At 35.2% G+C, this 72,089-nt stretch overlaps 1 protein-coding gene and 3 long non-coding RNA genes across 8 annotated transcripts; all 4 read right to left on the bottom strand.

Annotated features, from left to right (window-relative positions):
- Positions 1–16,891: 16,891 nt before the first annotated feature.
- Positions 16,892–34,363, bottom strand: LOC127875533 (potassium voltage-gated channel subfamily H member 7-like). The gene is made up of 7 exons (XM_052420564.1): positions 34,279–34,363; positions 21,424–21,537; positions 19,245–19,444; positions 18,589–18,688; positions 17,946–18,139; positions 17,316–17,430; positions 16,892–16,938 (listed from the first exon to the last, which is right to left on the bottom strand). Exons 1-7 carry the CDS (start codon positions 34,361–34,363, stop codon positions 16,892–16,894), a joined length of 855 nt encoding a protein of 284 aa, XP_052276524.1.
- An 8,457-nt stretch (positions 34,364–42,820) lies between these two features.
- Positions 42,821–48,781, bottom strand: LOC127881672 (uncharacterized). Of its 3 annotated transcripts, none has more exons than XR_008050190.1 (3): positions 46,935–48,779; positions 43,828–44,345; positions 42,821–42,852 (listed from the first exon to the last, which is right to left on the bottom strand). It is a non-coding gene; the product is annotated as an uncharacterized LOC127881672 (long non-coding RNA). The 3 variants fall into 3 exon arrangements; XR_008050189.1 differs by having other exon boundaries at positions 42,826–42,865; positions 43,790–44,345; positions 46,935–48,781; XR_008050191.1 differs by having other exon boundaries at positions 42,827–42,865.
- Positions 48,782–50,705: 1,924 nt separating this feature from the next.
- Positions 50,706–54,620, bottom strand: LOC127881695 (uncharacterized). Of its 3 annotated transcripts, XR_008050195.1 has the most exons (5): positions 54,079–54,620; positions 51,840–52,544; positions 51,681–51,786; positions 51,139–51,627; positions 50,706–51,085 (listed from the first exon to the last, which is right to left on the bottom strand). It is a non-coding gene; the product is annotated as an uncharacterized LOC127881695 (long non-coding RNA). The 3 variants fall into 3 exon arrangements; XR_008050194.1 differs by having other exon boundaries at positions 51,139–51,786; XR_008050197.1 differs by having other exon boundaries at positions 51,139–51,786; positions 51,893–52,544.
- Positions 54,621–54,665: 45 nt separating this feature from the next.
- Positions 54,666–59,725, bottom strand: LOC127881755 (uncharacterized). The gene is made up of 3 exons (XR_008050257.1): positions 59,632–59,725; positions 58,955–59,012; positions 54,666–55,302 (listed from the first exon to the last, which is right to left on the bottom strand). It is a non-coding gene; the product is annotated as an uncharacterized LOC127881755 (long non-coding RNA).
- Between the last annotated feature and the right edge of the window lie 12,364 nt (positions 59,726–72,089).

Genomic DNA, 72,089 nt, shown 5'->3' with positions numbered 1-72,089 from the left:
CAAAAAACGAATATCTCAACCTTATTTGAGCAAACATACAATGAATTTTGCTGAAGGAAATATATATGTACGCTTTATATATTCATTGATTAATGATATGTCTTCGGATAGACCATCCGATTGCCCGACCGACCTACCGACCGACCACCCGATCGACGGCTAAATTACAAACTTACAAGAAGAAATCTTAATATAATTTTTTTTTTGAATCGCGTCCTGGGAAAACGGGGCTTAATGCGCGGGCGTAAAGTGTCGTCCAAGATTGGCCTGTGCAGTCCGATATTGATAATCAGGGTCGACACTTACCAATGTTATGGTATTTGCATTTAACTAAGTCTTTTCTTAGCGAAAATCTAGTTAAGGAAGAAAGTATCGTCCCTGATTAGCTTGGGCGGACTTCAAGGCTAATATGTTACGACACTTAACGCACGAACATTAAGCCCTGTTTCCCCAGAGCGAGACTCTGCATAGATCATCATCCGATTGGTTACTATGATTGCACGGCTTTGAAAGTATGTATGCTATTAAACCGTCCAATGACTGCTGGGTGGTTGGCAGCTTATCCTTGACAGCTGGTGCTTAAAATGTCAAATAAGAATTTGTTCACAAATATTCCTAGGTTTTTGTAAATGTCATTACATGAATTTGAAAAAAAAATAACTTAAGAGTTATTTTTGAATGTGTTGCTATTGAAATTCTGAGTAAATTCAAATCGAAGTATGCAGCGATATTTTGTCATGTAATCTTGCTTTTGCAAATAATTGTTAATGACTATTTCAAAGGGCGTAACCGGAGAAGATCACACATATATTTTATAACTATGCAAGGTAAAATTTACTTCATTTAATCTATTTTGGCTATGGTTATGGTTGTTTTTATCTATTAAACGCTTTTCTTATTGTCTCGCTATAAATATAAACTTATTGTAGAAGATAACGTAAGCTTCTCTGGGATCTTAAATTAATCCGATTCGTGTCCGAAATATTACGAATCGACGGATTAATTCAAATACGCAATAAACCATCTTTGTATTCTCTCCGCTTTCTTATCCTCATCATTATAATCAGCAGCAATAGATATAGTGTTATGAACATAGCGTGTGTTATAATGATCACCATCATCATCATAGAAATAATCACAAATGTTTATCTTCATCATCAGTCATCATCATCAGTCTTTCTCATTATTATAATCTGAATAACCGCCATTTTCATCTCTGGCATATAACAATTTCAACGACAAATACACTTGTTTGTGAAATCAAGCGCCAATCACGAGTTTACAAACACCGTGCTCTGAACGTTATTCTATGGAAACGTATATGGTACACCCTGATACTGTGATGATGTCAACATTCTATGACGGCATGGTATAAAAAAGGTGTCATGTCGTCAAAAATAACTCATCGTGTCGACTATAATTACGATGGCAAGTCATTTTCAAAAGAGCATGACGCCTAAAATTATGTTGATTTGTCGACATAAGATAAGTTGTCAAGACTTAAACAACCCGCATGTTGACATAAGAGCCTAAATTTCTGACGATATTTTAACCTTTAGCCGTCTTTTAAAATTAACTATTTCTGTGTCGTTTGCTGAATGACGGCATATATCTTGATGACTTGCAAGAAACATAATGTTGGCATGGCGATATGAATGAAGGAGTCGATATAAGTTATGTGGACAAAGGTCGCTGTTTAAAAATTATGAGAGTATATATGGTACCCGAATAATATGGTCATGCCGAATTAGTTTATATCGGCTTACTGTGAAATAACATTTTTAGTTCAGTTTTTATTGTGCTATATTGTTTTGTTTATTTTTGCTCATTTTTAGTTCAGTTTTCATCGCAAATGTTCTTTTGAGCGTACTTCAGTACTTTCAGTACGATTCATCCATACACTAGTGCTGTATGGCTTTTACATAGATAGTGACACTTTTGTTCAGTTCTTTCAGATAAACCAAATTGAGGGACACTTTTTTAAGTTTAAACATGATATGTCTGTTGTTAATCTTGATTTTGTTATTCCCCGCCATAGGCGGAGGGATATTGTTTTGGCGTTGTCCATCCGCCCGTCCTTCCGTCCGTCCGGCACTTTTGTGTCCACAGCCATACCTTGGAAGTGCTGTGGCGGATTTTATTGAAACTTGGTATGAGTATATATATGGATAAGAGGATGATGCACGCAAAATGTTATTGTACACCATATGTTAATAATGGAGTTATGGCCCTTTATATCTTGAAAAAAAAGCTTTTCAATATAAGCTTAGGCTTCATCTCCATTAACACATGAGTCAGAGCCATGAAACTTGCCATAGATGTCTGGGGGTGCTTCACATTCAACACCCATAATCCTAGGGTCTAAGGTCAAGGTCACACATTGAGGTCAAAGGTCACAAATTTGATTCATTATTAGGTCATTCCTTTACTATGCATCAAAGTATTATGTAATAACTGCATTTTATTGTCTGCAAACCCATCAAATGAGTTATAAAAAATAATTGAGAAAAGGCAAAACACTTCATTTATACCTTTTCTTTTAGTTCTACACCCATCCATAAACACAATTTATTTGGCAGGGATATCAATTCAAGGAATTTGCTTGTTATCTTAATGTTTGTATGCTTATGATATATTATTCTTCAAATGTCAAATGTTTTTGTTTTTTATTGCCCCGAAGGAGGGCATATAGTAATCGGACTGTCCGTCATACTTTTTTGAAAAATGCTCATTTCTTCTATGACACTTCAGATGTAACCTTCATATTTGGTATGCATGTGTATATGAACAATGCCTTTCCATACGCACACAAATTTTGACCCCTCTGACCTTGACCTTGAACTTAGGGTCCGCGTTTGGGTTTCAAAATCTGCGTTAGGGTTTCAAAAAATGCTCATAACTTCTATGTCGCTTTAGATGTAACCTTGACCTTGAACTTAGGGTCCGCGTTTAGGTTTCAAAATCAGCGTTTAGGTTTCGAAAAATGCTCATATTTTCTATCAAAGCATTTTTCGGGGGCATATGTCATCCTATGGAGACAGCTCTTCTTTATTCAACTTTAACCATTTCTATAATTCTCAAAACATTTGAATGAAAGTATCAAAGCATTTTTCGGGGGCATATGTCATCCTATGGAGACAGCTCTTCTTTATTCAACTTTAACCATTTCTATAATTCTCAAAACATTTGAATGAAAGTACACAACACTGTTATTCATGCCAATGTAATCATTCTGATTCGATGAGTTATTACCCATAATGTTTGTATGTTTATGATATATTTTTCTCCCAATGATGGACGTAAAAATGTTTTTTTTTCAACTTTAACCATTTCTATAATTTTGAAAACATTTGAATGAAACTACAAAACAATGTTATTAATGTCAATGTTAATCATTCTGATTCGATGAGTTATTGCCCTTTGATGCCATAGGCTCTTTAAGGTATAACCTTTTAGGTTTCTGCACTCAGCAGCCACTAATTGAATTTATATTAAAAATATAGAAGTACCAAGATGCGCATATGGTCACATACACACATACATACATACATACATGCATGCCCTTAAAGTCACTTTTTTTGCCAATCATTATGAAACTTAGTCAGAAAATTGGTATTATTGATTTTTCAGACAAGTTTGAAATTGGTACTGATAGGTGGGGCAGTTTTCTCTTTTTGTTTATAATTTAAACATGTGAAAACTCTAGAAGTTGCATTTTTAGCACAATCTTTATGAACTTTGGTCAAAACTTGTGTTTCCTTGACACTTTGGAGTTGTAAAATGGTTCTGGTCAATCAGTATTAAAAACCATGTCTCCCAGGGGGTCGGGTAAACCATGTCTACCAGGGGGTCGGGTAAACCATGTCTACCAGGGGGTCGGGTAAAACATGTCTACCAGGGGGTCGGGTAACCATGTCTACCAGGAGGTCGGGTAAAACCATGTCTACCAGTGGGTCGGCCATGTCTACCAGGGGGTCGGGTAATTGTCTATATATGCTTATATTAAATACTTTGGAAGACCTTAACCCCGACTTGAAGTCAGCCTTTGTCACATAAATGTTCTGAATTATTTGCACACGAGTTGAACTCGTCTTTCTTATCATCTCATTCCCTCAGGTGAGCGACCTAAGGCCTCTTTGCCCTCTTGTTTGTGTTACTTGTTGTGTTGTTTAAGGAGATATCACTTTCTGAAATAGTCATAAGTGGTTGGAGTAATGTCAAATAATAATTCCTCATAATAGCATTCTATATTAAGTTTGTAACAATATGCATAACTAAAATAACATATACTTAAATGATACATGAACCAGTTCTAATGAAATCTTTCAAAAGGAGTAAATAATCACATGTTATCAATTTATAAACCACTTTCTTCTTGGGCGTTGTAAGTCCTAATTTTCTGTTTTTGTTCATAAATCTATTGACACCAGCTGGAACCTACACTACTGTAGAAGATAATGTTAGAGTATGATTAAATATAACAGACTAAAAACATTGAAAAAATATCTTTTTTTTAAGAAAAAATGTAAACAAATTGAGTCTTAAAATAGTTGGAAAAAGTATGGTTGACAGGATGACAAATATAAATTTGATTGAAACTTTTGGAAACAGTGTAAAATATCACTTTAAAAAACACATTGATATATCATTATCTTTATAGTATTAACATACGCTATAAAATTAAATGGATGTAATTAACATGTTTTCAATATTTATGTATCTTTCATATTATTATTTTGTAATTATCATTTCTTGTCCACCATACTTTTTCAAGTACTTTATACTATTTTTTGACTCTAGTTGTTTACATTTGTTTCTTGAACAAAAGTATCCTTTTTCAGTGTTTGTAGTGTGCTATATTTAATAATACTCTTACATTATCTTCTACAGTAGTGTAGGTTCCAGCTAGTGTCAATCAATTTATGAACAAAACAAGAAAATAAGGACTTCCAAAGCCAAAGAAGAAAGTGGTTTATAAGGTGAAAACATGTTATTATTTACTCTTTTTTTTAAGATTTCATTAGAACTGGTTCATGCATCACTGAAGTATATGTTATTTTAATTGTGCACATTGTTCCAAACTTCATAATAAAATGTTAATATAAGCAATTACATTACCACATCCACTTCTGACCATTTTAGAAAGTGATATGTCCTTATCTTTGTTTTCATTTGTCTTACTTTTTCTGAATAAGTACTGAAGAACAGTTTGAAACTCATTAGCTGTTATGTTGTTTTATAAATCATCTTTTTAAATTTGATATTTAAAATAAGAGATTTATAATTTAAATTATCAGCTTCTATGCGAAGATATGAAGCTCAACTTTTGTTAAATCTGAATAAAGTTTTTATTGAATCGGATTTTAATGCTCACCATTATAGTATCTGCTTGATACTTCACTGCAGCTTTTGAAGTTTTATCTTGAACGCGCTTTTCGGTCTTTTAAATGTAAGATGTAAGATGTTTAGTTGTCTCTAGTTGAAAATGTGCATGTTTTTTTTTTTGAGGACTAATTTGCATAAAGCCGAATAAAATACCAAAACTAACCTACTTACATCGATGAAGCGAAGAAAAGAGCATTTCAATTCTTATACATGTACTTACAATATCATTCTGCCTGTGCATATGTTTTCAATGGTTTGGCTAAAAGACAATATAATTTGGGATTTATTCGTGCATGAATTTAGTAAGCGCCTCCTTTTCCAATACGCAGTTTCGACTGTGTACCAATCTCTTGCACGACGGTTACATTACATTCACCTCTGTGTTGGGCTCAGAACGGACTATTGTTTTGAAAGCGTCTCATTTATGTCATGATCATTCCAAGCGTTCATCATTGATGTTACAGAATAATTAACAATCTCTTGCACGACGGTTACATTGCATTCACTGCATTAAAGAAAACCATCTCATACCATGATATCTTATATCAGTCTTAATTCATTATTATAAAATTGATATGTTTTTTTTATGTTAAGAAACCAACATACATACACACGTCGAAGCAATTCCTAACGTCAATCAAAAAAATATGTTCAATTGTTTACATTTGTGAAGTGCGTGGAATGATTCCATCTGCGTAAATGGGCAATAAAGTAGTTCCAAAGAGTTGCATTAAAACTCGCAAGTTTTTGCACGATTTATCGTACATTTAAAAGTCATATTTCTTAATTTAATGCATGCGATCTTAAATATCCAATCAAATATACGTTGAATGCGTTTGTTCGGTTTTATCTATTTTATAGACAAAATGGCGGGCTGAGCCTTTCGCAGAGTTGTATGTGAGAGCAAGGAACGACAACTCTGCGTGGAGATTGACTGTGTACATGTGACATAATTAATCTAAGTAGACCCACGTTTGATTTCCTCGTGCGCTTCGTGGAGGCAACTCGCTTCATTGAATATTAAGGCCCAGTCAAATGATATACTATAGCCAATCAGATTATTGTACACTAGTGAAACATAAGGTGGCACTAATTCAGAATCAACTGCAAGAAAAATAAAATGCCATTAAAGTCAAACGTTACTTTTATATTCGCCGTTCATTTTTGTCGTTTTACAATGATGACTGCATTCGCTTTCAATAACACATTAATAATCCGGTTGAGTATACACATATATATATATATATATATATATATATATATATATATATATATATATATATATATATATATATATATATATATATATATATATATATATATATATATATATATATATATATGGTCAGACCATAGACCGATCTAGTCAAAGGGTACGTGTATCACAACTCATATAAAACTATACCGGCTCGTAAACAAATATTTCAATTTTTTGAAAATATTTTGATAAATAATGTGCGATGTGCACATAATATGGAAATAAAAGCAAACTACAACCTTACTAGCTTTAAAGACTGTTCATGTTTTGGTATTATTGACACAGCTGAGTAGGTGATTTCGCTTTAGTGAACATTTTGACGGACGACGAAGAAAGACCGATCACATTAACTAGCCCTAAAATTGATCTACAGATAGCCCAATTTTGTGTCACATTCGAATAATTTTCCATTTCCTCAAAAACGAAGTATTTGACCATTCAAAAACATAAAGATCGAATTGCAGTATGAACATTTATTTCAAACATGTACTATATACACTAGAGTTTCAGGAACAGCAAATCAAGTAAGAAAATACAAAATAAACATATAATATATTTGTGCCCGTGTTAATATTAAATATAAGATTTACAACAGTCGTTTCGTTTAATGTATTGAAATTTGAAATGAAATGTTAATAAATCTTTTGAAAGAACCATATTTTGAAAGGAACATTCCACAATTTACGAGGATTTCATAACTAAATGACCGCCATGTTTTCAAACAATTAGTGACGTTTCATTTATTCTTTTGCAATCTAACAATGAAATGATGAACACGATAAATCTGTTTTTGCCAAGTTTGCAATGTCTGTAAATGTGTACAGCAATATGAGTGAATATATTTTAGCAAAGAAAAAAAAACAACGTTTAACTACTTCATGATCAATTCCAATAACAAGAATATCAATTTTGTGTTGCTTATCGACACATTGTAAATTTAACTCGAAACGAAACTTACTTGAACTAAACTAACTTAACGATTAAATTTGCAAAATATAAGCACTTTTTTAAGCATATATTTTTGCATATGTAATTAGTAACCATCCAATATTTCAGTCAAGGCCAAGAACAAAGAAGTCGCACTTTCAATCAATTCAGGAATTGGCAGTTGCTCCCGCTGCATTTCACACACATGTTCTAGGACGGGTATGAAGTCATCTTTACATCCAAAATGTGGTTTCTTTACAAAGCATCTCTCTTGAATACGATCAATTGTTTCAAATTCGCAAGGAAGCCGAAATGAAAAACCTCAGTGCCACTAAGACACAATCTGCAATATAAAAAAGTTGTGAGTCGTTAAACACACGTTTTGCATGTATTAGTTTAAGAGAAATATCTAAACGAATCAATCGAGGTTTAAGCTCTCTAAATGACAATAAAATCCAACGAACACATTAATATTTATTGTTCGCAAATGTTATTTTTACCTTTATACCAAGCATTCCTGATGTAAAAATTGACTGTCTGAGGCCTTGCGTGTTTCAAAAGAATATACCAGAAACTAAACATCTGTTCGACGCCGGAAGTCATGAACCAATGTTGCAATAATGTGATGATGTCAAAATTCTATGACGACATGATATGAAAAAGGTGTCATGGCTTAAAAATTAACTCATCGTGTCGACTAAAACTATGATGGCAAGTCATTTTCACAAGAGCATGACGTCAAAAATTATGTAGATTTGTCGACTTAGATAATGTCGACCAAATATATATTCGGGAAAAGCCGGAAACATTTACGTCCAGACTTCAACTTAATGTCGTTATGACGAGCAAAATTAAGGTGGGAAAAGCTACAAAACCATGTCGACATACCATGTTATTTCACAGTAAGTCGGTATAAATTATTCCGGCATGCCCACATTATTGGGGTGTACCATATACGTTTCCGTATTATTCTACTTAGTCTGTGTGCATTTCATTTTTTTGGGTACCCACATGTTGTGTTGCTGATGACATAAATGTGCAGAGGTTAATGAAATAATGAGCATTTTAATTCACAAAGCATCATTTATTTTTTATTATGCAACGTAATGTGTTTTAATTCCGCGCATGCATATACATATATTGATTGGATACAAGTGATAGGGTGTTTCGGGGAGTTGTATGACATTGTTGAATGAAAGACATTGTAGAAACATACACGACATCATTTTTAATATAAATGTACACACTCATCCTTAACTATAAATTCACGTCTGAACAGCTAATCAAATTGAATAATGTAATGCATCCATCCATGCCAAAGATTTAAGATTTAAAATATACACATATCCACGCAAGTTTAATGGTTAACACAACGATTTACGGGTGCTCCATATAACGACCAAATATCAGTTGCTATGTATTAAAATTTCGTTGCCATACTTGAACATCGAGGTAACCATGGTTTAGGAACGATACTGAGAATGCTCCCTACAAAAAGAGAAAATATGCTTATTTTCTAATGCTACACGTTTTTCATGGTGGGAACTCCGTTCGGTAATTTCTTGACTTTGTTGTACGAGAAGAAGTTCTTGTAGGAAGCCGCCTTGTTGCACCCGTACACAAGCATCTTGGCGAGCAGGTGATCAAACACGAGCATGTCACGAGTCTCCGTCCTATGCCACGTGACGCTGAGTTCACTGCAGCACTCGGAACCCTGAAATGCACGCTCCAAACACTGTTAAGTTTGTATTTAATAGGGCAGGGTAGAGCAACAGTATACAGTATACTATTTTAATAAAACCAGTGCCCCCAAATAATTATTTGGGGAATAGGGTTTTCAACAATTGATTATGAAAAATAGGGTGATTTCATTCTTGAAATAGGGTGAAATGAGTTATAAAAATGAATACCTCAAAATCATTGATGCTTTACTTCTGTTGAAGCTGCACACTTGTACGGGCAAAAGCCCGCGAAGCGGGCTTGACCTTTCATACATATGGGAATTTAGACATCAAATTACATCAGAATACCACATATGGATACGTCTCAAAAAAAATTGCCACGCGACATATATTTTTGCGATGCTATTTATGACCTTGAACAAATCAAAAACACTTTGACATATGCTAAATCACATGTAAATACATACCTCAGGAAAAGTTATATCAATGACATCATAATTGTGTAGCGAGTCGCACTAAATATTCTCGCATTATTTGTTTTTCTTCGCAACCGTTCCAGAATTAAGTCATTACTCAATTATCTCCCCTGAATGCTCTTCTGCAGTGGGTATAAGCCGAAGACTGGTTCACTACATATAGTGACAGTCTTTACCAAACACAATTTAGGTGAACATAACCCGTCTTTAATGTATTGCCGAATCTCAGATCTCTTTCGAACTTATTTGCTTTGATCTTTTCGATATCTTATTGTTATTATTATCCTGACAAATCACAAACGCTTGTTAAAAAATAATTTGTTTTAAACACTATAGTTGGCATCTCTATTCTTCCAATATTCTCGCGGTATTACAATAACGACACCCTACTATTTATTTGTAAGAATTTGTGACGCATTTTCCATTCGCTCTCAGAAAGAAGTTTTACGTGTGATCATGAGCAATATTCTGGTAAGTTGTCGTTGTTATCCACTAGAACAACATTTATTCACAAAATTTAAAGATATTCCGATCTAACTTTTTAGTCTTTTAGCTTTAATTTTTAACGTATTTACACCTCGTCTGCTCGCACTTTACCGATATCCCGAAAGGTTACATATCACTATAATTAGTTTAGGCCTAAAACCACAAAATCCGATACCGTTGGTTTTTCGTACCACAATCTTACGTAAAAAATCTTCCAGATTCGAAATCAACAAAAAACAAGACATTTATAAATTGTCTGCATTATTGATCAAATTTTAAGATATTTGATGGTTTTCCGTTTTTAGAAGCTGTTCTGCCAAGGCAAGAGCTGGGCATCATACAAGCCATTCTATCCAGCAAAACTGACAGTTTTGGTTTACAGAAATCAACAAAGGAAGGATTCCTGAATTATCAAAATTTCCAAGCTATACACACAGTTATTATCTTTGGTGATCTTTATTGGTTCTGTTTGTTTACTTGGATGGAACATGTGTGAACTTTTATAGAACTTTGAAAAGTCTATATATGTATATATATAACCAAAAATCAGCTATGGTATAATAAGATCAGATGTGCAAACAATGTCAAAGGGTTGTTAAATTAACACTTTGAAGGCAATTATGCTGAAAAAATATGAAAGTTCCCATGCAAGTTTTGTCTATATATATCGACAAGTGTCTGCCGATAATTGTCAAAATAGTAATACAAAACTTACCACAAGTATGTAAAAGCACTAAGTATCTGTGATCATTTTTAGTAAGATAGTGTAATTCTAAACAGTAGCAAATAGTTTGTTTAGTAAATGCATAATGCAATTCATATGATTTCCGTTCTATTGTGTAATTAATAAATTGGTTGTTACTTGTTAATCCATGATAAATGTTTGATGGCTAGTACAAAACCAGCAATGTTAATTTTTGTAAAAGGTAATACAATAACACCACTTTGTAATTTCATATACGTAAATATTGTTTAAATGTAGGTTGATGACAGTGTTTTAGTTTTACTTATTTTGAAACTATTATTTAATGTGCAAATAAATGATGTGAAGTGTTTTATATCTCCACACAATACCACATACCTTTTTATATATGTACTGTGTTTGTGTTATTTGCATGTTTAAATAAAAAATATGGATGATATAACATGATGCATTCTAATATTTGCATTTCAATTGTAACTAAAGAGCTAAGTGTATGCAGTTTAGACTGTGATTTTAGAATTGCTACAAAATGGCTAGTTTTTTAGTGGCGACAAAATTTAAACTATTCAACAATAGTTTGCGAAAGAAAATAAGAAACCTGAAAGATACCTGTATTTATTTAATATTTTAATTGCGAAACAAGTGTGTTGTTATGCTGTTACACATACTTATACATTGATAATAAGAAGACAATTAGTGGCGTTAACGTTTCCCAACAGTAGAAATCATTCTTCTGATGAAGTCAGTGCTATACAGAAGAAAGCTCCAGGTATGGCTTTCAATACGTAGTGTGTGTTATTTGACAGTCTAAAACTTATTGGATTAAAAAAAATCCAGTCAAATTTGTCAATCAAAATTGATTTGACACATCACATGATTTTGATTGTTAAATCAGTGTACTGTATGCTAAATGCAACTGCTTTCAAGTTGAATTGAGACATTTGATGAAACAAACTGTTTCCTGGGTAGGACCAGTACTTAGTGTCTATATGACGCACCATGACGTCGAAAGTCTACAAAACCTACTAGGTAGAACGAGAAATGTACTTTGACGTACAATTTTCACCGACCCTTGAGTGTTAGCCAATCAGAAGACACCTTACGTCTGTTGCTTTTAGAGATATTTGACATTACATTATGTATTATTATTTATACCGAATTATGCGACTATCTACCGCTTACTCATAGATATTGTGCGTATTTATTCAACATTATTATTATTATAATTTATACCAAATTATGCGACTATCGACCGCTAACTCATAGATATTGTGCGTATTTATTGACCTGGCGTGGCGGAATTAACCTCTGACTTACGCAAGTTATGGTTATCACAAAATAAGACCAACGGGGAGGTTATAATGCATTATTTATCCCGTGAATGCTTGGTAACTGATTACAGTTGGGAATTTCCTACACAGTTATGCGCTGGACGGTCGTGATACTCCGCCCCGCATGATCAATAAATACTCACAATATGTAGAATAATTGTAATTTTAAAAAGGTAACAATTGAATCTTCTTCAAATTTGTGTATAAGCTATTTTAATGCATTAAATACTTGAAACTTCTATGTGTTGATTTTTACCATTCTGATATTTTTATTCATTTTATCCTCAATTAAAAAAGAGATTTTAAACATTTATAATGAATAAATCTGAAGGAAAAGCGGCTCAAGAGACTAGTGTTTTGATTGGCTGTTCAGAAAATGTGTACGTAGAAGTACAAACATGTATGTCGAAGAACAAATTGTACTTTTACGTACAAATATATACTTCGAAGTGTAATTTATATTTATGTTGACGTACAATTATTGTACTTCGACGTACATTTCTCTTTTTAACTTGTAGGTCTTCTTGACTTTCAACCCAAATGGTACGCCATAGTATGTCTTTAGGGTTATTTAAAGAATGCTCCCACTTAAGGGATCAATACAGAGACCTCCCAGTGACTAAGCCAGTTAGCAGACACCCCATCCACTATACCACAGACACCGAACCAGCTATAAATTCCTGTGGCTAGAAAACAAAAAATATATAAGATGCTAGATCTTTAAGCTTGGAACATGTAACTCGTTTAAAGATTGATTTTTTGGATGCATTACTTAATTATTGCAACAATTATAATATTTTGCACACAATCATGTCCATATATTTATTAAAAATACGTGGTTATCAAATAAAACGTAAAAAGCTTTTGCCCGTAAATTAGGTAGCACCTATAATCATATTATTGATTAAATGAAACTGTAAACTATTATAATAAACTTTAATAAACTGATGTTTCATAACATCTTTAATCCTTGAAACTGTCCATAATATAAACATAAAAAACAGATGTTAACTGACATATTTGTAACAGTCAAACATATAGACTGATATTTTGGCGCAACAATCGCGGACGACTTTCGACCTCTTTTAGACATTTTTATTTCGCATCGTAATAGAAACTAAAAGTACAGAGGCTTTAAAAATACATAGACAATCATCGACAGATTAAGTCAAATTGAAAAGGCATATATGTCGTCGTAAATAATTTGGTCAGACGCTTTATTTGACTATGAAATCTAGTCCGCAGAGCGTTTGAATAACTTTGACTGATTTCCTTCTGAAACTGTCGCCGCGTTACAATAATAATTCCAAATAAGAAATACCTAAAATAAGCAAAGCATTTTCGATCAAGCTATTGTATCGTACGCATTAAATTTGAAGAATGTTTGTTTGGTGCTACGTTATGTGGTTACGTTTGCGTTTTTGCTAGGTACTGACGGCACGTGACCGAGTAACAGCAGTATATTGTCAACGGTATCACAGAGTTGGGTTTCGAACTTATGCATTCGTCTGAAAAAGTGTGTGTGGTTTGAGGAGTTAAACTATTTTATCTACAGTAAACCCGTTCTAAGATTTAAAGTCTAATTGATCAACAGTAAAAAATGTTTCCGTTGTTGTATTTTTGTTTTTGTTTGCTTTATTGAAGAACAAATATGTATTTTATTGTCGTTTGGTAGCAGTATAAACGCAAATGTTCTGATGAATATTGTTAATATACCCTTATTTATACATAATAAAATGCGACCTATATAGATTAAGTATATTTTGTCTCTTAACAAATTGTATTAATGACATCTGTGAAAAAGAGGATTTAATGTATGACAGGACTTGTGTTCAGGTTGAAATCTTCATAAACATCGGAGTTTCCGTGTAGACTCATTTATACATGTCGGAATGTAATGTCTTAGGTTTTCCAAAAATTACTGTTTCGTGGACAAGTGAACTGATTGATTTCTAATTTGGCAAAAAGAAAGAAGGATTTGCGTCGATCATTTACAGATGTGTTTGTGTTTAATTCGTGGATCGGTCGAAAAACGAAATCATCGAACATTAACGTCCCACTAATAATAATGATTTTTCAGTATGCTTTTTCGCTGACATTTATGACCGCATCCTGTTTTGATACGCAGAAAAATCATATAGTGTCACGTCATCCGGATCTATTAGATTCGCTCTAATATACCATTATTCACTGAACAAACCGATCTGTGAAAATAAATTATACATACCAAAATTGGCGTTTTAACGAAATAATTTACAAACAGTTAACTTACATTGATAGAACATTCAGCTTCCGGTCTATGTCATCCCAATATTCTGACGTCATTTCCGGTTACGATGCAATCACACATCCGGTTTCGTCGGACACCGATATGACTGCGGAGGAAAAGATATAACATGTCAAAGCGCTGACTGCAGTATATCACATGTATACATTCACTCATTTAATTGATCCTCGCATTGGGGAAACTGGGCTTAAAAACATGTGCGTACATTGGCATCCCAAATTAGCCTGTGCAGTTCGCATAGGCTAATCGGGGATATAACATTTCGCTTATATTAAATTTTTAGAATAAAAAAGGCTCTTCTAAACGAAAATCTAGTTTAGTCGGAAGGTGTCGTCCTTGATTAGCATGCGAAGACTGCATACTATATGGGAGTACACTTTACGCATATACATTATAAGCATTTAGCCCAGTTTTATCAGAACGATACTCATTTAAATTATAACGAAACCGGAAGATATCCTTGCTTTAAACAAGAGAAAAAGGGTAACAATGACCATCATGCCCATAATTGATTGTTGACCTCTTAAGTGTTAACAAGACTTGCGCGCTACGTTGTCAACATCTGCGATACATCTATACCGAAAATTAACCTTTGACATATGTGTGTGACATTGACCATGTCGATAGGGAGACGGGTGTTACGAGAGACATGGTTTGTCCCATGTTAAACATTGCTGGTAAGTTATTTTGATGAAGTTATGCTGAATGAACCGCTCTCAGTACCGATAATCTCTAACCAACACATGCAAACACAAAAAGCTCGCATTGTGCTAGATTAATCGAGCTTTCAACAAGCGTGTTCGATACATATTTGGTATTTCAACTTCATTAATTTCAATGAGAAGGAAACCGCTAGAAAGAATCAATCAAGTCATTACTGCATTTATCTCCCTTATATATGATCGAAGAAAATACGGGCATTTTCAGTCTTACCAGACGTGAAAGGTTTTCAAGTTATTACTTTGTTCTTAGTTTATAAAAATTAAGCTTGTTGTACACACCTGTCATTCATACTTTTAATTTGTAATCTGCATTTAAAAACAGCATAACAAATGCAACAAAACAATTGATGGTAAAACGAACCAATGCGATTGGTATGGTGATTTCTCAGACCGCCCCGCTTGAAAAAAAGTATCATTTGTAGTGTAAAAAAGTAGATTTTTTATACATAAATATATCGTGAATACAATCGACGAATTAAGAAACTTATTTGACAGTGACAGTGTCCCTCGTTTTTTAAGATTTCATAGGTATCAACAATAAGTTTCTAATAGATTGACACATTCATGTCCGACCAGATTAGGTATCAACAGTAAGTGTCTAATAGATTGACACATTCCTGTCTGACCAGATTAATTGAGTGTTTTTTACCAAGCTGATATTAAAATCGTAATTCGTGTAAAACACCTGAAAAGCTTAGTCTTAGAAGTGACATGGGCAGACATCAACGGTGAATCCTTTATACACTGTGGGTGTTTAGTAGGATATACTGGTTAGATTTGACTTTTCGAAAATATATTTTAATGACTAAAAAGTCAAATAGGATGAAATCGATAGGGTCAATCAGGGCCGGTAATAAAATAAACTGCAACAATTTTTCCAAAATATTGCTTTGGTATTAAACACATTTGCATTTCACAGAACAGTATTGTATTTTTTTGCGCATGCGCGGATGTGATTTCTGGTAGATCCGGAGTCTCAAACTATCGGCAGCAGTATACGACGATAACGGGACTTAAAAAATATAAAGGTTAATACCGTCAATAGAAGCGTATATTTCTAAAATAAACATTAATATTGTAACAATCGATAGATTAAAGTGAAATACTGTTGCATTAAGTTGAGGGACGGCCAAATTATTATTGCTGCAGCATTTACGGGAAACTGTGGATGCACATGTCGACTGTTGGAGCACGTGGCAATTTTAACAAACAGAACACTGCCTTTTTTAATTACAAATAGGACAGAATGTTTTTAAACAAATAGACATTTCAATAGCTCATGAAGAATGCATTTGCGTTAGGTGTCGTCTCATATTAGCCTGTGCGGTCCGCTGATATGATTTTTTGCTCAAATGTATTTTTCTGTAGCGAAAATCCAGTTGAGTAGAAATGTGGCGTCCCTTAAATCTGTGTTGACAGCACATGCTAATCCGAGGCGACACAAAAAGCATTTAACCCATTTTTTTCGACAGCGAGGCGGGTAACTTTTTGTGATCTTTTATAAGGGAACTTCCCGAACCTTGGTTGCTTCTATCCACGAACTCTACGTCGATATCACTAGACGCTTGTTCCGGTGAAATGTCGATCGCCCGAGACGCTTGGTCGTCATCTGGGTCAGACGACGGAGGCGCCGTCTAATGGCGAGCTTTTTTACGGAAGCCGGATCTACCGGTCGTGAGGTCTGAATAGTTTGGCAAATAATATGCACGGTTTTGTTTCCGGTAGTGGTAGAAACAATTAGATAAGAATTGGTTGTTTGCCTAATAAGACCTTTGTCATTTATTACTTTTATTTATGTTCGACATTTGTTTTTGGTTTTGTGTGTGTCAAAAACAATAAATTGAGACATTTATATAAATAGGCGACTATTAAAAAGCACAAAATTGTGACAAATAAATATAGACCAACCGGCACTTAGGAAAACAGTTAATAAACCGTGGGGTCATTTATCTTGTGGAAAGTTTACTGCCATACAAATATACCAGCACAAAAGACACAAAATCAAAAACAACAAATAATGGCATTTTTTAAGTTTTCAAAACTAATTAACCCACTCACCGGCGTCATAGACATGGCGTCTGCCTTTCGATTGCATGTGCGGTCTCTTATGACGGATAAATTTGAGTGTTTCGTCGTCCATCTTCGTCTGCCGTTGGGTTTCCGTCAACACACCCTGTATGTCCAAAATAGTATTTGCTTTAGAAAAGAACAACAAGTACTATTTTCTTTATCCTGTTCTGGATCATATCGGAGTTCTACTGAAATCAGATCACAGTTCTCAAGAACTGATCGTATAGTTATTTTATTAACTGATCATGACATATTTTATATGAAATTCCGGGTATTACAAAATATAAATTAGGTATCAGATTTGGGCAGTTATACACAAAGTTTGAAAGTGTTTTTATTTGTTCATTACATATTTAAGCATTAAATACCTACTTTTTAATTAAGTAATGTTTCACACTTCATTTGCTAAATGATCTGCCAAAAATCTGCTATATAGTCTGGTCAAAGTAAAAGGTGTTGGTTTTTGACTGATTTCTAGTTAACATAGAGATTATATAGTTTTTGGCACCAATGTTTTTCACTATTTAAGCCATTAGAAAACGGACACAGTTTAAATTAGATGCAAGTGTGTAGCTTAATGTGTGCTTTGACTATGTAACAAGGCAACACCACACTCACCCGTTTCAGGTTGAATGTATCCTGTATCTTTCCCATAAATTCCTGTGCAAACTCCGGGTACGTATAAAGCGTCTCTTTCAGCACAGACAGCTCGATCTTGTTGATATTGCAGTAGGTCAGGGCGCGAACAAAGTACAGAGACTTCCCACTGTTGGTCAGGTCTTGAACGTCCCCTCCGAAAAAGGCGTCCTTACCTAAAGTGAGAAAGAATCACCATCATCATTATCATCATCATCATTATCATCATCATCATCATCATCATCATCATCATCATCATCATCATCATCATCATCATCATCATCATCATCATCATCATCATCATCATCATCATCATCATCATCATCATCATCATCATCATCATCATCATCATCATCATCATCATCACCACCATCATCATCATCATCACCATCATCACGCAAGGATTCAAATTGTGATAAGAAAGCTTTGAGAGGAGTGGCTAACACATTAAGTGAGTTTCAATACATGTCCGGAAACAATTAGGAGGAATAAACCAATAGAGGAAATTTTAAAGCGTAAAAGGGGGTAACCGCTGCGGAGAGTTTGTAACCAATATGGTATGTAACCGCAAACCCTTGGGAATGTAAAGTTGGCTAGATTCTTGGAATAAGAACGCCATGTATACCTGCCGAGACTCTCTGGAAGGCGGTGCAGTTGTTAAGCAGATTCCGATTGAGATGAAGGCAGATATCCACCTGCAGACACTCCGGAAAACTCTTTGAAACCTGCATGAACAGAACCATATGTTTGCCTGTTTGTTATTCGAAAATTAATATTTTATAAAAAACATATGTTCAGAATTTTAACACGCTTACTGTAAGTAAAGATACATTTTGCAATAAATTATAGACATAACGTTGCTTATCAAACAGTTAAGATATAAGTCAATAGGATTTAACAATCTGCAAGTGCAATTTTAAAATTCTCATTTATTTTCCTGATCCTCAAAAATATTTCAAGATTTTAGAGATAAATGCGCCGAAACGGACCACTAAGAACTAAAGAATACATATGAGGCAAATTTAGAGGGGTTAATACCACGTCCGGCTATAAGGGTTGGACATCCTATATGAGGACATTTAAAGGAACATCACCACCGCTTACTCGAAGTTTTAAATTAACATTATAGGGTGGGCGGTTATAAAATTCGCACGTTAAGACATCTTTTTCGGAGTGGGCGGAGGTAAATTGTAAATACTCCGCCCTCTAATCCCCACACAACTAAACGACCTCTCTGCACTTATAAATCATTTCTTTTTAAAAATAGTAAGCTCCCAATACTGTGTTCATGTCGATTTCATTGGTATACGCCGACGTATGCTTGAAGCTCTCTTGTAGACGCGAAGCGAGGTTTTTGGGCAGATGGTGAAAGTTGATAAACTCTTTGATGCTCTGGGTTTTATAATGGTATTCGTCCGATCCCAGCTCCACTCTCATCATAATCGAGCTACCAGTGCCAAAGATAGCGGCGCTTAGAAGAGCTGTTATGAGAGGCGAAAACAGTGTTTATAAAAATATCGTTTCCAAATATAGTATTTCAAAGATTTTTTTTTCGGCGTAAGCTGTATTAAGCCAGCTTTTCACCCTGACTTGACCTTTGTAAGTGTCCAATAATACTCAAATAAAATTTCCCGCGGCTAGGTACGAATGAATACACTTCATTTATTCCATTGGCTGATTTGAGTATAACACCAGAACATTGGAAACATATCCGCGTCTTTGTAACACTGTTTTACTGCATGAAACAATTTTATCTCTAATAAAAAGGCTCAATAGATAGAACAGTTTTACAATCAATGTTCGACATAAATACAGTTTGTGCGTTCACCTTTTATTTTCAGAGAATTACCCAGCGCAAAAGCGTTTATACTAAAGGCTATGTTGTCATATTTAGTACTTACTTGCATTGCATTTCAACTCGCGAGGTTTCGGGTCAAGTCGCGGCCATTTGTGAAAGTCAGAGTTTATATACAGTTCATCACCGGAGTTCACAGAAGGGGTTGCGATCATTGTGTTACACCGGTCTTACTGACAATAACGTAGTGACTGTAATGCATTGCATTCCAATCCGCAAGGTATCAAGGTCAGTTTGCGGTCAGTTGCAGAAATCTTTATATAAACGCCGTCTCGTAAACTTTGTGCACTTGAAGTCTGTTTTGATCAGAAAGATACTAAATAAAGATATTCGGCGATATTATTGTGGTATGTCAATCATTGATTTTTAATATGGTTTCAACATTTGCATGATAAGGACCAATTTTGATAAAATTAATTAGAAATATTTATCCATTTAGACCAGTTTATTAAGCATGAGCACAATAATTCACTATACTATAATTATGCAATTAAATAAGATTCGAGTATTGCCGGCTGACCTATATGCACTCGTTTATTTTCATGTTTCTTGTGTTTTTCTATTCTGTAAATATAGATATCTGAGCAATAATATCACATAAAGCAAAATAAGCCACGAAATCTGGCGCAACACCCCGTAATTGATTTGCTTATGATGTAGCTAAGAACTGCGCAGAAAAAAGGCATCCGCTACTTTTTATCTCATAGAGATAACTTTTGATCGTTCATAAACATCGACCACAATCAACGCCGTATATCTTTTTTAAAGATATTTCTTGTTTGAAAATAGTGTTCCGAGAAATAGTGTTTCTAAGGGAGCTAAGCCACTTAATATTGTTGCAGGTGATTCATCGTATTGGGCAAAATATAAAAATAACATTAACACGTGCCTAACAAAAGAACTTTTATTTTTGTAAATCTAAATACATTACAAAAAGCACTAAAACTTAAAATGATGTTGTCATTTAGTAAATTTGGCCGCCGCGGAACGCACGCTTAAAGTTTTAGCATTCTGTTGATTTTGAACAAATGGTAAAATTGAAGACAATTATGTCACAATATGTGTATAATTTATGACTTGTTAATTACACAATACTATTGTTGATGGCATGTAACAAATATGTGATTCAACGAGTTTGTTTCCTAACATATACGTTAGCCGGTTTGAATTAAAGACATATACAAAGATGACGTAACATTAGTTAATGTAATGCTCTACTGTATATCATATAATAATAAAATGATCTCTAAATGTATGAACCATTCTGTGGCAAAATATGATATTTTTTTCAGATATAATGCGAAATAAAATAGCTCTGTATTAAACATTAGGTAGGCTCTGCGACAACGGGGTTTATTGAATTCGCGCTGTCCTACTTAACTGGGTGTTCGCTAACAAGACAGTTCCTTTAAAAGGGAAAATGCCATGAAAGCGTTAAAAGTTCCCAGATCAGCCTGTGCATTCAAATTCCATTAAGCCTCATATTCCCAGAACGAGGCTCAAAGGTAAATACGGATCAAATAGAATCTTACAGCCAAGCAACATAGCAAAAATGGAGAATATCTTCTCGACGTTGGTGTTAGGGGACGTTGCCGATCCCTATACTGGTGAGGGAGGTGAACGTTAAGTACAGCGCCGTTATGTAGAACGTCTTGACGCTGGGGCCGCTGTCAGTGACGTACGGCTCGTGGATATTGGACGCTAGCTTTTCTAGCCAACCTGCGACAAACCGCAAATGTGGGAGCGACCGAAACATGTTCACGGACAATAACATGTACTTAATCAGAGAAATGCATGTGCGTAAAGTGTCGTCCCAGATTAGCCTGTGCAGTCCGCACAGACTAATCAGGGACGACACTTTCCGCTTTAATGGCATTTTTTTTTAAAGGAAGTCTCTTTTGACCAAAAATCTAGTTTAAGCGGAAAGTGTCGTCCCTGATTAGCCTGTGCGGACTGCACAGGCTAATCTGGGATGACACTTTACGCACATGCATTATGCCCAGTTTTTACAAAACAAGTCATATTTGATCCACGCTCTGAGCAAACGGTTTTATGCATGTGCTTAACGTACCGTCCCAGATTAGCCTGTGAAGTACGCACAGGCTGATAGGAGACAACTTGTTCCACTGTAATTGTATTTCTCGTTTAGAAAAAAGTCTCTTGTGAGCGAAAATCCAGTTTAGGCGGAAAGTTTTGTCCTGTAAACGAAACATGTTATAAAAGCGGAATCTGTCGTTCCTGATTAGCCTGTGCGGTCTGCACGGGCTGATCTGGGACGACACTTTAAGCACTTTCATTAAACTCCCTTTTCACAGATCACGGCCCATATATATTATAAAGCAAAGTTTAATTCAATTTAATATCCCAAGACATCTATTGATTTCACTCATACTATAAGATTCTTTCATCGGGTTCTTTAAGCATCGCGTCAATAATTATCTAAACGCTAGAATCGATTTATCTAGAAAATCATGGGAAAAGGCGAGTTAATTAATTAATATTCACGTTTGCCCCTTTGATTAATGTGCTCACTGACAATATCGCTCGCAGAAAATATATTCACAGTCAATATATGTTTGTTAAATACTAATGTTGGCACCATACTGCCTCCTACCAAGAATATTAGAGGTTGTAATTACATATCGGTTAATGAATGATCTTCGTTTTGGGAAAACCGGGCTTGATGCGTGGGCGTATAGTGTCGTTCCAGATAAGCATGTGCCGTCCGCAGTAGAGCCAATGAAGCCGGAACTTTCCGCCTAGACTGCTTTTAGATAATAAGAGACTTCCTCTAAACGAAACATTCTATTAAATACGAAATCTAGGACGATATTTCACGCAATTGCATTAAAGGTAACCTTCAGGGACAATATCAAGTTGCTTTGAACAAGATTGCATCATAGTATAGTTGCATGTAACCAAATAAAATACGGAAAAATCCGACGTTTTACTTGTTAATAAACAACGAATTACTTTTTTTCTTCAAACATTAGGATGAGCGACAATTTATCTATTTGCATTTAATTTATGTGAAGCATATTCTGATTATGATATGGTAGTATATAACAGTTAAGGCTAGATTGCACTTTACCTGTACGCAGTTGTTTACCATTATCGACAAAGCGGGAGTTTGGGGGCGGTAGCCCCCGATACTACTGTAAGGAAATATATAGGATAAAAAGGATTATTAGCTGTTGCCTTTGGTGTAAGATGTTAGGTGTTGCGGGTAAGAATTAGGGTACGCTTTTCCGTTCTTTTTTACGTACCGGTAAAGTGCAATTGCCTCAACAGTTAAAGAACATACAAAAAGTGTGGTAATTTTCGCAAAATAACGTAGCGTTTTAAGCATAACTACATTTTAATAAATCTCAATTGGCAAAAGTGTCGTCATAAATTATAGCCACTCAGTTGTAACCACTTTGCTTTAAAATAATAAACCCAAATAACTTCGTTTTCTAATTCAATGACACGAGCCAGACATTGACATATTCGGCTGAAACGCGCAAGAGAAAAATGCTGGAAGCAGACTCGTATTAATATTCCGCATAAATTGGATTTTCATTAGCAGGAGACTTACTTTAAATGCAAAATACTTTAAAGCGCAAAGTGTCGCCTCTGATAAGCCGTTTCGGATAACACAGGCTTTTCTGTGACGACACTTTACGCACATTCATTAAATTCCGTTTTTCATTGAGTGCGGCTCAACCATAACTTGTTTATTTTACAATACAAATATACACGCAAACGAAGTTATAGTTTAATTGTGTTAACTGTTTTATAATTAAAATTTGGCTTTTATAGCAATATTTTAATGTTTGCGAATATATTTGTTTTACTGATATAAAGTATATTGATTCTGTTGGCGAATTCATTATCCCATGATGTTGTTAAAAATATATACCCGGTAGTCGGACAAGTGCGATTGTAAGTTATTTGCAAGGTTTGACATTTTCCGAAAATATACCAGTATGAAATGCATACTTTATGTATCAAGTTAGCAGTTCTGTTTAGTATACAAGTACAATTGAGCCGCGATCTGAGAAAATGGGGCTTAATGCATGTGCGCAAAGTTTCGTCCCAGATTAGCCTGTTTAGTTCGTACAAGCAAACCAGGGTGGCCACTTTACGCTTTTATGGAAACTTTAGTTGGAAGGAATCTCTTCTACACGAAAATCCATAGGAAGAAAGTGCGAACTGCACAGATTAATCTTCGACGAAACTTTAAGCCCCGTTTTTTTTCCAGAAAGAGGCTAAATTGCTTCGTGATTGAATACAATCGCGAGACTTAAGTCTTTGCGAAAGAGCCTAACAAAAAACCGCCCCAAGGTTAAATTAGTGTATAACGGATATTATATATATGTCAGCTGTCCAGTCGACCTGAAGACAGCGATATTAATGCTGAGAATTATTCGGTATAAGGTACGGAATGAGTCTAGAATAATTGATGCAGCAAACAGCGAATTCCGTTGAGGGATTTCTACGTCGACACATGGGAGAATGACCGCCAGAGACATATTTTTCAATTGAATGAATATTGTTTGTTCGTGTTCAGTTGGTAAAATGTTTTGAGTTACACAGTACAACTTTTAGAAAATTGGCATGTAATATGTTTACAATAACTAAACATGTACTTAGAAAACCATACTGTTTTTAATAGTCATAACTAATTACAACAGCAAGTACAAAGATTAAATAAAATATTTCTGTCCCGGGATTCGAATCCTACCTAGCCCAGTGTAAGCAAAAGATAATACGCTACCACTGAGATACGCTGGCTTTTATATTCATTACCGAATTATAAACCGTATTTTAGGACTACACGCATTCTTCAAATAATCGAGTAAAGCTTTACAAGCGATTTATTATTTTATTATTTTGCCGATTTCGAATCACGAGTATAATGAAACGCATTATTAAACAGTTTTCTAAGACATCAGTATTCTTTCGCTTGTTTAAATATTATGTATGTGTTGTTTTTTTAATCATGACACAAATTTCTTCATTTTACAAAACCGTGAACAAGTGCCCTTATAGGGGCCGTCCAACAGATAATCCGTCGTGCGACGCGAAACAATATTTGTGGAATCTACGAGGATTGCTTATATAGCTACAAAATTCACCGGTTTTAAGCACGAGTATTAATGGTCGAGTGGTCTAGGCGGGAGTTTTTTTACTCCAGGACATCAGGGGTCAGTGGTTCGACCCCTGTTGAGGGTTACTTTTTTCCTTTTTTTAAATTGCATTTTTTACTGGATATTTTAGGTTCAAATGTTTAAATTTATCAATATAAAGCATTTAAAATATTTAATGACAAGATTCAATACATGCCAAATTCTGTTGGACGGCCCCTCTAAAATTAGATGTTAAAATATGTTTGAATGCTTACAAACACAAGACTAAAAGAAACATTTTTAAATATGTCTGATAAATAAAAAATAAGGTAAGTGATATTCTAGTTTACTGACCAATAACAACATGATTTTATTCTACATTTATATCGTACCATCAGGAACAATATTTGCCAATTCAACATTTACTTTCGATCGGGTGACAGAGTTTTTTACTCGTTGTTTCGTTTTCTTGAATAAATAAAAATTCGATTCCGCTCACTTGACGGGAGCCCTTATTAACCTGACGGGATCCCTAATTAACGTGACGGGAACCCTAATTAACGTGACGGGTTTCCAATTCGCTGCTTAGGCTGCAGCCATGAGTTTCCGGCAAGTAGATCCGCCACCAATTTAATTTTTGGAGAATCGATCTTAACTTTATCAAGACGACCGGGTTTGACAAAACAATGAAAGTTCTCAATCACGCTTTTCCGTAATAATTGTCAGAGATTTTTGACGGTTTCTGGTTGAAGCAAAGTCGATGATTATGTGAAAGAGGGCACATTGACACATGTCAATCATGAACCACTTATTATGGTGTTGCTATCAGTTTCCATGAAAACCTTTGTCAACCTCTGTCCTGGGTGTTTCAGATTCGCAAAGTTTTGTTTTAGTTATGATATTTGTAAGGAAACAGTAATACTGAACATTTACCATGCTCTAAAATAGCCATTATATGCATCTTTTGAATATTTAAAGCGCCGAAAAGTATAGAGCGTTGCAATGCGAAACTAATTAATAATTTGGAGAGTTCTGTTGTTGCGTTATATTTTGGGAAACTTCAAGGATTGCTTATATAAAGTATAAAATACATCTGATGGTATATACAGAAGGATGGCCGAGTGGTCTAAGTCACAGACTTTTTACTCCAAGAATCCAGGGGTCACCAGTTCGAGCCCTGCTAACGGTTACCTTTTTTTTCTTTTTTTTTTATATTTTATTATTGATTTTTTTACTGGAGCATTTTATATCAAATGTTTACATTTATCAAGTTAAAGCATTTAATGACAAACTTCGTAACATGCCAAAATCTGTGAAAAGGCCAATGTTTCAGAGATTACATGAACTCGTTTGTAAAGAGCATCAGTTTTAATAAAAGGGAACACTATTTATTTCGTAAGAAATGCATTTTATTATGACAATGCTCGAAAGCGCGAAGTAGTTGTTGGTGTGGGTGTTCGTTGTGGTGGGGAGGGGCGGGGTGCGGTCGTGGTGGTTTTTGCTATGGTGGTAAAATTGATGCTGGAGGTGGTTTGAATAAGAACAGGGGGTGATGGTTGTGCTGGTGGTTGGGGGGGGGGGGGGGTGGTGGTAGTGATGGTGATAATGGTGGAGGTGGTTTTTGGCGATAGCGGTTGACGTTGTTGTGGTGACTATTGATATGCGGTGGTGGTTGTGGGAGTGTGGAAGTTGTTGTGGTGATATCAGAAGCGGGGGAGGTAATTGAGTTTGTGGCGGCTCTAGCTTTGGGCAGGTAGGGGTGGGGTAGGTGATGGTTGTTGTGGTTATAGTGGTGATGCTATAGTGGTGGTGGTGAAGTTGCGGTGTGTTGGTGGTGTGGTTGAGTCGGCGGACGTGATGGGGTTAGTTGTGGTGGCAACTGGTGTTGGAGTCGTAGTTAGCGGCTGTTTTAGTGATGGTGGTGGTGATGGTTGAGTCAATGCCCCAAGAATGCGTTCAGATCACGGTGTTAAAAGGGCTTAAGACGAGTTTGGGTCGAGTTTTCAGTGTGTGTTATTGATGTTTTATCTGGTTGTGTAATTGTTTTTGTTCAAAACATTTTGTTAAAAAAAATGACATTTAACAATTTATATAATCTGAAGAAGTTACAACGATGTTTTGCAAACATTGGCCTCTGTCAGGTTTTTAATAATTAATTTATGTTTGTAAAAAGCGAACATTTGATGTAAGAGAGGCTATCGTAGTGCGCTTACGAAGTCATTAATGCGAAGTGCTTTCCCTTGTTAATATGTATATTGAAATCTGCATAATTGCGCGCAATACAGGAAAACGAGACATTTATGTGTACAAGCATGCACTATATATTAATATGTTTTGCAAATTATGTTTGTGATCAATTATATTAAGCTTAAATAGAACTATGTTCGCAAAATTGAATGTTTGTGTCGGAACCTCAAAACCAAATTTCCGCAGACAATGGCGGACAAGCGTTGAGCGTCGAGTAAAAAAAAACAGCAAAACAAACATATACAAATCACGCACAGAAAAAAAGAAAGTGTACTTCTGGTACGGCATGCTAATCATAACCGGCCATTAATTCAAACCACCGACCCAGACATAAAGACCCAGTGATAGTTTTATATGTCTCCTATCTTTTGTCAAAACAAAACGACGAACTTTGATTTCACAAAAATTATCAGAAATATAAGAGATAATATGTTTTCACTGAGCATGGACTAACTAATGCAAAAACATTAATGCAACGTGAATTAATTGATATAATTCGTATTGGAAACTACATTCACCGATGTTGGACCAATTTGACCGGCAGTGCGCCGGGAGAAACCGTCCAAATTTGGAACATTTAGTGCATGTCTAATAACTCTCTGGGAAAACGGCGTTTAATGCATGTGCATTTGTATGTGGGTACGAAACAAAATTGTTGTCCAAGATAAGTCTGAGCAGTCTGCACAGTTTAACCACAGACGGCCTCTGGATTTTCGTTTGGAAGATAGTTCCTTTAAAGGAAAAATCCATAAAGGCGGACTGAACGGACATGCATTAAACCCAGTTTTCACTGAGAGAGGCTCATAAAGTAATTGTATTTGAATCCAGTCAATACTGTCTGAGTTATGTGAATCCAGTCAATACTGTCTGAGTTATGTGAATCCAGTCAATACTGCCTGAGTTATGTGAATCCAGTCAATACTTTCTGAGTAATGTGAATCCAGTCAATACTTTCTGAGTTATGTGAATCCAGTCAGTACTTTCTGAGTTAGGTGAATCCAGTCAATACTTTCTGAGTTATGTGAATCCAGTCAGTACTTTCTGAGTAAGGTGAATCCAGTCAATACTTTCTGAGTTATGTGAATCCAGTCAGTACTTTCTGAGTTATGTGAATCCAGTCAATACTGTCTGAGTTATGTGAATCCAGTCAATACTGTCTGAGTACTGTGAATCCAGTCAATACTGTCTGAGTTATGTGAATCCAGTCAATACTGTCTGAGTACTGTGAATCCAGTCAATACTGTCTGAGTTATGTGAATCCAGTCAGTACTGTCTGGGTTATGTGAATCAAGTCAATACTGTCTGAGTTATGTGAATCCAGTCAATACTGTCTGAGTACTGTGAATCCAGTAAATACTGTCTGAGTTATGTGAATCCAGTCAATACTGTCTGAGTTATGTGAATCCAGTCAGTACTGTCTGAGTTATGTGAATCCAGTCAATACTGTCTGTGTTATGGGAATCCAGTCAATACTTTCTGAGTTATGTGAATCCAGTCAATACTTTCTGAGATATCTGTTCCGCACAAGAAGCGGGAAACTCTGACGGGAAACGATGCGACTACTTTATGCCTTCTTTCGGCTGAATTAAAATGGACATTTTTCAAGTGCGAATTGTAAGCTCTCATTTTGGAACAATACATATGAGACGTGCTCTGTGAAAAATGGCTTGAATGCATGTGCGTAAAGTGTCGTCTCAGATTAGCCTATGCTGTCCGCACAGGCTAATTAGGGCCGCCACTTTCCGCTATTATGTATTTTCGTTTAAAGAGTCTCTTCTAAGCAAAATTCCAGTTTAGCTGGAAAGGTTAGTCCCTGCAAAGCTTATGCGGACTGCACATGCTAATCTGGGACGGAACTTTAAGCACAATTATTAAACTCCTTTTTCACAGAGCACGGCCTATATCATTTTAGATTGTGCTTGGGACCGAATAATTTATTTATATGATTAGACATAAAATATGCGCTTAATGTATAGTTTTCCAGTTCAGGTATATATTATATATATATATATAAATATGTATATATATATCCCTTCTTACAGCAAAATCGGACGTTAGGCTTGTGACTTCCTTGTCATTAGAAATAATGACGTCATTTCCTGTCGAGAAAGATGGCCGCCATGACGCCATTGTGTGAAATTTTCGTATAAATTGTATTTATACCAGTGATAAAATATTTACCACATAACCAACAACATATATCTTTAATATTTAATATAAGTTTTAATTGAGAGCAGAATTTAATAAATGACGTCGTACAGGCGCTCTTTAAGTCAAACTTTCGTTTTGCCTCTTTTATTGAATGTTAAAATAAATCCTATTTAATTTTACAAAGTATAGACAATAAGAATAGAAAATATAATATCGTAGACAATTTAAATTACAAACTTAATAAAAAAAAGTGATAGAACACAATATCTATATAACTCACAATTTGCCCTGGTGCTCTCAAATTATATAATTAAGCTTAGATCTGGGAAAAAGCGGTTTCATGCATGTGCGTTAAGTGTCGTCCCAGATAAGCGTGTGCAGTCACCCATACCAGGGACGACACTTCCTGCGTTTATAGTATTTTTTGTTGAAAATAAGTATTTTATTATCTTAACTAAAATCAAGTTACGACGGAAAGTGACGTCCCTGATAGTTTGCGCACTTTCATTAAGACCCTTTTTCCCAGAGCGCGGCTCGATTTAATATAGAAAAATATCATAAAGGTGGAAAGTAATGCCCAACATCAGGATGTGCGGACTGCACAGGCTAATCTCTGTGACGACTTATTACGTACCTGCGTTTAAGGGGCCTTTTCACAGAATTTGGCAAGTATTGAAGTTTGTCATTAAATGCTTTACATTGATAAAAATGTAAACGTTTGATCTAAAAAGCTCCAGTAAAAAAAAACAACAAGAATACAATTAAAAAAAGAAAAAGTTACCTTCATCTGAACCACTGAACCCTGGAGTAAAAGTCTATCGCTTAGACCACTCGGCCATCCGTGCTGATACAATTTGTGATTTATTTTATGCTTTATATAAGCAATCCTTGTAGTGTCCCAAAACATAACGACAGCAACAGAACTCTCCAAATCATTTAATCGTTTCGCGTTGCAACGCTTTATAATTTTGCAGATTTTTAAATCGCCAAAAGATGCATGTAACGGATATTTTAGAGCATGGTAAATGTTCAGTAATACTGTTCCCTCACACTATGAGAACTACAATGAAAGTTTGCGAATCTGAATATTTTGTTTTAATATTGTCAATTTACCGACACGTGAACAGGTCCCTTTAAGCCCTGTTTACTCGGAGCGAAACTCATATATTAACCCATAAGCCAGCGTCTAGAAAAAAGGCTTGGCAAACAGCGTAGACCCAGATGAGACGCCGCATGATGCGACGCCTCATCACAGTCTGCGCTGTTTGCTTAAAGGAATTTCTGTAAGCAATATTCTAAATATGGAAATAAATATACTAGACATCCCTAATTTTGGAAAAACATTGATCCAATTTAAAAGGATTGGATAGTCCATAAATGGGTTAAAGTCCCTGCCCATTCAGACTTCAAACAAACTTTACAGAAATCACATCTAATGGACACGATACCGTTTTCAAAACATTAAAACACGTGCTGGTCAAACAACAAGATGGCGTGAAAGGCACACATTCGCTCACCTCACAAAGACATAAAGGAACTGACCTGTTCTTTGCAGCCCAAGATAGCATTAGAACAAATGTTGTGACCAAGTATCATGAAAAGTGAACTATAACTGTAACTTTTAGAGTGCTAACAAGTTTTTGCCATATAAGGAAAAATTCCCGGACCCTTGCGGTCATGTTTTTCAACGAACCGGAACCATTTAGAGTGTTAACAAGGCAAATGTTGACGCTGCACAACGCACGCCTGACTAAAGACGATCGCAAAAGCTCATCATAAGCACATTGTGCTCAGGTGAGCTAAAAAGGCTCGAAAATTACCAATTGCGAAGTTTCTAGTAAACTCTCTCAATAAGCATTTTTCTGATGTTTATTGATATTTCTTGTTTCTATTAATGCGACAGCTGATGTCGCTTCTGGAGTAGATCGAGTAAGTACACGGAGTTCGTACCCTGCGTATAAATGGATATATATTCGTTTCGCACCAAGTTCTTATAAACACGAACATAACTAAATGTACTACTTAAAAATGAAAGAATTTTCAGTGACTAAGTGTCATATCCATCAATCGGAAATTATGTTTTTTCGCATGGATTTTTTGATCGGTGTACTTGTGCTTTAAAATACTGTTGATATGATACTGACACATCAGTACATAAGAACAGAAGTAACTATGCGTATGTCTAAATTTAAATGTATCTAGCCGGTCTGTCTTTAATTTCTGTATCTTTGTCCAACTGTCCTTAAACATGATCTTATATTTCGCAGTGACTCAGTGGGAATGGTGTCGGCCTAGCGTTCGTCATATCTCTCTCAAGGAAACAATATATATAAACTAAAAACAGCGGAGTGCTATTGGTCTTTGCGTTGATAATTGAAAAAGGAGATTTGGACCACGTAAATACAACTCAGAAAAAAGGGTTCTGGTTTTATTTATCGCCTTAACATGATTTGGTTCCACATACAATCTCTAATGAGGATATAGCTTAGGGAACTGTCGTCATTCTGATTTTTAGCAACTTTTAAATGAGCCGCCCTGTCGGAAAAAGGGACGTAATGCATGTGCGTAAAGTGTCGTCCCAGATAAGCCCGTGCAATCATAACATTCTACCGGTAATCATCGACGACACTTTCCAAAACTTGATTTCGCTAAAAAGATACTTTTTGGAAATGAAAAATACATTAAAGCGATAACTGTCGTCCCAACTTAGCATGTGCGGACTGCCAATCTGTGACGACACTTAACCAACATGCATTAAGACACATTTTCCCAGAATGCGGCTCAATGGGCTGAATGACCGACATAAAGAAGTGGTATTAAGTGTTAAAGCATGATACTTTGAATGTTATACAAAATTTACAGTATTATACATAAGTACGTATATACATTGAATAAATTGTAAAGAAAATCAACAGAAACTAATTTGACTGTACACGGTATTTTTTCTAAAAAAATAAGCATTTCGTCAACATGAAGTGAGTATATACAAATCTTATGATATGGGTTTTGTTAAAAATTACTATGCTTTATTATACTATATATGTATCACGACGTTAATTCTATTTCCAGTATTTCAAATTAAGCATATACTTCATCGTGAGAAGACGTTACCTATTTAAAATACCTTTCTAGATTAGAATAACATATTATTTTCTAAATCTAAATGTGTTAATTTTCATTTCAAGAAAAAGGATGTTAAGATTTTATTTTTCTGTGTTGGTACTCCTGACATAAATATCCTGCAGTATTTTTCCGACGAAACAATTGATAACATTTTAGTTAACAATGTGTCGTTTATTTTTTTATTTAAACCTAAGCTGAAGTACTTTAGTTGTCGACATTTACAAAACAGATTTATATGCGGAATATTATGCTAGTCAATTGTTCCAAGAGTTTGTATCAATCGAGTGACTTGTGTAATGACGTATCACACGAGATGCGAGCCTCGAGAGTGACGCGAAATAGCACAAGCAATGAGACTGATACAGTTTTACTTGAGCCACCAGCGTAGTAACATCATTAAATAGTATAGCGCTCATAAGTATGTGCTATTACTATGATTATTCACATGAGTGAAATAATACATTGAACACAAGTTTAATATCAACTACACATAACATCAAAACATAAAACAATTACTATGCATGAAATGAATACACTTTCTTATGACTGTATCCTATCTTTCAAACTTAACAGAATATTCGTCTTACATCTGGGGGACAAATTAACGGCCTATAATCACTATTTAATATTGTTACATTTAAAGTCTGCAATTTGAGGCATCTCAACACTTTTTCTGCCAACTTTACTGTAAACATTGCATTGCACATTAACAAGTATATTTATAAACAACGCTGAACATAACAAATGGATATTTTGGCACAGTGGTATACTAAATAAACATGCCATTATCCTGAAAAAAGTAAACAAACTTCAAACAAAATGTTCATGAACATGAACTTTTTTCATCATCTAAGAATTTAACAATAGGTTACTCTATAAAATACTCTATTTCTACAATTATTGATATAGATCCGAAACTACGTAATCTAGCAACAAATGTATACATAAGACGGAAAGGATTTGCAAACTTTGCATGATCGCCAAAAAGGCAAGTTGCAGTTGCTGTAAAAATACATTTATTTGATACATTAATTTCAAACGTCACGGGAACTCTTATTTCCGTATTTAAGCCCCCCCCACAAATTACTGTTATATGGCCCGTGAAAAAAAATGAATTTGTAAAAATATTCTCGTACAACTTAATGATGTTTACCACTTGCTCTGAATAATGCATGTTTGCAACATAATATGACTTATCTAATTTGCATCGTGGCCATTTTAATATTATGACATTTTATATTACATCCCAAAAAAATACTTTGATGAGTGTAGAACAATGTCTGCAACAATTATTTAATAGTGGATACTAAGTCAGGTGTTATCACCTAAAAACTTAACAACATGTTACTGAAGTACAAACCAAATACCCTGAACCAGTTAATTTCTATTCAATCCATCTTTGTACTGGCAGGCAGTAAAATGTCTTGGTCTCAATGAATAATATTAAGATTTTGAGCTAGCTTGATCAAGCAGCTACTGTGCATGAATGAATTTAATGTCAATGTTAACTGTTCAATATAGGACGAGCCTGTCTCTGGGAAAACCGTGCTTAATTCATGTGAGTAAAGTAAAGTGCCACGTAGCCAATGCGGTCTTAATTAGTGACAACACTCTCTGCGTTTAAGGAAATGTTGTTTAAATGTAGTATTTTCTAAACGAGAAACAAGTCTGGGCAAACAATATCGTCCCTCATCAGTCTTTGCGGACTGCCACTTAACACACATGCATTTAGCCACGCTTTCCCACAGACAGGCTCTTGGCATTATATAAATAGAGGTTTGGTTTGATACACGTAACCCCAAACCCTTCATTGAAATACAAAAAGCACCATCCTGCGTTTCTGCTGTACCCTCCCTAGGAGCAACAACATCCACTATAAATGGCTTCAACTCTAGCTGATACAGGTATGACATGATTTCTTTCACCGTGTTTTTCCTAACTTGTCTAATAGCTAAATTCTATCCACTTTTCTCACTGTCCATCCTCAACAAACTTCTAGTCAGCATTTTTTCTCTTCTGCTACACTAGCTTAAGGTTAAGGCGTTGAACACTGTTGATGTACCTGAGGTTGTTTATTTTGTCTGTGTAGGTTTGATATCCACCATACTCGTTCCTTGCTAAGATTTTCTGCTCAAAAAGGTGGGTTCAAGGTTTGTTCTTGAACGATCCAAATATTTAACGTTACCTCGTGATGTTGCTGGGATGCAAGACATTTTGGGCTCACTTTGCGGCAAACCGGACGACCCCGGATAAGAGTTTATATTGCTACCATTTGGCTGAGGCATGAATTGGCCTTTTGCACAACTATTTTATTTCCCTGCTGTGTTAAATGTTTGGGTTTACTAGCAACAGGGACCTATACAAACAAAGGGATGAGACACTCACTGAACCGAAGAACAAGCTAACGCGTTGTTACGCAAAAGGGAAACGAGACTTGCGACCCAACGAGACTTCGCGCGACAAGGCAAATTTTCACAGCCGCCATTTTGACAAAGCGAGACCGTGACAAAGCAATCGAGACAAATTAAGATAACAAATTAAATTAAATTACTTTATATTGATAATTGTAAAAATTGGATCTAAATATATATATATATATATATATATATATATATATATATATATATATATATATATATATATATATATATATACAAGGAGACTCAATACTCTTCAGCCCCATTGAATAAATAAAAACGACATATAAAAAATAAAACAACTTCATGCTAAATTCTAACTTCCATTTTAATCATTTAAACGTTAAATCGATATAATAAACATTTTAAGCACCATTTTATAACACACAATTTTAATAAGTATATGTACATAGTCATAAAACGAAAAATAAATATGACACAATACTGAATGCAAAACGTTCACTGCAAATTATAATATTTTTCATTATAACATCAATATAATTTATATTACGGGCGTCAGTCTATTACACAATTTTATAATGCATAAATAAATAAATACAAAAATAAAACGACACATAACTAAAACAAGAGCACCGCCTTGCGGGTGCAGACCGCTCATCTATTTTCTTTTTAAAGGTGAACGGACTCTCATTTTCAATCACAAAGGAGGGAGGGGTTGAGTGAAGAGGGGTGTATAGTGTCGGGGTGTGGACATTTATTACATTATCTTCCAAAAATGCGAAAAAAATTCAAAAAAAAAATCGGGGGAAGGGGGGATTCTTGGGTGCGATGGTTGGACGGTATTTCAAACATAAAATAATAAAAATAAATATTTGTTTTTTAACCGTTTCAAAAAAAAAAAAATTGGGGGGGGGGGTGAGGTGGGGGGGTAATAGTGTGAGGGTGTGGTGGTAATTTGTGAGATGATCTTACAAAAAAAAAAAAATTAGGGGGGGGGGGGGGGATTCGGGTGGGGAAAGGGGGTGGTGGTGGTGGGGGGGATTCTTGGGTGCGATGGTTGGACGGTATTTCAACCATAAAATAATAAAAATAAATAGTTGTTTTGTTTTTTTTAAATTGGGGGTGGGTGGGGGGTATAGTGTGAGGGTGTGGTGGTCATTTGTGAGATGATCTTAAAAAAAAAATAGGGGGGGGGGGATTCGGGGGGGGGGGAGGGGAGGGGGCACTAGGGATGGTTTGGATGGAGTCTATTGTGGTATGTCAGGTAAGAGTAGTTTTGTCTAAGTATCAATCAAATCTAATCATAAATAAAGAAGTTATGGCAATTTTAGCAAAATTTAATAATTTGACCTTGAGAGTCAAGGTCATTCAAAGGTCAAGGTAAAATTCAACTTGCCAGGTACAGTTACCTCATGATAGCATGAAAGTATTTGAAGTTTGAAAGCAATAGCCTTGATACTGTAGGAATAAAGTGGACCTAAACACAAAACTTAACCAAATTTTCAATTTTCCAAGTATAAAAAGGGCACATAATTCTGTCAAAATGCCAGTCAGAGTTACATTACTTTGCCTGCACAGTCCCCTTATGATAGTTAGTAAGTGTTGCAAGTATGAAAGCAATAGCTTTGATACTTAAGGAATAAAATGGACCTAAACACAAAACTTAACCAAAATTGTCAATTTTCTAAGTATAAAAAGGGCACATAATTCTGTCAAAATGCACGCCAAAGTTATCTAACTTTGCCTGCCCAGTCCCCTCATGATAGTAAGTAAGTGTACCAAGTTTGAATGCAATAGCATTGATACTTTCTGAAAAAAAAGGACCTAAACGCAAAACTTAACCAAAATTTTCAATTTTCCAAGTATAAAAAGGGCACATAATTCAGTCAAAATGCACGCCAGAGTTATCTAACTTTGCCTGCCCAGTCCCCTCATGATGGTAAGTAAGTGTACCAAGTTTGAATGCAATAGCATTGATACTTTCTGAGAAAAGTGGACCTAAACGCAAAACTTAACCGGACGCCGACGCCAAGGTAATGACAATAGCTCATATTCTTTTTTCAAAAAATAGATGAGCTAAAAAACAAGACTGAAAGCCAAAAAGTTAACCTCAATTGTTACAATTTCATCGATATAATAAACACCGCGGGCGCCAGTCTAAAACACATAAGTTGTTTCCTGTGGCTGCAGGTTTTAACAAGTTATATTATGCATTCGTATTTTGGAATCGTTAACTTTTATCTGTATACACCCCTGAAGAAAACGTGTAGTCGAAAGCGCTAGGGTTTAAGATACACATCTTTTACATTGTTTGAACAATTTCTTTCCATATATATATATTGGCAATCAACATAAAACAAAATGAGCTCATGGTCACGTTTTTACCCAAGTTCAATAGGGGCAAGCTATATATAATTGAAACGACAATCCTTGCGGATTTTATTTGTAAAGACAACAAAATCACCAAAATAAACATGTTTAATTATTTACATATAACATAAAACAACAGCATTAGTGATATGCGCTCTGTCTTAACAAAACAACCACAATAAAATTACGCACAAATATAGACAATATTAAACTTGGTAAGCAAAACAATATAAACACATAAAAATAAATGCAAAAGATGACCGGTTAAAGTTAAGATGCTATTATATCTTTTAATATTAAAATCCTCTTAACAAATATCTTACGATTTTGAAGATATTTACACAATTCAGACATTGGCATAAACAATCATGCAATAATTTAGACAGACCCTGATCCATATGAGGTACACAAGCAATTGAAACGTGCCTACGGGTACTTTCCATAGACATCATTACCCTATATTTACTTATTCAAATGATTATTTGACGTAGACAAACATATAAACACATTTTAATTAATATTGCATTTCATACGGTATTACGAATATAGCACAATAATTATATTGTTACCTAATAATTAAATTTGTATTTGGTAACATGTGTTGTTTAGCTACACATACAAATTAACGCAAAATGTGTTTTTTTTTATGTATCAATTGATCAACATGGCACACAATTAACAAACATCAAGCTATTTTCAGCTATTAAAAAACAGAACAAACATGTTTCATGCATTCAATAAAAGTTAAATATAAACATTCCAAAATATGAGGAAATCTGGTCATAAAACATTTGCTGAACTTGTTGTGGAAGAGTTACAGAAACTGGCCCCACTGAAAGCAAATGTGGGATTGTCAATGTGAAAGGTGAAACACACTGTTACAAAACTAATAAAATGTCAAACTTTATCGTAAGCAATATGTCAATACTGTTTACGTTTAATATAAGCACATTCATAAGTGTATATTTAAAAAAAATTGCAAAGCAAACATCTTAGTTTTTATTTTTAGCTCGGTATTTTCGGAGAAAACGCGAGGTATTGTCATACAGATCGTCGTGTCGTCCGCCGCCCGCGTCGTGCTAAAATCTTAACATTGGCTCTAAAATCAAAGTGCTTCCAACTACAACTTTCAAACTTCATATGTAGATGCACCTTGATGAGTTCTACACACCACATCCGTTTTGGGGTCACTAGGTCAATGGTCAAGTCACTGTGACCTCTAAAATAAATTCAGACAAGCTTTCATTTATTCAAAACTGCACCCGTAGCCGAGCGTGGCACCCTTTATGCGGTGCTCTTGTTAAAGCAAATTGTATTGCTCTGTTGTATTACTAATAGAGACAATTTCATTTCTTGACTATTGTTAGCATATGGCAACACTCCCTTAATTTGTCATTGACTGATTTCAAATTACATGGTACTATTTTTTCTTCAGATAATCTAAAACAAAATTAAACAAATTTTAAGTAGGTGTTCTTAATTAAAAGCATTTCATATAACAATGTGTTTCTATTGCCTTAAGTATATTTTTCTCTTCAGAAGTTGTTACTGTACATTATTTTAACAGTTTAATACATATTTTAGCATTGACACAAGAAATGTTTTTTATAACAATGGTTTGTACAAATTAATGTTTACAGTGAGTTTGTCTTATAAAAATGGCAACAATACATGAATACATTACATTTAAAATACAATTGTTTTACAGTTGCTATATGTATATATGGCAAAATATACATATACACTTGATACAGTGATCAAGAAATCTTGATTAAATTACTCACTGATTAAAGAGGATACAATCTGGTCGTCGTTATGTACATATACAAATATAAAGCATAATAAACTATTATGTCTGAAAACAAATTTTAACACTTATGACCATGTTAGTATATGATAAAAGAACACAACTTAACAATCTTTTGCCATTTTTCATAAAACTCTAAAACAAATTAAATATTTATATTTTAATTCACAGTTTCATTTAAAGCTTTTCAACAAGAGTCATACTCTTATCATTTAACAAACACTATCCATTGAAATCAACAAAGTACTAGTAGTAAATACAGAATCGATTATTTTAGGTAGATTAAATAATTTTGCACATAATTTATTTATATTCCCATGAAATACATAGTATGCTACTAAAAAAGATTCATGATCGAATACCGACCCAAATGAGCCAATTGACTAGTATTGTTTTCAGAAGGTTGATAGACAAAAATCTGAAGCGTAAACATTTTACACCTTTCTGAACAAATATTTTAAATTAGCTTATCTATATTAACGGGTTAAAAACAGACAACTGAAAACCGTCTTATAACATGAAAATATTCCAATATTTTTTTTTCCAGTTACCAGCATCATTTAAACAGCTTTGGCAATCTTAAAAAATCTTTGATAACATTGTATTTCCCATTTATTTACCATCATCAGGATCAATATCTGTAGTGAAAGTTTCATAATACAGGCAAGGACATTGAATAGACATGCAATATGTGTGCTTTTAAAATTACTTTAAATGCTTTGTTAAACCAGGGACCTATACAAACAAATTGGTTGGTCACATAGAAAATAAAACGTCAACTATTGTTTTTCTTTGAATACAACTTGGCTGGTCACATACACAATAGAGCATAAACTATTGTTTGTCTTTGAATACAACTTGGCTGGTGCCATAAAAAATGTGGCTATTGACATGACTTTCTGGCTTTCCGCTTGAATTCTTGTGATGTGTCGTTCTGCCATTTCGATCTGAACAAGGTCATTCATTTCCATCCATCATAATATTCAAAGAGTCAGAGTAAGTGCTGACCAAACCAGGCGGTATGTAGAGACTAGCAAAACTAAATCAGTATTTATCTCTGAGCTTCTTAGGTTTGACTGGGGTCAATATGGTCACAACTGCTGCAAATGTCTGTGTTTCTGACTGGATGATTTGATTTCGTCAAAAGGCATCTGAAAAAAAGACTTGTTACTGTAATTGTCAGTTTTTCATTTTATTTTTGATACCGATGGAAAAAAAGAACACGCAGAGCACTTGGTATTTCAAAATAATACACCTAATCTGATTTGAATCCATCGAGAAAATGATGGTCCTGAGACTATTCATAAAATAATAATTAATAATAAATTATTTAATTGAAGTGTATTCTTTTTATTACCAAATCATTTGGATTGTGATTTGATGAATATACATTTTGCCATCGGAATCAAATGTTGTTTTCTTGAAGTAGTGAAAGGGTTTGCCACCATTCAACCACAATTTGCTTTTTTCTCAAAATTCCACATATGTCAAAGAAAACGAATTCAAAATACATAAGTAGGCAAGCTCAAAGTATGGAATGGAAAATATGTTTAGTTTAATCACACTAGAAACAATACTTTTCGAGTTTAGACTATGCATAAAAATCCAACAGCAGGATGTACGTATGGACGGACAAAGGTATATCTACATTCACCCACACATCTATGAACTTGGGGGCGTAAAAAAACATGCACATGACTTGAACACTCACCTGAGGTTCGCTCTGCATTTTGTTCACAGACTGAGGGTCCTTCACCATGGAGATTCCAGAATATCAAGATGATGACTGCTTAAGGTGCAAATGCTTCAAGAACAAACTCAACGCCTTGCTATCCGGGTTTCTGCAATTTAGTATGCAATGTATAAATTAAGACAACAATTTTAAGACTTAATAAGCATTTCAATAAAATTGTAAAGTATCAAAATGCGGGTTCAACCCTGGCAACACACATGATACTCTCTCATAAAGCCATTCATTAACTTAATAACAAACAAACTATAGCTTTGTCACAGATGTGACGAATACCCCCACATGAAGAGGGGATGAAAGGTACTTGAAATAGGGAAACCCATGCTGAATGTGTAAAACGCACCCGTGACCCCTTGACCTAGTTTTTGGCCCGAAATAGCCCATATTCGAACATCAAAGGTCATCTAGATTAAGTTTCCGACCAAGTTTGTTGAAGAGGGGATGATAAGTACTTAAAAAGGGGGCAGACACCATACTGAATGTGTAAAACGCATTAAGTGACCCCGTGACCTAGTTTGTTCTCCCTGGAAGGGCCAGTGTTCAATCATGGCCTAGAGATCATCTATATTGAACTTCTGACCAAGTTTGGTGAAGATCGGAAGTAAACTTCGTCAATAAGAGAGCGAGAGCGGACATCATGCTCAATGCATTAAACGCACTAAGTGACCCCGTGACCTAGGTTTTGGCCTGGCACGGCCAATGTTCAAACTTGGCCTAGAGATCATCTAAATAAAACTTCAAACTAAGTTTGGTGAAGATTGGATGAAAATTACTTGAATCAAAGAGCTGACAACATGCTGAATGTTTAAAACGCACTTAGTGACACCGTGACCTATGATTTGACCCGGCATGACCCATATTTAAACACTTAATACGGACAGACCGACAGACATGTTCACCCCTAAACTAAAAGCTACGAACATCACTGATCCCTCTTCGTAATTCAATGTTAGTTTTAAAACCATATTTACAGTTAATATGGAACCTGATTTTGTCAAGATTTAAAGAGTCAAATATGTTGGTACCTGCTGATAAATTGTTTCATGTTATTGTTGTTGTGGTTTTGAGTTGTAATGTAACTATAGATGTTAAATTTAAAATGCAAATTCGAGGGTTTAGCTTGAAACTTTTGCATTTTCTACACATTTCTATATAAGAAACAGTAGTTTGTGGCTGAACCCACTTAGATTAGATAAACTGGTCAATTAATTGAAGTGCAGAAACCCCAGTTTGTATTGAATTTTACCTATTGGGTATTTGTGAAAGCAAAAGGTTGAGGCTATTACGACTGGGTCTCCTGAATGCTTTGTCACAGTGAACTCGTTTGCAACAACAGGGTTACTTACCTATTGAGATGCAGAGTTTGATAATGTGGACATCGCTACTGGGCTTGAACTTGTGAGTATAAGACTTCTGTGAACAGATAGAAAGACCTTAGGGCATCCCAGGAATGTGTCCCTGTAAACAAAATAATTTAATTGCATTCTGAAATGGCATCAATTATATAAGCAGTCAATCAATGTTGCTTGAGTAAAAAAATATTTAAGAAATAAATTATGTTTGAAGGATCTTGATACAAATGGGATAAAAACTAAACACTTGATACAAACATAGCCTTCTATAAATTGTACAGTTGATACAAACATCTTGTGTCCCTCTGGAACCAATATTTATTAAGTAACGTGCAACACTAAAAAGGTGGGACGGACATAAGGAAGGCTGAAAGGAAGGACTGGGAGAATTACAGACAAGGACACATGTGTATGCCCCCCCACTGAGCCCTTTCAAGGCAATACAAATGGCGGCTATTATAAATATTTAACACTTACATAAATGATTTGTTTAAGTTAGCAGCCAGGATAGAGTTATATCAATATTAAACACACCCAAACTGTTTAAATTGAAATTTTGAGTGAAACACTGCACATTATAAATAATTAATTACATTACCAACCTACCTAATTGACGAGGCTATCTTGGCCACTGGCCAAGAAAGTATGGAGCCCCAGGTTCAGTGTGGCTCCACCTTGCGGGTAGGACTAGTTGAGCATTGGCCCCAAGGTTCAGCTAGGTACCGATCTATGATTGCATGGGTTCCTGTAGGAACAGGCTTTTAAAACAAAATCCAGAAATTTAAATAATTATTGAAAATAAATGAAGAAAAAAAAAATTGAAATGAGCTGAAGGCTTTTACATAATTATTTTTCTAAAATTAAATATAATTTTTACAATTTTATTAAAGCAGATTTTTCTGCAAGGATAAACTTTTGGTTCAGGGGCTGGATTTCGGTCGAAAATATACAGAACTTAATGCCCATGGGTGGTATTCCAGAAACATCTTAAGTCATTTCTTAAATATTTTCACTTAAGTTAAAAAATACAATGTTTTGTATTTCTTTACTCAATAAAGACATGCATGTTTTTTTGGTAACTCTCAAATAACATTGACATAATGATGTTATTTTGATGTAATTTTCGATGCCTAACTATTGCAGTATGAAATAAAACACTGAAGAAAATTTCCCAATTTAAGGGTAAAAATAAAATTTAACTAAAGATGCTTCTGGAATACCACTCCTGACCTTCTATGATTAAAATTGATATCAGATCAAGTGCTATTTGCATTTTATTTACTAAGTGTGATCAATCTAAAAGCACATAATTCCCACTTGATGCTAGGAACTTTTCAGGCACATAAAATACTGATGTTAAGTGAAGTATACGAGTCTCATTCTGGGAAAATAGGGCTTAATATTCTGGGATGACTTTATGTACGTGCAGTCTGCACAGGCTAATCTGGGATGACACTTTAATAGGACTTAATGTATGTGCAGTCTGCACAGGCTAATCTGGGATAACAATTTAATAGGACTTAATGTAGGTGCAGTCTGCACAGGCTAATCTGGGATGACAATTTAATAGAACTTAATGTATGTGCAGTCTGCACAGGCTAATCTGGGATGACAATTTAATAGGACTTATTGTAGGTTTCAGTCTGCACAGGCTAATCTGGGATGACAATTTAAGCACATACATGAAGCCGCATATCCCAGAACACCGCTAAGATACTACTTATTGTTCTTGTTGCTGCTGCTGCTGCGACTGGGCCATAGACAGAGATGGAGCAAGTCCTGACGCTGAAGTCGCCACCCCAAACTTGAGAATTGCCAAGAACAACTGTTGTTGAATGGCGTCAATCGCATACTGCTCTCCAGGCCTAAGGTTCACATTATTCGAGAACAACATATCGAGGTCAGTCACATTAACGGACGTGTCACGCAACGCCTGCTCTACCTGTTGGATCAGATCATTTCAGTTTGAGCGACTTGTCCGGCCTAATTTGTCGACGCCCATCATCCAATTGTTGCTAAGCGACATCGATGCCGAGACGGAAGTCGAACTCACCAAGGCTCTGCTGTTGGAAGTGTTGATGTAGCCAACATGGGAGAAGATATTAATAGGAGGCTTGGTAGTCTGACGCAAGACGTCTTCGTGCTGAATTTCTTAAGCAATTGTAGTATTTGTGCAAGAAGGGGGTTGTCATCGACTTTCACTTCAATGACGTTTGTCATGTTTGCTAGTTAAGTTCACTGAAAAGGAAATGGAAAGTAAACTAAAACCGGATTGTTTAGTGACACATGAATAAGCCTTGCAACACCTTACCTTACAGACCTGTTTTTTAAATGCCAAACATTGTGCCTATAATTGATATTTAGAATATTGCAATTAATTTTTCACTAATTAGAACTCAGAATAACGTAGTATCAATGTTTTACGCGCACCAACTTGAAATTGGAATTTTTTGTGTTTGTAGCAAGGTGTAATATTTATTTTTTTGTAAATCAAAAACAGGCATTACTTGAGCAATTTAGAATGTGAGACTGTACACCTTTAATTGTGTGACTATAGAACTTTAAATGTGAGACTTCATAATTTTAAATGTGATACTCAGCAATTTAAAATGTGAGACAACACAACTTTAAATGTTACAATCTACATTTTTAAATGTGAGTCTGCACACCTTTAAATGTGAAAGTTTATGACTTATACCTGAGACTTAACAACTTTTAATGTGAGACAATATAACTGTATGGCATTTAATAAGAAACAATAGATGTGAGTTCAAAATAGTTATTAAACTTAGTGAAATAAGCAAACTAGAGCTTTGTCACAGACGTGACGAATACCCCCACATGCCGCATTGACACATAATATTTTGCATGTCATCTTCACAAAAAACAGCGGACACCATGCTCAATTTTTAAAACGCGCTAAGTGACCCCTTGACCTAGTTTTTGACCCAGAAAGGCCCATGTTCTAACTTGGCCTTAAGATCATCTCCATAAAACTTCTGACCAAGTTTGGTGAAGATCGAATGTAAACTACTTGAATTAGAGAGCGGACACCATGCTGAATGTTAAAAAATGCACAAAGTGACCTGGTGACCTAGTTTTAGGCCCGGAATGGCCCATGTTCTAACTTGGCCTAGAGATCATTAAGATAAAACTTGTGACCAAGTTTAGTAAGGATTGGATGAAAACTACTTTAATTAGAGAGCGGACAACATGGTGAGGTTTAAAACTCACTAAGATACCCCGTGACATAGTTTTTGACCCGGCATGACCCATATTCAAACTTGACCTAGACATCATCTAGATACAACTTCTAACCAAGTTTGGTGAAGATTGGATGAAAACTACTTGAATTATAGAGCAGAAAACATTGTGATGTTCAAAACGCAGTAACTGACCAACTGACCATGTTTTTGACCTGGCATGACCCATATTCAAACTTGACCTAAACTTCTGACCAATTTTGGTGAAGATTGTATAAAAACTATTTGAATTAGAGGGCGGACAACATGGTGAGGTTTAAAACACACTAAGTGACCCCGTGACCTAGTTTTTGACCCGGCATGGCCCATGTTCGAACTTGACCTACACATCATCTAGTTACAACTTCTGACCAAGTGTGGTGAAGATCTGATTTAAACTACTTGAAATAGAGAGCAGACACCATGTTCAATGTGTAAAACGTATTAAGTGACCCTGTGACCTAGCTTTTTATCTGGTATGGCCCATGTTCGAACTTGGCCTTCAGATCATCTAGATAAAACTTCTGACAAAGTTTGGTGAAGATCGGATGAAAACTACTTGAATAAGAGAGAGGACACCATGCTGAATGTTAAAAAACGCACTAAGTGACCCCGTGACCTAGTTTTTGACCCGGCAAGGCCCATGTTTGAACTTTGCCTTAAGATCATCTAGATACAACTTCTAACCAAGTTTGGTGAAGATTGGATGAAAACTACTTGAATAAGAGAGCGGACATCATGCTGAATGTTTAAAACGCACTTAGTGACACCGTGACCTAGTTTTTGACCCGGCAAGGCCCATGTTTGAACTTAGCCTAGGCATCATGTAGATGCAAGTTCTGACCAAGTTTAGTGAAGATCGGATGAAAACTACTTGAATTAGAGAGCGGACACTTAATACGGACCGACAGACAGACCGACAGACAAGTTCACTTCTATAAACCCCCTAAACTTCGTTTGTGGGTGTATAATTAAGCCAGTTATTCTGATAAAAAACTTTAACATGTGCTATAACTAGGGGCTAGCTCTGTGCAGAGTTTATTTTTACCATTTTTGGATTGGGACAATTAAAAATCATAGTGTTTTTTATTAAATTGGGAAAATGGTTGTAGTTTTTGCTAAACATAATTTAAAAACTTGAGAATAAGTGCTATCAAGATAAATTGCACTAAGGTTCAACTTATAGAGCTGCATAAGGAAACAAACTCAATTTGTAACCTATTAAAACATTGTTTCGGGTCAAACCTTGAATTGAGAACTATAGCCAGTAATTATGGAAAAAATAAACTGTTTAAGATTAGGTATAGGACTCAATTTTGGCCCAAATTTCGACAAATGAATAACACTGTATGATCTCACCTGAAGCTCAAGCAGCTGAGCTGATATGCTGGCCTAGCTGATATTGCCAAAGGCTGAATTTGAGTTCTGATTAACTCAATGTTGCAATCAAAACATTCTTTTTCTTCCGGGAAACCATGAATTAAGAACTTTAGCCAGTTATCATGGATATAGACTTTATGAGATAAGAATGGGGCTGAATTTCGGCCCCAATTTCAACAAAATAATTAACACTGTAAGGTCTCACCTGAAGTTCAAGAAGCTGAGATGACATGCTGGCCTTGCTGATATTGCTAAGAGACGAGTTTGAGTTTTGATTTCTTCAGGTTGAGAGTCGAAGGGCGTATTGGACCACACAACAAAACTGCTGTTATTTTTCAAAGCCTTCTCTCACATCAATTCAATGCGAGGCCTTTTGGACTCGGAGTGCTAAGTGCTCATAACAGAAACTAGACGTGTTCACTTTAAGCACCTTGTTCAAAATAGTGGGCGTAATTTGCGTCTGTTTCACACCCCATGGATGTATGGATCTCTTAGTGTTTACAACAAAGTCATTACTGCCTTTCTGTGTCAGCATGGATGTATTGTGCTCTGGGTGTTTACATCCAAGTCATTACTGCCTTTCTGTCTCAGCATGGATGTATCGTGCTCTGAGTTCACAGCAAAGTCATTACTGCCTTTCTGTGTCAGCATGGATGTATTGTGCTCTGGGTATTTACATCCAAGTCATTACTGCCTTTCTGTGTCAGCATGGATATATTGTGCTCTGAGTTCACAGCAAAGTCATTACTGCCTTTCTCTGTCAGCATGGATGTATCGTGCTCTGAGTTCACAGCAAAGTCATTACTACCTTTCTATGTCAACAAGGATGTATTGTGCTCTGTGTTCACAACCAAGTCATAACTGCCTTTCTGTGTCAGCATGGAAGTATTGTGCTCTGTGTTCACAGCCAAGTCATATCTGCCTTTCTGTGTCAGCATGGGTGCATCGTGTTCTGTGTTCACAGCCAAGTCATTACTGCCTTTCTGTGTCAGCATGGATATATCTTGCTCTGGGTGTTCACAACCAAGTCATTACTGCCTTTCTGTGTCACCATGAATGTATTGTGCTCTGAGTGTTCACAGCATAGTTATTACTGCCTTTCTGTGTCAGCATCCATATATCTTGCTCTGGGTGTTCACAGCATAGCCATTACTGCCTTTCTGTGTCAGCATGGATATATCTTGCTCTGGGTGTTCACAGCATAGTCATTACTGCCTTTCTGCGTATGCGTGGATATATCGTGCTCTGGGTGTTCACAGCATAGTCATGACTGCCTTTCTGTTTCAGCATGGATGTATTGCGCTCTGTGTTCACAGCCAAGTCATTACTGCCTTTCTGTGTCAGCATGGGTGTATCGTGTTATGTGTTCATAGCCAAGTCATTACTGCCTTTCTTTGTCAGCATGGATGTATTGTGCTCTGGGTGTTCACAACCAAGTCATTACTGCCTTTCTGTGTCAGCATGGATGTATTGTGTTCCGGGTGTATACAGCATAGTCATTACTAACTTTCTGTGTCAGCATGGATGTATTATGCTCCGGGTGTTCACAGCATAGTCATTACTGCCTTTCTGTGTTAGCAAGGATATATCTTGCTCAAGGTGTTCACAGCATAGTCATTACTGCCTTTCTGTGTCAGCATGGAAATATCTTGCTCTGGGTGTTCACAACCAAGTCATTACTGCCTTTCTGTGTCAGCATGGGTGTATTGTGTTCTGTGTTCACAGCCAAGTCATACTGCCTTTCTGTGTCAGCATGGATGTATTGTGCTCTGGGTGTTCACAACCAAGTCATTACTGCCTTTCTGTGTCAGCATGGATGTATTGTGCTCTGGGTGTTCACAACCAAGTCATTACTGCCTTACTGTGTCAGCATGGATGTATGGCGCTCTGGGTGTTCACAACCAAGTCATTACTGCCTTTCTTTGTCAGCATGGATGTATCGTGCTCTGGGTATTGACAACCAAGTCATTATTGCCTTTCTGTGTCAGTAACATTGCCAAAAGTCCGTTCTATTATGATATTTGGCCGCTGAGAGGACAATCTGGGGCAGTCTGCAACCCTACTGTTGTCCAAACTATCAACAGCAGATGTATCCCACTAGGAAAGCTTACGCTTTTTTGTTCCTTGATTTTCTTCCGTTCAATTTCTGTTTGTCCCATTAAGATTGGAACAACTTATTGAAATTTTTATTCTTCATGATATTTGTTGTGATGTCCAACAGCAACAACTGACAGTTAGCGTTACCATAACTACTGCTATAACTGTTTGTGTTTGTAACACTCGTCCCTTTCAGGCCCACGCGGAACTCTAGCTTAACAAAACTACCCAGGCTTATGTTTGGAAAACGAGACGTGGGCATTGCGTTTGTTCAGAACAGAATCATGCTCAGAATTTGCTGCAGAACGGAGTTGTTCAACGATGCTGACTTTTTGAGGCAGGCGGTCAAGGGAGAGGAGCTTGAAGTCAAGGGAGGGGAAGGGTCGTTCTGGACTGGGGCTCCTGCAGGCGGGACTGGTGCGGTTGCTGGGCCAACTCGATATCAATGCTGGTGCTCTGTTGAAAACAACAACAACACAGTGGGTGATAGGAACTTGTTGCAAATTATTTTGCAATCTATCACAAATTATGCCTCTTGACTGGCTGAGAAGGTTTTCAACAACATGAATTTCTAATCTGGCATTTTATTGGTTCCTTATCCTTAATAGCATGAAGATAAATACAATTAAGTCATTTTGTATAAAAACAAGAAAAGTGTTGGCTTATGCTATACTTATCTGTTCATTTATATCTATTTTTACTCCATTTTCAGAGATGTATTTTCATAAGCCAATATGCGGATCACTAATGTTAGAAAGTGTCGTCCCAGATTAGCATGTGAAATTCACATCAGCTAATAAGGGAGGGTACTTTCTGACTAGACTGGATTTTCATAAAGAGGATTATTTGTTCAATGAAATATACCTTTAAGAGGAAAGTGTTGTCCATGATTAGCCTGTGTGGGCTGCACAGGCTAATCTGTGACAACAATTTAAGCACATGCATTAGGCCCCATTTTTCCACATCACAGCTTATTTATCTATTAGCCAATTTTTTGCTGCATAACAAAAAGAAGGAAAACCATCTGGTTAAACATTTAATATTTTTTTATTGTACTTATTCTATTAATCAGGTCTACGCTGCTGACCAAGGCCTTTTTCCAGACGCTAGGCATAAATGGGTTAATAGTTCTTGTAAATTTAACTTAAATGGGAAATTTGTTAGCTTTTGGGGTAATACCGTGAATTCTTTTTCTCAGCAAAGTAAGAAAATAGATATGTTTACGAGCACCTGCCGAAACATGTAAACTTCCTCACTCCACTGAAAACAATAATTGACTGTCTTACCCCAAAAGCAAACAAATGTTCCTTTTTGAATATTCGCAATAATGGCATCAGTTATATCAGAAGTCAATCAATGTTGTTTGATTAAAAATATATTTAAGAAATAAAGTATGTTTGATGGATCTTCATACAAATGAGATATAAACTAAACACTTGATACAAACATTATATGTCCCTTTGGGACTTAAATAAGGATGAAAGGAAGGACAGGGAAAATTACAGACAAGGACAAATTTGTATGCTTCCACTCCCATCAAGCCCTTTCAAGGCAATACAAATGGCAGCTATTATAAATAGTTTACAATTACATAAATGATTTGTTTTAGTTAGCAGTACGAATAGAGTTTTATTAATATTAAACACACACAAACTATTTTTATTGACATTTGGAGTAAAACACTACAAATTATACATGGTAAATTAAATTACCAACGCACCTTATTGACGAGGTAGTCTTGGCCCCTTGCCAAGAAAGTATAAAGCCCCGGATTCAGAGTGGCTTTATCCTGTGGGTAGTACTATTTGAACATTTGTCCAAAGGTCCTGGACCAAGAGGAACAGGCTCTTAAAACAAAATGCAGGAATTAAATTAAATATTGAAAATAAATGAAGAAAACAATTTTAAAATGTGCTGAATGCATTTAAATATTTTTTTACTCAAATTAAAGAGAATTCAACAATTCGATTTAAGCAGATATTTTAATTATGCAAGGAGAAACTTTTGGTTCAGGGTTTGAATTTTGGCCCAAAAATAGACAAAACTATGTTCTGACCTTCTATGACTAAAATTGATATCAGATCAACTTTTATTTATTATTTATTTTTCAAGTTTGATCAATTTAAAAACGAATAATTCACATTTGATGTTAGGAGCTTTTCTTCAATCAGGCAGAAAAAGGACTGATGTTAAGTGAACTATATGAGCCTCATTCTTGGAAAATAGGACATGATGTATGTGCAGCCTGCACAGGCTAACCTGAGATGACACTTTATTATGACTTAATGTATGTGCAGCCTGCACAGGCTAACCTGGGATGACACTTTAATAGGACTTTATGTATGTGCAGTCTGCACAGGCTAATCTGAGATGACACTTTAATAGGACTAAATGTATGTGCAGTCTGCACAGGCTAATCTGGGATGACACTTTAATAGGACATTATGTATGTGCAGTCTGCACAGGCTAATCTGGGATGACACTTTAATAGGACTAAATGTATGTGCAGTCTGCACAGGATATTCTGGGATGACACTTTAATAGGACATTATGTATGTGCAGTCTGCACAGGCTAATCTGGGATGACACTTTAATAGGACTAAATGTATGTGCAGTCTGCACAGGATATTCTGGGATGACACTTTAATAGGACTTTATGTATGTGCAGTCTGCACAGAATATTCTGGGATGACACTTTAATAGGACTAAATGTATGTGCAGTCTGCACAGGATATTCTGGGATGACACTTTAATAGGACTTAATGTATGTGCAGTCTGCACAGGATATTCTGGGATGACACCTTAATAGGACTTGATGTATGTGCAGTCTGCACAGGCTAATCTGGGATGACACTTTAATAGGACTTGATGTATGTGCAGTCTGCACAGGCTAATCTGGGATGACACTTTAATAGGACTTGATGTATGTGCAGTCTGCACAGGATATTCTGGGATGACACCTTAATAGGACTTAATATATGAGCAATCTGCACAGGATATTCTGGGATGACACTTTAATAGGACTTGATGTATGTGCAGTCTGCACAGGCTAATCTGGGATGACACTTTAATAGGACTTGATGTATGTGCAGTCTGCACAGGATATTCTGGGATGACACCTTAATAGGACTTAATATATGAGCAATCTGCACAGGATATTCTGGGATGACACTTTAAGCACATACATGAAGCCCCGTACACCAGAGCACCGCTCAGATACTACTTGTTGTTCTTATTGCTGCTGCTGCTTTGACTGGGCCATAGACAGAGATGGAGCGAGTCCCGACGCCAAAGTTGCCACCTCAAACCCGGGAATTCTCAACAACAACTGTTGTTAAATGGCGTCAATCCCATACTGGCATAAGGTTTACATTATTCGAGAGCAACTTATAGAGGTCAGTCGCAATAAGGGACAAGTCACGCAACACCTGCTCTATCTGTTGGATCAGATTGTTTCTGTGTAAGCGACTCGTCTAGAACAATTTGTCAATTCCCAGCATTGAATTGTTGCTAAGCAACATCGATGCTGGGATGGAAGTCGAACTCGTCAAGGCTCCGCTGTAAGAAGTGTTGATGAAGCCAACATGGGAGAAGATGTTTGGAGGCTTGCTACTCTGACGCAAGACGTTTTTGTGCTGAATTACTTAAGCGAAGGGGTCAGGATTGTCATCGACTTTCACTTCAACGATGTTTTTATCTTGGCGGCTTATAGTGTTTGCTGAAAAGAAAATAGAAAGTAAACTAAAACCCGATTGGTTTAGACTTAGTGACAAATAAATTTGCCCTGCAACAAAATACTTAACACACCTGCTCTTCAATGCCAAACGTTGCGTCTATAATTGATATTTAGAATATTGCAATTATTGTTTTACCAATAAGAACACAGAATAGCGTTGTATCAATATGTTATGCCCAAAAAACTTAATATTAAAATTTTTGGGTTTAAAACCACGAAAAATACATAGTAAAGTACAGTTCATAGCAATGTGTAATTCTTTTTTTAACAAGAGATGTGTTTGTCAGAAACACAATGTCCCTAATGCGCTGCTTTGATTATATATTTTTGTTTTTGATTATAACCCTTTACAAATACTACTTCCCTTGTAAAAATGATCTGTACCTGCCAAATGCTAAATATAAATTAACTCCCTTTTAAGCGTGTTACTTCCATTGGATTTGTTTTTACCTTTAATCTTGAAGGATGACTTTGACCTTTCACCACTTAAATTTTGCAACTCCATAAGATACACTTGCATGCCAAATATCAAATTGCGATTTTTAATATTGCAAAAGTTATGGCCTATGTTAAAGTTTTCAGACGGACGGACTGCCATACAGTTTAACTGCTATTTTGACACCCTACCGGGGGCATAAAAATAAATAAAAAAAACAGGCATGACTTCAGTAATTTTAAGTGCGAGACTGTCCCCCTTAATAGTTTTGACTAAAACAATGTGAGAATTAACAACTTAAAATGTATGACTATATAATTTTAAATGTGATTCTCTGCAACTTAAACTGTAAAACAATACAACTTTTAACATGACACTAAACAACTTAAAATATGAGACTGTACACATTTAAATGTGCATAACTTATTACGCAAGACTAAACAACTTTAAAGGATAGACAATACAACAAATCATAAGACACGATACTGTAAGTATATGAGTACTTGATCACACATGTTTTACCTATGGATTAGACAGAAATGCAAAAACAGATGAAAGTCTATGGTGAATTAAGTATATGATACTCTGTCTTGCTACCAGGGGCCATTATACTAGTAATTATAGCCTATTCTGGTTAAATCTATTATATGTACGTGATATTGAATCGATACTAGTTGATGTCTACATTTTATGCCATTGTTTTTGTAAGACAGACCTTAGATGTAAACTTTAGTCACTGGCGTTGAAAGTGTGTGCATAAGGATATGAAAGCAGTGCATAATAGTGATTTTGTCTTTGCAAACATCAGGTTTCTAATTTAAATAAAAATCTTAATCAGTTATATGTGAACACAAATATTTAACAATTTATAATTTTTGATGTGTATTTTAATTGTACTAAGTTTCAACTTATAGGGCTTAATAAGGCAAGTAACTCATTGTTGCAACCTATCAAACACTTTTTTTGGCAAATATTGCATAGTAAATTTTAACCAGTAAATATTTATAAAAAACTTTTTGAGGAATGGGGCTGAATTTAGGCCCAATCTTTGACACAATTAATAACACTGTACGGTCTCACCTGAAGCTCAGAAGCTGAGCTGATATGCTGGCCTCGTGGATATTGTTAAGGGCCGAGTCTGAGTTCTGATTAACTTCAGGTTGAGAGTCGAAGAGCTACTGGACCATACAACAAAACTGGGGTCATGTTTTCAAGCCTTCTTTAGTCTCAATTCAATGCAATGCCCTTTTGGCTCGGAGTGCAAAGTGCTCGTAACAAAACCGGATGTGTTTACTTTTAGCAACTTGTTTTCAATAATGGGCGGAATTCGCATCTGAGGCGCACCACATAAATAAATTGTGCGCTGAGGACAGTCCGTAACGCTACTACTGTCCTAACTATTTACAGCAGAAACACTTCTGAATGAATCGTTTCGATTGTTCCTTGATTTGCTCTCGTTCCTTGCTGAATATATAGATGTCTCATGGTTCAAACAGAAATCTCAAACCTAAATTCAAGCACTTTTCAAGGACTTTCCAAGACCAAATATTCATTTTCAAATCCGTAAACTGTACGTTAGTTTCCTTTAAATAAAATGCCTTTTCCATTTGCTTGGATTGGTCTTTCTTGTTTAAACTTTCATCGTACTCAACTTTTTGCGCGAAGGAACCTATGATACATTTTCGTAATATTTCCCATAAGAACGATTTAAGTTTGTAATTAAAGCCATGATAAAAGTAATTTTGAGCAGAAATAAACATTTTCAAGGCTTTTTTACATGAACTAAGCACTTTTCAAGCACTGTTTTAAGGCCAACCTTTGTTCAAGGGCTTTTCAAGCCTAGGACTCGTTTTCAAGCACTTTTCAAGCCCTGTGCAAACCCTGTGTCTTATAAAGAATGAAACAAATTATTCAACGTTTAATTCTTTGTGAGATTCTTCATGATGTCCACAGCGAGAACTAACTGTTTGCGTTAACTGTTTGCACTACCATATGTACTGCTATAGCGTCTCGCTTCTGTAACACTCATCCCACTCGGGCACTAGAGCTAAACAAAACTACTCGGGCTTGCTTGGGGAAATCTCGACGCGGACATTTTGGTTGTTCATAACAGCGCGAGAAAACTTGACGTGCTGAGGATTTATTGCAGAACAGACTTGTGTAACGATGCTGACCCTTTGTGGCCAGAGGTCAAGTGGGAGGAGCTAGGGATCAGGGGAGGGAAAGGATGGTTCTGTATTGGGGCTCCTGCAGGCCGGACTTGTGCTGTTGCTTGGCCAACTCGATATCAATGCTGGTGCTCTCCTGAAAACAACAACACTAGAGTGGGGGATATGAACTTGTAATACATTTTTATAATACACAATGTATAATACACTACATATATGCCTCTTGATTGGATGTGAAGGTTTTCAACAGCAAACCATAATTATCTGAATTTCTAATTTGGCATTTCATTGGTGCCTTGTCCTAAATACATGTAGCAATTAATGAAAATTAATGCAATTAAACCATTTCATATTCAAACATTAAAAGTGTTGGATATGCTTTTATAACCTGTAAATTCATAATTATTATTCTTACTTAACTTTCAGTGTAATTTATAAGCCAAATTGCCGCTCATCAATATTAGAAGCTTTCTTCCCAGATTAGCATGTGAAATTCACATAAGCAAATCATGGAGGACACTTTCTGATGATACTGGATGTTCACAAAAGAAGATACTTATTTTCAACAAAACATACCTTTAAAGAGGTAATTGTTGTCCCTAAGTAGCCTGTGCGGACTGCACAGGCTAATCTGGGACTACAATCTAAGCACATGCATTAAGCCCTATTATTTCACAGCGTGGCTCATTGATGTTTTTAGCCAGTTTTTTTCCTGCATAACAGCAAAAAAGAATGGACAATCATCTAGTTAAAAATAATAAATTGTTTATTGTACTCATATCATTATCGGTTAACTTTTACAATTGTTTCACAGAGGTTTTACTGTTAATACAAGTTTCAACAAGGAAATTCGTCCAATTGATATCCCGGCGAATATGCTTCTGGACACAAAAGTGTTATATTTATCACTCAAAAAAGCATTTTTTCAAAATACAAAGGGCCATAACTCTGTTATTTACAGATGGTGTACAACGCCGTTTGGCGTGCATCATTCTCTTATCAATATATATACTCATGCCAAGTTTCAATGCAATCCGCTAAAGCACTTCCAAGATATGGCTCCGAACGAATGGACAGACGGAAAGACAGACGGACAGACAACGCCAAAACAATATCTATCCACCTATGGCGGGGAATAATAATAAATGGGAGGCAACAACTTCATATTAATGTATTCCCAAAGTTACAAAATCACACACACCATTTTTACCATGCCTTTACAGGCCTTTGGTGTTAAACTCTGTTTAATTTCACACTAGACAACAGTTCCAAAGTAAATCATCATGTCATAAAAGTTGTAAGACATATTACAAATTAATAAAATATGAAACAATTTAATGGCAACAACTTACTGCTGGTACATATTGACAGTTCTCTCCCTTGTTAGTGTAAGCTAAATTAATTAAAGGCCACAATATACTAAATGATTTCCCTATATAATTCAATGTAAAAGCGACAACTTTAAGAGAAAATAAATGCAACATTTAGAACAAAGAGACCACCATAACCATACTTTTTCTGAAAGTTCATTCTAAGCTAAATAGATTTAAGCAATAAAAAAGATATGTCATGTTAACACCAAACATTAACTTTACTCAAGTCAAACTCTACTTCTTTTGCGCCATAGATTTTCCGGCCATTTTCAAGTGCAATGTAACTGTTTACAAGCCAAATTTTTATACTTAAGTCTCTAACTTTATCATATGTCAGGGATTAAGTAGCGAGCATCTTTTCTCTCCCTTCCAATATATCCAAGAGATAAAGCAAGAACACCAGTCTAAAGTGTTAATCATAGCTTCGAGTAAAATATGATTTTTTGTGTGAGTATAGCCCTACATGAAACAATTATTTAGTATAATGTAACCTATAAGGCAACCTGAACTGTTTAAAATGCAAAAAATATGCACTTCCTTATCATTTTTCATCTATCCTCAATGTGCATGCCAAATTGCAGATCAATCCTTCACGTAGAAATGTTTGAACAATGAAAATTATTATAATAATGCCTGATAAGACATATGGCTTCCATTGTCGGTGCTTAGATTTATAAAGGGCTTTCAAGAGCAAATAACATTAACATATATAACAGAATACAGTAAATATACTGTAAACTTCTTATATGCTATATCGTAGAAGAAATATAATATTATTAAAACGTGTTTGGGCTTCTTTCAGTGCGAAATTGTGAGTTTAGAGGTGCTCAATACGAGTTTCTTTACTTATTATTATCCCCCGCCATAGGCGGAGAGATATTGTTTTGGCATTGTCTGTCAGTCCTTCCGTCCGTCTGTCCGGAGCCATATCTTGTAAGTGCTTTGGCGGATTTCATTGAAACTTGGTATGAGTATGCATATGGATAAGAGGATGATGCATGCCAAATGGCATTGTACACCATCAGTTAATAATAGAGATATGGCCATTTGTTTCTTGAAAAATGCTTTTTGTGTGTCCGGAGCCATATTTTTAAAGTGCTTTGGCAGATTTTATTGAAACATGAAATGAGTATATATATGGATAAGAGGATGATGCACGCCAAATGACATTGTACACCATCTGTTAATAACGGAGTTATGGCCCTTTGTATCTTGAAACCATGTTGTTTTGAGTGTCAAATATAATACTTTTGTGTCCAGAAGCATATTGGCGTGGGCAGCAATTCAATGAAATGCTTGTTTTAATTATTTTCCCATACAAATTTTCCCATTTAATTATTTTTCTTTACACTTTTCAATACTCGTTAACTCCATAAAACAAAACACATTTATTCCATGAAACTAACAAGAACGCATAATATCCCGTGAAAAAATGGTGGTTTTATGTAAATCATGCTCCTTTGTGACGGGGCCTGTTTTGACAAAAAAACAACACTGTATACACAATGAAAACTTAACACCTCCTCGCAAACATACTCTATACGGCATTAGATGGAATAGATTCCAATCAAATAGGCATAATTGAATATCTCACAGCTTTATAAAAACTCAAAGCCTGCATGGGGATGACAGAAATTATTGTGGTGTTGTGTTTCTGAGGTGTCCTATCGGTAAGTTGGAAAGCATCAAGCTGGAGAAGGGTTTGAGTTATTGATCATCAAGCAAAATAAGTTGTACTGTAAACACGATATACACAAAAATAGACGCCATTTTACCTTCTGTGAAATCATATCATATCATTCTCGTCCACTTAACTTATTTATACACTGCAAAAAAATTATTATTTGCGGGACATTATTTTTTATTGATTTTAAGGGTTGAACAATCCACAAATTAAATACAAATATACTGGAAAATAACTGACACAAATTCCATATTTATTGTCTCCGAACTGAGAAAGTCACGCATTAACTACCACGTCCATGAGTCTTTTTTAACCTTGAAATAACATGCGGACGAGTATATATGATTTTACAAAAAACAAACAATTTAAAAGGATATTTTACCTTATGTAAATTCATACCATTCTTTTCCACTTCATCTTAATAAACAGGAAATACACAAGCAGGGCTTTTCCTTGAGTATTTATGGGTCTGTTAAACGGACCCATACCCAAAGCGTGTCATATGCTGTTCCTTATGAAAATTATATCTCAATTATGTTTCAATTAGATCTAACAAAGTTTATAACTATTATAATAGGATTTTGTTCCTATCATTGAAGTATTATTAATACTTATATTAAATGTGTTTTTCCCAAATCAATGGACTTTTAGCATGAAACAAATTCAAAATCCCAAAATTGCATTTTTTCCCAAAGTGGAGAAGAAAGGGCCTGACAAAGCGTCTCTTTTACCTTCTGCTTCATGCTTGTCCCCCACATCCTCAACATCGTTGTCTCGACCCAGCAGCAACTGGAGCAGCAGAGTAGCTCGATGTATTTCTTGTATGTATATTTAGGACTCACACACATTTACATAAATGTAATAAAAAAAGTATAAGACATGTTCAACATCATAAAATATGGCAAATTAATCAATCTCACATCAAGTGTTACCTTTCTGTAAACATTGCTTAAAATATCAATATACACTCCTCCAAAGATAACTTAAACAATGTCATACTTTATTAAAAAAGTATTCATCCATATACATTTCTTACATGGCATCATGGTGTTTATAGAAATGAAAGTCTAAAAATAGCCTCAGTTGCTATGTACATGTGCATATATGTAGAAATATTAAATTTTCAGTTGAAATGCTTTGTTTTTTCATGCACTGTTTACAAGAACTAAATGTAAGGACCATATTGACACAACTGTTATGACAACATAACATAATATACATTAGATCTAATGTTCTAACAAAAACCCTCACATTGTGTAATTAGATAACAATATGTTCACATAAATTATTTGTATCTTTAACTACACACTTAATGTTGTATTGTAACATCACACACTACTATGTTTGTATGCTAAACAACACATGGTCATTGAAATACTAATCACTAATTACAACAACTAATACATACATGTACACACTATTCCACTCTGAACACCAGGATGTTGTCGTTCCTCCACTGTCCCACAATGATGGAGGATGTGGTGCTGCTGTAGCAGACTGACATTGGGCACCTCACTCCATCTTCCTGTGTAGCCAGAGTCGCCAGCTTACTCTCTCCCTCCCAGCCCACCTGTAGTACAGTGTGGGACAAGTGTCCACAGACCAGCACCTGGCCTGCAGGGGTCACATGTAGACCAATTAGGCCCGCTAGTGCTGGGTCTGTGTATGTAGCCAGGAGTGTGCCATCCCTGGCCAGGGTGAGAAGCTTGTGCTGGAAGTAGCTGATGATGTACAGCCTGTCACCTGTGGGACTCACAGCACACTTGTATACTGCAAAACAGAGTAACATCAAGATATTGAATTACTGTCAATGTTAAATAATCTTATTAAACATACTGCAGTGATATTGTATTATGCATATGTTGTATAAATAGGCCTTTACACATCTAAAATATATGCATACATTCCAATAAAAAAATAGTTAAGTGCGACAATAAACTTCAGTATCAGTGTTATTGTGTAGAAGTTTACCATGTTGAAATGTGACTGTGGTGAGTTAGAAATGAAGAGTTGCAAAATTACACAGATGGAAACAATTACACAATAGAAAACAATCGCACAGTTCAATCAACATGAGTACATTATGAATGTTACTATACACAGCAATAATTGATTTCCTACACAGGTACGCATGTGATAACAATGTACTGATACTTCATACATGTGCAATGTATACGACTTAATTTGTATTTTTAAAGTGTTTAATTTTCTATATCAAGAAAAATAATACTTCAAACAAAAAATATTGATGCGTTTTTATCTATTTTCTCACAAAACCAATAACAACCGCATAATGCTAAAATTAATTATTAAAATTATCCCCTACCTTTGAACATTTCTTACAATCCAACCACAAGGCACAACAACTTAAATCTTTTAAGAGAACTTATTTATACAATGTTTTGAAATTTCTCAATAAATAGCATACATACGTTTGAAAACTTTTTAAAATCCAACTATAGCTATTTAAAGAGTATCTATTTTATATAAGTTTTTATTTGTTTATTTATAAAATATATTGCACTGTACAGTAATCTGACAACCACACAAATGCAAACAAGGTCAGAAAGTGTCTCTTTCCCAGGAACTCAGTTTCTATTTATAGACATGTCATGTAGTGACAGTCAAAATACTTCATTACTCATGTTTATAAATCAATAATTCTGAAAACATGTATTATTTTGGCTACTGTAGCAATAAAATGATACATATACATTATTGAACAGTTACTTTATATTATATCAGGGGGTTTCTGCTATGTAAAAATTGCCCTAAAAGGTACCCGAGTCCAAACAAATATTGAACAAAAAAAATTCCAATTTCCATTGTTGTCTTTTTTTTGTTAAGTTTTTTTAAGAAAGAAGTGCCAAATGGTTATTATATATGAAGTTTATTTTATAATAACCTTACAAAGTATATAACTATAAATTATATGATTTTTTCCAAACTGGCAAGGTAAAGGCCTGATGTGGGACAATTTGGCAAGCATGTTACGCTGCACAAAATGTCTAGAAATCATGCCACGAAAACCGCACGGATTAGAGCTATAAGCAGGCAAGATGCGACGCCAAACGGGTAGGTATCATTAGTGTATCAATATCTTATATGTCGATGTACATAAATATCATATTTGTAAAAGTATTACACCATGTAGATGGCAAGCAGTATTATAATAAACATTTTATTTAGTATTAATCGGTAAAAATAATGAATTTGATTTAATATGGCCTAATGTGTTGACATTTTACACCATTATTTGCTAATCTCAAACTTGAATGATTAATTTGAGCAGACTCTCATTGAATATTTATGTTACCAGAACAGACCAATGTAAATACCACCAATCATTTCTTCTATTCCATGAATGCGCAAATTTGTATTATAATAAAATTAAATGCCATTTATAATGAACACGTGTTCTTATTAATACAACCTTGAACTATTTTTTCAATCTATATTGCTTGGTTCACTTACAGTAGATACAACACCAACACTCTACCCCACTGTAACATATTAAATTTGTGGCCATGTTACACACAAACTAGCATTTTTCATTGATCACTATGGCAAATTTAAGGTGTGCTGGCTGTTAATAAATTTTTTTTTTTTTTTCTGTATTTATTTAAACCTTTGTGCGTATATTGATGTTGCAGATACACCAGGGTATGCTCTTATCATTGGTGGATAAAAATGGTCCAAACTCCATGAACAGGAACAAGGTGCCAACAAAATACCACGGGTAAAAGATCATTTCTATCTAAAAAGTAAAGACATGTAAATCTCTAATAAAGGTGATGAATTGCCGTTTCAGCCTATAAACCCGTTTTAAATTATTTATACATCTCATGCTGTTCACATTATGTGAATATAATATAAACAAGGGCTGTTTGGAAAAAAATGCATGCCCCCCCATATGGGCTGTCAATTGTAGTGGCAGCCATTGTGTGAATACGTTTTTGTCACTGTGACTTTGACCTTTGACCTAGTGACCTGAAAATTAATAGGGGTCATCTGCCAGTCATGATCAATGTACCTATGTAGTTTCATGATCCTAGGCCTTATTATGATTGAGTTATCATCAGGAAACCATTTTACTGAGTCACTGTGACCTTGACCTTTGACCTAGTGACCTGAAAATCAATAGGGGTCATCTGCCAATCATGATCAATGTTCCCATGAAGTTTCATGATCCTAGGCGTAAGCATTCTTGGATTATCATCCAGAAACCATTTTACAGTTTTGAGTCACTGTGACCTTAACCTTTGACATAGTGACCTGAAATCAATACGGGTCATCTGCCAGTTATGATCAATGTACCTATGAAGTTTCATGGTCCTAGGCCTAAGCATTCTTGAGTTATCATCCGGAAACCATTTTAATATTACGAGTAACTGTGACCTTGACCTTTGACCTAGTGACCTGAAAATCAATATGGGTCATCTGCCAGTTATGATCAATGCACCTATGAAGTGTCATGATCCTAGGCCTAAGCATTCTTGAGTTATCATCCGGAAACCATTTTACTATTTCGAGTAACTGTGACCTTGACCTTTGATCTAGTGACCTGAAAATCAATAGTGGTCATCTGCCAGTCATGACCAATGTACCTATGAAGTTTCATGATCCTAGGCCTAAGCATTTTTGAGTTATCATCCGGAAACCATCTGGTGGACAGACCGACAGACCAACATGTGCAAAACAATATACGCCCTCTTTTTCGAAGGGGGGCATAATAATATATTCAATCAAAATTAATTAATTATAGACCATGCATTTTTACTAAAACTTTTCATTACAAAACAGTGCAAAAAACAACAACAGTTAAAAAATGTATGTTATATGACACTCAGATCATGAATATTTATACATGTATGTAGCAATATTATTCAATAACATTTCAAAACATCAAACCTATTTCTAGCTCATCACTTAGGCACTTGGTTATTTGAATTTGAGTATGAAGTACCTCCTTTTAATTTAAACTGTATTGTTATTGCATTTAATCTGTATATTTGTTTGTTGTTGTATTTATATAAAAGAAACATGCATTTATATCTTGCTATTACTTTTTATAGGTGTTTGAAAGTGCTAATCAGTCATGATGACTCTTCAAGTCCACCGAGTTAGAGTAATTCCAGGGATCAGATTGAATGATTTCATTGGTAATGATATCAATATATATCGTCTCCAAAAATGGCTATTTATTCTTTATAGGGTTTGGCATTTATGTATATATTTATGTAGATATAATTTTAACTCAACAGTAACATGCCTCTAGTTTAAAGATTCTTAAGATTAACAACCACTTTTTTAATATGGACGTGAATTGTTTTTGTGAGAACAAAACATAACATACTTTATGTGGCAGGACTAGGAAATTAATATTAACTTTATTGAAAACCATTCAAATAAACATAAAGACTAATGTACTTATTCATTTTAGCTAGACTGCATCCAAAGCCTTAGGCTTATTGAGATACTCTCAAGTCTGTTTCCTGGGAAGAACCAGTACATGGTGTTTTTGTAAAGATCATGAGAACCCTCCCCAAGTAGGGATCAAACCTGTGGCCTCCCAATGGCTAAGCAGGCACCATATCTACAATTCCACAACAAGATTATTAAACGATACAATATATAAATAAATAAACAAATAAATATATATAAGATTTATGTATTTCATTTATGCCAGGTCACATGCTGATGACACCAGTGTGGGTGATCATGCAGCTCTGGAAGTGACGGTGGGCAGGCATCTCCTGACGAGCATGAAATCTCCACAAATAACAAACAAGAGGGTCATGATAGCCCTGTATCACTCCACTGCTGAAGAAAAGGCTGAAACAAATATTCTTGGCATGTGCAAATACTTAAATATAGGCCCTATTTAAGCACATGTACACTTTTGTGACCCCCTGGGTTGGGTCAAATTTAACCTCAGGGGCATAATTTGAGCAAACTTTGTAAAGGACTACTATATCTCACTACATACAAAATGTGGTAGCCCTAGGTCCTAGAGTTAAGGACAAGAATATTTTTAAAGTTTTCACAAAATAAGCAAGATATGAGCGTATTTAATGTTCAATGTTGTGATCCGTGGGTAAAATTTGACCCAAAGGGCATAATTTGAACAAACTTGGTATAAGAGGACTATAAGAATGATGTTACTGCATACCATATTTGGTAGCAATAGTCCGAATGGTTTTTGACAAGAAGATTTTTTTAAAGATTTCACAAAATAGAGGCTTTATAAGCGTTCAATTCAATTTTGTGATCCCCAAATGCAGGGTCAAAGTTGACCCAGAGGCATTATTTGAACAAATGTGGTAGAAGTTTATTAGATGTCTATACATACCAAATTTGGTAGCCCTAGGCCCAATGGTTATGGACAAGAAGATTTTTAAAGTTTTCACAAAATAGGCCCCATTAGTGTATGTTCAGTTTTGTGACCCCGCGCAGGGTCAAATTTGACCCAAGGGGCATCATTTGAACAACCTTGGTAGAGAACTATTAGATGTTACTACATACCCAATTTGATGGCCCTATGCCTTGTAACACTTTTGTCCTAGTAAGCTGACTGAACTCAATTCGAACTATCATACATGTAGGGATGCTCTTAAGCCTTGGTTATTTGGTGGTCAGACCGATGTTAAAACAGTCACGAACTGCTTGTTTACTGGGGTTAGGAAAAAATACTCCAATTTGACAGGGTGATGAAAAGTTTTGTTTACTAGCAGAGATCACGTTTTCTGGAACATGACCGTTTATATAAGCATTTATGTAAGCATTAGTATAAAAGAGGGGTATTTTTAAAACAAATCGAGCCATTATTGATAGCAACTCGCACATTAAACATTATAATTTTACGGCTTTACTGTTAGTGCAGGAGAGACGGACATTTACTTTCTGGACGGATTATATTTGTGTTGGAGTATCTTGTTTCTTTCTTGTTTTGATCTTGTTCAATTTCTTAATAAGAATTACATACATATACAATACAAATAAGAATAATATACATTTACAATACAACATATACAAACATTTTGAACAAGAATAAAATACTATATATGCTATAAAAAGACTTGTTGCTTTCTTTCGCAAACTGATGAGTAGTTAAACGAACTTGGAACATTTAAGTCAAAACAAAAAATTTCACAACGCCACTTAAAGGAACCTTTGAACACTAATATATTCACATAAGGGTAGAAGTGCCACAGCCTTATGGTTAAAGGACAAGAAGATTTTTAAAGAGTTCACAAAATAGGCACTATATAAGCATATAATCGATTTTGTGGCCCCCAGGGCAGGGTCAAATTTTACCCCTGGGGCATAATTTCAACAAACTAAATAGAGGACTATACAATGTCACTACATACCGAATTGTGTAGCCCATGCCTAATGGTTATGGACAAATTTTTTTAAGTTTTCACAAAATAGGCCCCTGGGGCAGGATCAAATTTGACCCCAGGGATAAAATTTGAACAGATTTGGTAGAGGACTATTAGATGTCACTACATACCAAATTTGACAGCCCTAGACCGGATGGTTATGGACAAGAAGATTTTTTAAGTATTCACAAAAGAAAACTTATATAAGCATATCACAACTATAAGATATCACTACATACCAAATTTGATAGCCCTAGGCCCTAAGTTTATGGACAAGAAGATTTTTAAAGTTTTCACAAAATAGGCTCCATATAAGCGTATGTTCAATTTTGTGACCCCCAGGGCAGTTTCAAATTTGACCCCAGGGGCATAATATAAACAAACTTGGTAGAGGACTATAAGATGTCACTACATACCAAATTTGGTAGCCCTAGGCCCAATGGTTATGGACAAGCCCTTTATAAGCATATATTCAATTTTGTGACCCCCGGGGCAGTTTTAAATTTGACCCCAGGGGCATATTGAACAAACTAAGAAGAAAACTATTATATGTGACTACATACCAAATTTGGTAGCCCTATGCCATACGGTTATGGACAAGAAGATTAAAAAAAAATCCCACAATACCGTAATTACTCTTTGTTTTCGGACACTTAAAAATAATTTTTTTTTTCTTGTCTGAAAACTAAGATACGAAAAATAATTACAAAATACAGGTGTCCGAAAACTTAGAGTTGAAAATTGAAGTGTCGGAAAATAGCGTCAATTGTATCAACGACTACCGGTAATAGCACGCGCTTGTAAAATACCATGCCTTATAGTATTAATTACAGTTATATATGTTTGAACTGCATTTTAAATAATGTTATATGCTTAATTTATTTGACAGAAAGTTACTACAAGGTTTTACTATGACCAACGAGTTCAAAGATAAGCATATGATATACCGATACTCGCTAGTATGAACCTGTAATTAACGCAATAAAAAAGCAAATTCAGAAGTCTGTGTTTGTTCATTTCCGATAGTTGTTGTTACACCTTCCATTGTTCGTAAAACTTGCAATAGGGTGCATCCCACTTTGAAGCGTTTAGTATTTGTCATAGTTATTTTACTGAGAAGGGGTAGTACCATTGCGGTAGATAATTGAACTGCTAATTAGCACTACCCCTGGTAATTGTCATAACGCTTATGCTATCAGGCCAAACCATTGTTTAATACCGGTTTACAAGGTTATTTACCCAATAACGCAAATGTAATGGTCCGTTGCATCTGCCATGGTTTATGATGTTAATCTGGTTGTGACACCCCATGATGGCACTGTCATTAGATATCAAAAACAGGACCGAAATTAGGTAAAATAGCGATGAAAAATATACTGTCCGAAAACTTAGAGACATTAATTATGGACTAAAACTCATGTGTCCAAAAATTAAGAGTCACGAAAAATAATTATTTTTGCTAAAAAAAGGGGTGTCCGAAAACTTTGAAAAAACTTGGTAGAGTACTATAAGATGCCACTACATACCGAATTTGGTAGCCCTATAGGCCCAATGGTTATGGACGAGAAGATTTGTAAAGTTTTCACAAAATAGACCCTATATAAGCATATGTTCAATGTTGTGACCCCTGGAGAAGGGTCAAATTTGTCCCCAGGGGCATAATTTGAACAAATTTGGTAGAGGACTATTAGATGTCTCTTCATACTGAATTTGATAGCCCTATGCCCAATAGTTCTGGACAAGAAGATTTTGAAAGTTTTAACAAAATAAGCCTTATATAAGAAATTTTTTATTTTGTGACCCCTGGGGCAGGATCAAATTTTACCCCAAGGGCATAATTTGAACAAATTTGAAAGAGGTTTACCCCAGGAACATTCCTGAGAAATTTCATCAGAATTGGACCAGTAGTTTAGGAGAATAAGATGTTTAAAGGAAAAGTTAGCGCAGGGATGGACGCACGACGGACACAGGACCATGATATAAGCCCTGCTGGCGTTTGGCCAATAGAGCTTAAAATCAGAAATAACCATCAAGTATGTTAATGCCTCAGACAATAAAATAATGTTTTATACTGGCTTGCCAACTTTCGTTTTTTTTAATTCTTTGTTTTTGACGTCGATTGAATTTGGTGCCTATACGAGTTATGTTCCGAAAAACTGAAAACTGTTAAGATTGAGAAGGGCGTAAAAAAAGTTGACCTGTTGATGAGTTTCAATGACATAATAAACAAATTATTTGAATTGTGATGCAACAAAATGAAAAAAAAACCCTCTGCATTGCAAGAACTGTATTGATAAATAAAAAATTTGTTAATTTTGAATGAGTTGTATCTTTTCATTGTATTGTTGTTCTTTGAGTTCTATGTACAGTCACATGTGACAGTAACATATACTTTCAAATCACATATATCACAGGCCATATAAGTATAGATTGATATATGTATCACAACAGTCCATATTTAGTTCCCAATTGATTAAAACTAAACAATAGGCCATGTGTTTATATAATGAACCAACAAAGACTTGAAGAATCTATGAAAATAGTTTTTATTGTTACAGTGCCCATATGAATTTATAAGTGTATTTCTTTGATGTCAAAATGAAACACTTCAGGTATCTGTAAAAAAAACTGTTGGAATTTTTTTTGGTTCATTATAAATGAGCATATATCTAATTACATAATTTTGCAGACATTTCTAAAAATTATGGGATACAGAGATATTGCTCATTTTTAGATTTTTTTACTTTTACCACAATTATTCCTAATTTTAATTGTATCTCTATTGATGGTTTTACTATATATATATGAAGAACAAAAATTAAGTAGACACTCATCGAAAATATTCATTAAAAATAATCCAAGCAATTTAATTTCACGTGATTAAATCATTATCAGTAAAAAGCATTAATATTAACCGACTGGAAATGAAATCAGAATCTTAAAGCAAGCAGACGAATAAGGCATTTACTTAATAAATTAACTTTTTTTGGGAGGCACAAAACATTTGAGCTAGAAAGACATTCTCCTAGCAGAGTTGTCGTTCGTGCCTCAACATACACCATCTCTGTGCAGCGGGCTCAATTCCAGAAATCTTGGCGAAACACATCAAAGTAATTTTACCTCTTTCATGGAAATATCTAGGACACCAAGCATAATATTTTAAGTAGTTACCTTTAAAAACTGCATTTATTGTAAATTTATCGAGATATTTAATAACAGTTATAAGAAAAATTTTCATGCCCATTTACGCAGATAGCATCACTCCGCTAAAATGTAAACAAAGGCCGAAATGGTGATGAAAAGCAAGTGTTAATCTACAAACACTTTGAAAGTTTCGTGTATGTTTATGTTAAATGTGTAATCAAATGAAATAGCTCATTATGGGAACATATCGTAAGTTTGCAATTTGGATAGATAGATAATAATTATTTTTTATAATTAATAGTGTATCATAGTATGAAGATAATGATCAATGTTTTTGTTTTGTTTTGTTCTGCTAATTTAGCTAGGCTGGTCTTGGTTATTGCTCTGCCATATATTTGTATACTACCATGTGCTTAATTACCTCTTTGCCATGCTTATTTTATGTCTTTAATTGTCTTCATTAATTTGTAAGCTTACGGTTTAGATTAGCGCAAATCTCTCAGTTATTATTTATAACTATTAGTTGCTTATCATTTTGCTTTATCTTTTGCTTTGTGTTGCTTATTTGGCTAGGCTGGTCTTGGTTATTGCTCTACCTCAAATATATATAATATATATATATATATATATATACTACTATGTGCTTCTAAGGCCAGCATTTTTTTAATTATTTGTTTTACGGGAGCGCCCGACCCTATTTTTCAACAAATAAAAATAAAAGTCACTTTCATTTTTTTTTACATTTCACCCGCCAACCTGGTATTCTATCCAAAACTAGAAAAAAAAATTGCGGAGATTACCACAGTGTTGTTCAAAATTTGTTTATAATACGGGTTGTTTCGTTATGCCAAGTCGACTTGTTAAGCGTCAGCGATTTTTATTGGCTATTGCAGCCAATACCACACGCTATAAGCCAATCGGTGAGTATTTAACAAATGATTTTCATATTGCATTTCCGAAATGACGGACATTAACCATAACGAGACAAATGTAGCATATTTTAAAATCAAATTAATTAAAAACGGAGCAGAAACAATTTCAATTAGAAAAGTTAATCTTCAGAACACCATTGTTGATATCATGTCCATATTATGTGCCACGAAATTAAAAACAAGGGCTGTTTGTAAAACATGCATGCCCCCCATATGGGCTCTCTGTTGTAGTGACAGCCATTGTGTGAATATGTTTTTTGTCACTGTGACCTTGACCTTTGACTTAGTGACCTTAAAATCAATAGGGGTCATCTGCCAGTCATGATCAATGTACCTATGAAGTTTCATGATCCTAGCCATAAGTGTTCTTGAGTTATCATCCGGAAACCATTTTACTATTTCAGGTCATCGTGACCTTGACCTTTGATATAGTGACCTGAAAATCAATAGGGTCCAAATGCGAGTCATGATCAATCAACCTATCAAGTTTCATGATCCTAGGCATAAGTGTTCTTGAGTTATCATCCGAAAACCATTTTACTATTTCGGGTCACTGTGACCTTGACCTTTAACCTTGTGACCTGAAAATCAATAGGGGTCATCTGCGAGTCATGATCAATGTACCTATGAAGTTTCATGATCCTAGGCATGAGCGTTCTTGAGTTATCCGGAAACCATTTTACTATTTTGGGTCACCGTGACCTTTGACCTAGTGACCTGAAAATCAGGAGGGGTCATCTGCGAGTCATGATCTATCTACCTATCAAGTTTCATGATCCTAGGCCTTAGCGTTCTTGAGTTATAATCCGGAAACCATTTTACTATTTCGGGTAACCGTGACCTTGACCTTTGACCTAGTGACCTCATAATCAATAGGGGTCATCTGCTAATCATGATCAATGTACCTATGAAGTTTCATGATCCTAGGCCCAAGCGTTCTTGAGTTATCTTCCAGAAACCACCTGGTGGACGGACCGACCGACAGACAGACCGACAGACCGACCAACAGACCGACCTACAGACCGACATGTGCAAAGCAATATACCCCCTCTTCTTCGAAAGAGGGCATAATAATTAGAGTTTTTGCAGAGGTGTCACCATCGATTACTTTCGGTGTGTTTAAACAATTTGGGTAGGTTTAATAAATGTGCGTATTTATTAAAATGTAGATCCTGTAATATTTTTATAGATAAAAATCAACATCCCAAAAATGTCCAAGAAGTGCTACTTCACGTTTCTTTATAATGAACATGAGGACTGAACCACAGGTACTTGCATCAATAATCCCATTCTCCACCCACCCATATATATTCTTTATTTAGAAAAAAAGTATTCAACACATGTGCAGCTTCTGAAGAAAATTAGATTGGGTCCCGATGTCCGTATGTCCGTCAAAGTCACAAGAAAGTTTTAATTATTTTTCTCTGCAAATTAACATGCTTATTATTTTTCATTAACTTAAAACAAAACATGTTTTTCATATATTAAACTGCATTACTATTTTTATATCAACATTTTAACCATTTTTCCGGTACCTTTTGACCAAGTAACGTCAGTTTGGATCAGTTCATTTAATTGAATTTCTACAAACGAAACCAAAGTTTTGACTTTCAAAATGTCATGAAAATGCAAATGGAATTTATTTCTGAATTATTTGATCAGTTTTGTAAATCAGAAATACATCTTAATGTATTTTTCAAAAATGAGTTATTATTTAGCTGAAATATGATGTTCTATCAACTGTACATAAGGATTTGTACTGCAAAGAATGCAAGTAAATTTATCACACCTCAGGCTCTGTTGATAAAATGTGCTCAATTGGCTCTATGTATTTGTTCCAAGGGTTATTATTTTCTTCACTTTTATATAGCTCTCTCTGTTTATTATATATCCAAAACATGTTATTGCTGTTTCTCCTTAAAATAATACAGACAACACATTCCATAGAAATTTTCATTTGAACTTAAACTGTGAATAAGAGAGGAACAAAATAATATGTGCAAAAGTTTACACCATTTTATTTTTTACTCCAGGACTCCGGGGTCACTGGTTCCAGCCCTGTTGCGGGCTACTTTTTTTCCCTTTTTATATTATTCTATATTTTTTACTGGAGCTTTTTAGATCCAATATGTTTACATTTATCAATATAAAGCTTTAATTGACAAACTTCAAAACATGCCAAAATCTGTGAAAAGGCCCCTTTAATACTTACCAAGCACTATTAATTACTTTAGAAATGTTACTTCTGTGCTTGTTCAATATTTTGCTTTTAATGCTTTTTCAGTAAAAATCACAGGAGTTTGAAATTCTCTCAATGAAGCTAATAATCTAATGGCTAAATAATAAAAACTAGACCCCTATATACCGTAAAACGTTGTGTATAGCGCGCATTTATGTATAACGCG

The sequence above is a fragment of the Dreissena polymorpha genome, chromosome 1 (assembly GCF_020536995.1).
Source record: "Dreissena polymorpha isolate Duluth1 chromosome 1, UMN_Dpol_1.0, whole genome shotgun sequence".
In the NCBI taxonomy this organism is placed as follows: domain Eukaryota; kingdom Metazoa; phylum Mollusca; class Bivalvia; order Myida; family Dreissenidae; genus Dreissena; species Dreissena polymorpha.
The sequence above is the reverse complement of the archived record's forward strand: the minus strand, read 5'-3'. Positions and strand labels throughout refer to the sequence as shown.

What these genes read in the sequence shown, in the direction of transcription:
- LOC127875533 (XM_052420564.1), bottom strand. Translation starts at nt 34,363, where the DNA reads ATGTCATACCTGTATCAGCTAGAGTTGAAGCCATTTATAGTGGATGTT. An exon ending in AACGTTCACCTCCCTCACCA is followed by an intron (nt 19,445 to 21,423) that starts GTATAGGGATCG and finishes CTCTCATAACAG; the next exon opens with CTCTTCTAAGCGCCGCTATC. An exon ending in ACGCCATGTCTATGACGCCG is followed by an intron (nt 16,939 to 17,315) that starts GTGAGTGGGTTA and finishes CAAACTATTCAG; the next exon opens with ACCTCACGACCGGTAGATCC.